This window comes from Punica granatum, chromosome 1 (genome assembly GCF_007655135.1).
Source record: "Punica granatum isolate Tunisia-2019 chromosome 1, ASM765513v2, whole genome shotgun sequence".
In the NCBI taxonomy this organism is placed as follows: domain Eukaryota; kingdom Viridiplantae; phylum Streptophyta; class Magnoliopsida; order Myrtales; family Lythraceae; genus Punica; species Punica granatum.
The window spans coordinates 50668389-50726385 of record NC_045127.1 but is presented as its reverse complement, the minus strand read 5'-3'; the positions used below and the strand labels follow the sequence as shown (position 1 = coordinate 50726385).

The following is a 57997-nucleotide window of genomic DNA, read 5'->3' as shown; positions in this document are numbered from 1 at the left end:
GTCTATTTATAAATTACAAGAAAATGAACAGTAATTTTAAAAATAAATATTAATAGATGCAATATATATATATATGTCAAACTTGAAAATCGCTCTTGCTCGTATTCTCTCTATTTCGCAATTCATTTAACCATACACCACAATAGTTACAGTCACGACTTACGAATATATGTGGCTGACATGTGCTGCCTATTAATCTATTAAGCATATTGCGTTACTTACATGCACTAATTGTTGGAGTTACATGATAATTCTGTCGTGATGGCCGACTGAATGCTCTTTACCCCTCATACTAATTAGAAGAGTCGGGCTCTGAATTCTGATGGGGTCTGTGTCGGATATTTGATGAGTTGCAATTCCAAAACACGCTTTGAAGGGGAAGATTACATTCTACTCTATGTACCCTCTGAACAACTCATTCAGATCCTAAGTGGGATTCTCGATCTGATATTTTTTTTAATTGTAACTAGTTGGACACTAGAAATATGTTGTTACTAAAAGTCCTCTGCGTATGTTGAAAATGTCAAAACCTATTAAAACATTTTCCAATAAGTGTTGACCTCCATATATTGAAAAGAGAGTTGTATATTATTTGGGAGTCAATCAGTATCTTTGAAACATTCTAATAGATTGTTATAAAAGAAATTAAGAAGTTTACAGGTCATTTTAGCAATATTATAATTCGTGGAGAAAAGAGAAAAAGAAAAAATTGGTGAACACACACAGGTTCGACAAATTATGCCATTGGACCATATTTCATTAGTTTTTATATAAAATAAAATAATAAATAGCAATCTATATATAACTAAAATTCATTTTGGAGCATAATAAATGCTTTAAAGAAAATTTAAAATATGGAAAAGGAAAATTAAAAATAAATATATTAATCAATATCTTTTAATAAATGCAATTAATGTATTTAAATCTCCTACTAACTATATATAATAATTAAAAGAAAATTTAAAGAATATGGAAAAATTAAAAACAAAGAATAATAATTAAAATTACTTATTAAATGTACCTAAATCTCTTACTAATACAATTAAGAGAAATTTTTTGTTGTAATTTCTTAATTATATATAAGTGATAAATGTATAAAAACAATTAACTTAACATAACATTATAAAAATTGAGCCTAACTTATAGAAATTGATATAAATTTTTTGATATTCTTGCGAAAATTAATTAAGCATATATATAATTTATCATAAAACTAAACATATATATGTACGGACATATTGAGAAGTAATATTTAACGTGTTAAAAATAAGAATCATGAATCATATAAATGATTACCTTTTAATAAATTTTAAAACAATAAGAAATATATAAAATAATATATAAGAAATCGAGTTAATATACATATATAAAATATATATAATGGCTCATTATATAGAACAATAACAATCATTACCCGTGAAGGAAGATTATATAAATTCAAAAAATGATATTATATAGAATAATAATAATCTTTATCGAAAAGTAAGATTCCATACATTTGAAGATAATATAAAAGAATAAAAACATATAAAAATAATTATAATTATATAAAATACAAACTAAAATTATGAAAGAAATTAAATAAATTTACGAGATATAATGAAAATGTTGATTATAAAATTATAATTGAACTATTCAATTACATTCATGTAACTTTATTTAAAATTATTTTTGGAAATTGGTTGTTAAGAACTTTTATTTTCAATTAGTAATAATAATACTAATAAGTAAATTAATATCTTAAAACTATGATAATTATTATTCGTATAAAATATAAATATATGAATACAAATTCATGGGATTGAATACTAGCAATTATTATAATATGATTATAATAGTAATAGTAATAATTAGTGATAGTAATAGCAATTGAAAGGTTCCTAAATAACCTACAACATTCAATAGTACGTAACATTTTTTTTTCCTGATCATTTGATCTAACTATTATGTAAGCATATAATGGATATAGCTAATCAAAGAATGCTTGTAACAGCAAATTGTGCTCTCGCTTCTCGGTGGGTGGACTTTATCTACTGTGTCGAAATTCGAAATCTATTGAAAGCAAGCATTTCATTATTAATGCCAAGTCAACGCCCCAATGAGATAAATTAATCTCAACTTCCATTGAGATTTCTCATGGTTTAAACCAAAAAAATAATACTAATAATTAACAAGACCTGTCCTGTTATGCTTATAATATCGGATATGTTTCCCCATAATTTACTCATCTTTGCCTTTTGAAAGACACTGGAGCTAATAATATTATATGTATTTATATACACATAAATTAGAGAGAGTTATTTCTTATTTGTAGATCCAGTTGACGTGGGGCACGTCTCCCTACCCAAAACCCATTTTTAAAGGTTCACCCGAAAAAATCCAAATCCAAAGAAAGGACCATTTGTAAAATAAGGACAAGTTATAATAGTGCCTCCATCACCCTCCATATCTCCGATGTAGATTATTAGCATATATGTGCAACGTTTTCTTATGTTTCAGATTAGTGCGTGCGCAACACTTGTATGAAGTTATGCACGAAATCAGCATATATATTGGCATAATGCATGGGGAAGGATTGCGCATAAATTCGACAGATAAACGCGAAACAAACACATAGATAACACGCGCCCTAGTATGAGCAATCGGGTGGACTGAGCAACAGCATATCTACTATACCATGTTAATTAAATTGTTAAAAGGGATTAGATCTGCATCGATCTCTGAGAAATGCTTCGAAGGGAGAAGTTGATTGAATTTTTTTTTTTTAAAGGTGATGTGAGATTCTTAACACTAATTGAATTTGCACCTAACTTAATTTAACAAGTCGGACACCGTAAACATTGTTAACAAAGACACTTATATAGCATTAAGTAATGAACTTAAGTTTGATTTAATTTGATTTGAAGAAATGAAGACAAAAATAGTTGAGAAGATTAAGTTAAAGAATTTGAAAAAGAAGGTAAAAAAGTAATTATTGTAATGTTAAATTAAGAAAAAGCTTTGAAATTGAAAAAAAAAATGTTAAATAGTTAAAAGAATTTATTATTAAAAAATAATTATAATAATAAATATGAAAAAAAAAAAGAAAAAAAAAGTAATAATCATATTATTGAATCGATAAAAATGTTTTGTTAAGTTAAATTTGTTTTTAAAAAAAATAAACCAATAAATTTTCTTTTATTTTTGGCCATAGGACACCTACATGTTGGAAAAGTCAAAATCAGTTGGAACATTTTCAGACTGTGTGGACCTGCATCTAGGAGAAGAGGAGCTGTATATAAATCAATAAGTAGTTTTAAAAATGTATATAATTTGAGGATCAATCAATAACTCGAGAAGGATTATACAATGTCCAGTATCAAAAGAAAGAATCTTTAAAAATGATTCATCTTACGTTGAATCTAAGTTAGACGTTTCGTCTCAAAATGAGATAGAAAAAGCGATTTACATTTATTTGAGAATGAGCATATCTTGACATAGGATAACTATTTATAGCACGATTTCATCTCATCCTTATGTACCAAATATAATCTTAGAGATACGATCCGGAAAATGAAATTAAGTGGGGGGAGTGGACATGCGTGAACGTGGCATGGTGGAGAAAGACTATGGGAAGGGACCGAGCAAATTTTAAAAACAAATTTGAGGTTCGGATCGAACTCAACTTTCCCATAAAGTGACGACGATGGGAAGGGGAAGGACATCGATAGCTACAACCCCCGACATGCCCACTTTGTCTCTTTCGGTCACCCTTTTCCTCCCTCCGGCATCGTCACATTAATTGAGATTCCCTTACCCCACAATCAAATCCAACGCGAAAGAGAAATAAATTCAATTTCAAACAGTTTTTTTTTCCATGTCCCAGAAGAAAATATTACTGAGAAATTCACAACAAACATTATAAAAAACAAAAGAAAAAAGAAAATAGCAATAACAAGACATACAACTGAGTAAAGAAGGTATAATAGAGTATCGCACGCTTTCACCTAATATCGAAAAGTTTCAAGTTTGACACAAGTTATGAGATTATGGTACCTAATTATTTGTTATTAAAATTTTTATTTCATTATATTACATACATGGGCCTTTCTTTTAATCAGAAAAAAAAAACAACTGAGAAATGCCTGTTGAATTGTAACGTGATGGTCGGCAATCTATAATTAACTTTCCTCGACAAGTGACGATTAATTAACACTTAGCCCAATAAAATAGAAGAAAGCAGAGTTTTTCAGAAGAAAAGTAATACTTAATAATGGATAAAGAACCCAATCCATCAGCATCGATAAATAAATAAATAAATAAAGACAAATGGATCTCTTGTTCGCTGGACAAATATATGTAGTTAATTCAAAGTAATTGTATCATATGATTAAATTATACCAATTTTATTCACCCAAAAAAATATTAATTTTAGAGTAAATTATATAAATTTTGAAATAGATGACACTAATGGTGCACTTGGTTTGATTTTGATTTTGCTTCTGGAAAAGGACAAATGAGATGTGATTATAAATTTAACTTGAGAAACGTGTATTTTTATTGTGTAGTGTGTTGAGTTAAAGTTAAAGTTAAAATTTTTAACTTGAAAAGTATGTGTTTTTATTGTGTAGTGTGTTGTGTTGAAATTAAAATTAAAGTTAAAAAAATTTTATTAAAAATCCAAACGGGGCCTAATTTTTTAATAACTTATTCGAAACTAGAGGAGTTTCACTTTAACTTTTTAATAAAGAATTTATTATTGAAATAAGTTATTTTTAATTTATTGATACTCTTTTCTCATTACAAAATATTTTCATCATTATCATTGATTTTCTATTCCTAAATTTTTTTTCTTAACTAATAAGTAAGCAATTAATTGTTCAATACTTAATTTATTAAACAACACTTAGCTCTTTAAATAGTTAATAATTTAGGATAATTATTTCCATTAAGCTGCACCATAGAATTTCGAGAAAAGTACAAAAACTCTATTGTGATTTGAGCTTAAGTGTGTAATTTTTCGAGGGACAACCAACACCTTATAGTTTACTTTGTAAGACATAAGGGATCTCACCGTTAGTTTTTTAGTTACTTTTGGTTCTCAAAATTTTCTTTTTGCCATTATTATCTTAAAACTTTTAACTTTTTGTAATTTGACCCTAAATTCAAAAAAAAAAAGGTGAGGGGTTGGGGCCTCCAATCGGAGACTCCAACCCCACCACCGATGTCGCCGATACCCACAGAGGACATTGGAAACCTCGAGGGTGGAGTCGAGATTGCTAATTGATGGCCCAACGCCCGAATCGATCAGGATCTCAAACTCGAGATCCCGAATGATTCGGGGGTTGGGGCTGCTAATTGAGCAACCCTGACCCCACCTCCACGGTCACTGACATTCTCTGTGGGTGCAGGGGATATCGATGGTGGGGTCAAGGTTATCGATCGGAGGCCTCAACCCTCTACCCTTTTTTTTTTTTGAATTTTAGGATCGAATTGGAAAATGTTGAAAGTTTAAGAGTAATAATGGTAAAAACAATTTGAGGACCAAAAGTGAGAAAAAAACTAATCGCGAGGCCCCTTATGTCTTTCACAAAGTAAATCACAAGGTGTCAGTTGTTCATGAAAAAATCGCAAGATTCAATTTGTCCCAAACTCAAATCACAATGAGACGTTTTTGGTATTTTTCCTAGAATCTATTATCTCTCCTTGTTCACCTCTTAAAAGAATTACTTGCAAATAACTAAGAAATTTCAAATTCGATACTCAGTGGGATTACCTATACTCATTCATTAATTATTAGGATTTTAATTTTATTGTATTATACTCACATACTTCTCTTATAATAATAATAATAAAAAGGCTACTTGCGGAGAGAGACTATTAACACAAAGACACTGGTCATTAACCTGTAACTCATGGCTCTAGGACAAAAGTTTGGAAAAGCAAAATAAAATACACGTAAAATTTCACCAGTAAAATTCAATCCCATAATGTCTCGATTCCAATTAATAATTTATATCTCTTCACTTGAGTCTTTTTTGTAATCATTATGATTTCCCTATTCTTATTCCTACTTACATTCATTGGACCCCTCTTGTGAAAAAGTAAAGTAAATAATTAATAATTTTAGAGGGGGGAAAAAAAAGGGGGGCTTCTAGAAGCCCCAAGCATTTCTGTCTTCAATGATTCAATCAACTCAATTTCAACTTCAATTCTATTTCAATTCTTCTCTCCACTCCTACATAAACGAAAAGCTTCCGGACACATAATAAAGAGACTCCCTCCTAGCCTTTCCTCTCTCTTCCATCACTTTGCTCTTCTCGCAAGCTCTGGACCACTCATGGGCCTAACCTTCCCGAGCTTGGCCATGAGCATGGCGAAGGGCTTGACCTTCGTGCCTCTCAAGGCCCTCCTCCGCCACCTCGTATACGTGTTCCTAGCAACACTCGCCCGCTCCGGCTTCCTCCGGCTTCGACAAGGGGGAGGAGAAGAAGAAGAGGAGTCGTTGGATCAGTCGAGCAACATGGTCCTCGTGATGGACGGGTCCTCACCCTTGCTGGTCCACGTCCGCGTCGTCACCGCGATGATCAAGAAGCGGGTCCCCGTGGTAGAGTACGGCGACCTCCTCGAGAGGAATGCCGGCGGCACGACCGGAGGGGCAGAAGAGGTGAGGTGCGCCGTTTGCCTGAGCGGGCTGCTGAAGAAGGACGAGATAAGGGAGCTGCGGAACTGCGGTCACGTGTTCCACCGGCAGTGCTTGGATAGCTGGGTGGATCTTGATCACGTGACCTGCCCTCTCTGCAGATCCTTGCTTCTTCCCCCTTCCTCCAAAATGGGGGTGGCGAGGACCCCCGCCACCTCCTCGACCGTCCTCGCCGCCTGCCCCAGCCGTCAACGAGGAGGAGATACGGCGACGGGCTGAGCAATCGAGTTGTTGAGGCAGTTTGACATAGGTGAACTCCCTGCCTCCGGTTAACCTACTTTCATCACTATCAGATGGACTAACGACGACCTAACATTAGACTTCCATGACCCGTGTTATCATTAGATTCGTGACAATGTAGTTATGACCGGAATTTGTCAATCTAGCGATGTCATCGGCATTGCTCTGCTATGTAATCTTCTTCTAATGCCATGCTTGTCATGTGATCCCCGTGCACATCAATTTCTCGGAATCTATGCCGGTACTCGCTATTTAATGTCACTGCAAAATTATGCGACTGCAGACGTGCAAATGCAATTACCCATCCCTTGAAATAAATGCATCATTAAACCGTAAGACCAAGTCCCAGCGATTGGGACTCCTTATCGGTCCCACCCATCCCTTGATTGGTGACAAAGCACATGCATCGCATCCTCATCCCAAATAATCCGCAGCATTGTTCTTGTAAATTTCTCGCAGCTGTCATTTGTCGTGCCTCGATGTCGTTGCATAAGTGCATCCACCATTTTTCTGCCGAGGAACTGGACAAAGGATGTCTGATACAGTACCGTAACAGCCCGATGTTGGAGAGAAGCTTCCGTTGAATATGACATTTAATATCAGCAAATTGGACTGATCCCTTTACCTTAGTCGGTACAAACAAGAGTTGTTGTAGAACCAACACCAAGGGCACTCATAGTCCAGGGGCATCGAACGTAGTATGTCGCCAAGCAGTACTACGAGATTTAAATTAATCTATTATGTTATGTAATAATCAACATGTTCCAATAAAAAATAAGACAACTAGCTTTCCTAATAGACGGTGAGAGCTGGGAAGAAGACACCAGTAAATTCAAACTGCCTCAGAGGATAAAAGATGGCTTGTCCTCACTCTCATCCTTTTCAACAACATTCCTAAACGATAATCCTCGGAGCTCGATATATTCCAATAGCCAGCCCCTGCTTGGACACGAACCTGGAAAATGGGTTTCCCATGTGCTAGCATTAGAATGCCAAAACTCTTGGGCATAATCATCGTTTTGAAGATCCTACGCTTCATCAACTTAATACCAAGCCTGTTTTTCAAGGACCCAAGTTCGATTGACTCACCCGAGCAAGAAATTGAACCCAACGGGAGCTCTGCAAATGAAGTTCCAGCTGAGCAGCAGCCATCCGCATCACTGGTCCCAGCACCAGTAATTCCTTCCACAACATCAAAGAATCTTCGAGTTGTTGAGTTCGGTGCTTTTCTGGGGCGGCTGAATCAGGAACAGGATGGAGATAGTCCATGCTCAATCTGCCTGAATGCAATCGAAAGGAGCCATGAGATTAGAGAGCTGAGCAACTGCACACATGCCTTCCACAGGGAGTGTTTGGACAGTTGGGTGGGTGAGGGTCATGGGACCTGCCCGCTCTGTAGAGCCATGCTCTTCACGGGGCTGCAGAGTCGAGACCCTAGTGCCATCGAGGGGAATTATTACTTGTTCGGTGAGGAATATCTCTAGTCTAACAGGTTGAGCTCATCATATGTTTCATGTAACAGAAGCCATAACTAGGATAAGCCAAAAAATCACAATGCGGGCAAGTGATAAGCTTCTTAGCTGCCCACCTGCAATAACTTTGCTTCTTGTAAATCTGCAATTGGAACCAAAATCAAGATCCTCTTTTTAGAGGACACTGCCCCTTCCACAGCAATCTTTGATTCATCACGATCAATATCAACAATTCAATCATGATGAAGAAGCGCAAACAATCAGATTAATGGAGTAAGAACCAATCGAGCAGCAGCGGATGTAGGAGAAGATATCAATAAGCAGTGGTCATCATTCATAAAGCAGAATTCCCAATTTTACACCGCAACCCTCAATTCAGCAAGACTGTATCACAAGACTGAAATTCAACATCCATAGAAACCAAATTACACATCCTACACCCTAGCTTGATCGCAATTAACCTCCGAAACCATAGAGGGTGCGGCCCTGCCTCTTGAGCGCGTACACAACGTCCATGGCGGTCACGGTCTTCCTGCGGGCGTGCTCAGTGTAGGTAACAGCATCACGGATAACATTCTCCAGGAAGATCTTCAGGACGCCTCTCGTCTCTTCGTAGATCAGCCCACTGATACGCTTGACCCCTCCCCGGCGAGCAAGCCTCCGAATGGCGGGCTTCGTGATCCCCTGAATGTTGTCCCTCAGGACCTTCCTGTGCCTCTTGGCTCCTCCCTTTCCGAGGCCCTTGCCACCCTTTCCCCTGCCCGACATTGTCTTCCCGGCGAAAAAGAAGAAGCTTTCCGACGAATCAAGCAGAGAGAGCAGATCGGAGCGAGGTTGTTTGAGCTTTGATGGATGTGAAGTGGGGAAGACTGCGGAGGTTAGGGTTTTATAAAGGCAAGGCTTTGAAATTTTTGATTTTGCCGCCCCAATTTGGTATTAATTTGGATAATCGCGGTCGCGGGGTCAGCTTCCGGCTAAACTAGTCCGTTGGATGGAATTCTCATCGACGGTGGCGGAGGTCGATCCGCGTGACGCTGAAGTGAGTCATCCTGACCTTTCATTTACAGCTGCCTCGAAGATCCAACGGACGACGAGACTGCCCTTGCCTCCGTGGGATTTTTTTACTTTTCTTCTTATTTTTGTCCAATGTACATAATACCATGCGTCGATTTTTCATCTTTCATTCGGCATATTGCAACTGAATTCTTCTCTTCTTGGAGGAATTGATTATAACCTGTTATATCTGTCCAAATTCGTTCGAAGAGCCGAATGCTCGTACATGGTACATGGACCAAGTCGATGCAAAATGGGAAGGCTAATGAATAAATAAATTTGCATGTGAGATATTAGTAACTCAACATTTTCGGAATCGTCAAGTATATGCCTTAGCCAATCCCACCCTCATACATCGGGAAATATTCCGAATTCCAGGACACGGACAGCTACGGGACTCCTAACAAAATGTTCTCCGTCGGTCCATGTTAGGCTCCCGAACTTGTAACCTCCTCGCGCCTTTTCCCGTACTGAGGCAAAGGAAACCTTGAAAGTAAGAACTTGTGTAGTCGAATTGAACCTTAAAACTTGAGGCTCGACTTTCATACTAGTTCCATAGGGAGGTTTCACTACTGCCTCGTACACGGAATCCTCGGGCCCCACGTTCGTGACCGTCCTTGTAACTGTCAATCTCCTCCTGAGGCTCGGGATCACGATGGAGGGGAGGTTGAGGTTCTGCCCATGGTGTTGGTCTTTTTTGCACCTGAGCTTGGTTTCCGTCAAGTTCGCGACTGATTCTCTGCTGTAGCCCATGGAACAGAGAAACCGGATGTAGTCACTGATGGTTGTATCGTACACGAGCCCGGGGTCCATTGCTTTGTTAGGATCGACATGGCCGCCTCCTATATCAAATGGGTCACCAATCTTGTCCGTGGGCCCTCCATCGCAAATTTCGTTCCCGTCTGTTCCAGTTTGAGATGCTGCGGAAGAAGAAAATTATTTTCCTCACTCCCTATGACATACAGAACCAAACCGAAAAACGAGCAATATGGATTCACGGGTTAAATCCATAGTAATGGTTCCAGCTGGATCTATACATATGATTAGATTTTGCCGTCTATTCAGTCTCTTTGGTTTCTTAAACTATTTTCCGGGTGGTGATCTTGCTTCGTACATATAGCAAAGAGGAAGCTACGGACATCGGACTAACCTGTGGTGACGAGAGCAGATCTTATTGCACCAGGCGACCAATTTGAATGCATGGACTTGATGAGAGCAGCGATCCCCGCCACGTGGGGAGCAGACATTGAAGTTCCGGAAAGCAACTTATACTCCGCGCCTTTCTCATCAGATGATGGAAATGCTGCCAGAATGTCCACTCCTGGGGCGACTATATCAGGCTGCAACAAGTAGGATAGCTTACAATATTGGTGAGGTTCATTGCAATCAATAGTGATGGTGCTGAGGTGGTCATTTTCCATTGAACCATTCGGGTACTTATGAAAGGAACAGTTAGTGATTTTACCTTTAGCACTTGAGGAGATATCGAACTCGGCCCTCGGGATGAAAAAGATGCCACTCTTGGCGAGGCCAATTTCCCAAAAGCACTGCTTGGAAAACCCAACTTGGCAATAGGAAACCTTCAGGAATTCCTACAGTCACTCAATTTTTTATCATGGAATAGAAGCACTCAATATTCATTGCTCTCTCGAATGTCTTCTTTCCTTACCTCGCCCTTCTGATGTAGGTAAGTATTTGTGTTCCGATCCCGTAATCTACTTTGACGCATGGTATGACGCATGGATTTGACCCATCTTCGCGAGATTGTGCATATATTACTCCAATCCCACCTGCTTCTGACACTGCAGCTGATGCGGAAACCATGTCCTGCTCATCTGAAGTCTTGAAGCAAAGCACTATCTTTCCTGCTGCTAGGGTCTTATTGAGACTACCTTCCCCACATCCCTTCCTAAGTGAAGATAAGCAGCACATTCGACCTTAGATGATAAATATGTTATAGACATGGCAAATTTCACATTTGATGGCCAAGACTTTTTCCTTGAGATCAGATTGGTTTACAGTTTCTTCTTGGAACTTAATTATATGCTCTTGGAAAAAATCCGGAACATAAAAGGATGGCGTCCTTACACATACTCTGCCGAAGCAACAGCTATCCTTTCAGAGTACGTGACAACATAGAAGCCACGGTGGTCTTTCCCGGTATAAAGTGATTGTCCCTGCAATGTCAACCATAACAGAAGTTGCCTGTAGCTATGCCGTTAATGGAAAGAAAAAATATCTCGTATATAAATGAATTCGTGATATTATATGTGTTGCCTAGCTGTTTGAATTCAATTAACTCACTACAACATATACTATACCCAAAGGGTGCGGTTATTCCCGAGCATGATCGCTGCCATGAACCTCCGGTCGGTTGTGCTTGCTCCCACTGTGATAAGCCATGGAGCAACGTTTGCGACAGTCCCTGATATAGGGCCATCATTTCCTGCAGAGGCAACCACCGTGATCCCCTGCGCCACCGCGTGGAAGGACCCGATGGCAATGGAGTCCCTTCGATCAGCGTATGGAAACAAGGGAATCTCATCTCCCAAGGATATAGACAACACGTCCACCCCATCGTGTATCGCTTTATCAAAGGCTTTAAGAATGTCCGCATCGGAGCAGGCGTGCTGAAAGAACCAGCAGGCCTTGTAGATAGCCAGGTGGGCACGCGGTGCACCTCCTCGGGCTAAACCTTCTGCTAGCCCATAATCATTCGCGTTCTCCACGAAATTTCCTGCGGCAATCGATGCCGTGTGGGTCCCATGCCCAAACGAATCCCGCGCAGACTTAAACTCTCGATATTCCCCAGTCTTGTTAGTGGAAAATGTTCCGAGGCCCCCAGCCAGAGATCCCTTCACAAACCATCGAGCCCCAATGAGTTTCCTGTTGCAGTTGGAGGCATTGAAGTGCTCTCCTCGTTGGCATATTCCCTTCCACCGGGATGGAACTGGGCCCATTCCTTCGTCACTGAAACTCTTCGATTCAGGCCAAACTCCTGTCCAGATTATCTGCAAACTCGTATCAACATCTTTCAGAAGGTATAGTTAAATGTCAACTGTCGAGCATGTACCTGAATCTATTATGCCAATGATGATTCCTTTCCCCATTTTCCCGTCAGTCAGAAGGCTTTGTTTTGCTCTGTGTAGTTCCAGCCCAATGAAGTCCCAGCTTCTAGTCGTATGGAGCTTGTGCATGCGACTTGGAAGTACTCGGACTACGACGGGAAATTCTGCAAATCATATAGCAGCTGCTAAGTTGCTTTTGTATAAAAAACCAAACTCTGAAAAATACTTAGTGGAAATTATTCAAATGAGTATTATGCTGATAAAGATATTGCATTACTGGAAATCTCTTCGGCCTCAGATTGTGTTAGTCTTGCTGCAAAGCCAGAAAAGCCATGCTTGTAGCTGTAAACCATGGACCCTCGAGCAGCTTCTTTGCTTCGGTGTCATCATATACAGACACAGTTTCAGCAAATTGGTGTATTTAACTAGAGTATAGAACAGTCTAGGACTATACCAAACCTGCCTAAAACGTTCGACAGTAACTCATGGTGAATTTCTTTCGTAATCTTCGGGTCATCATGCTTCTTCTCGCCCATGTATACTATGTGCACCTACAAACATTCTCAATGATCAGCTCCTATGCCACAGATAAAGCATGCAAACATAAATGAGAACCATCATACATGCTTTGTCGCCTCAACGACTACCACCGAAAAATGATGATTATCCTGCAACAGCATGAACGTAACAATTAGAAACAGGAGCCTTTTTGCTGCCAACATCTTGTTTCTTAAATGAGCATCTGTCGCTCTGGAACATAGAGAAGAGGGATCGGAGCTTTATGCTGCATTACATCCTTAGCAAAATAAACTGCAATGCCGTAAACGAAAAGACTCAACTTTACCCTCCAGTGCTTAATGGGTTCACCGTCATCGTCCACTTTTCAATGCATCATTCTACTCTGTCCACTTCAAGAGAACTCCAAGCAGACTGAGAAAGTGATCCTTTTCTCTTTCATCTTTTGCTTAGATTCCACTCTGACGGGAATGAGTAAAATTCCTTTTCCTTGAAGCTTTTCCGATGGGGCACTTTATCAGAATAAAGATGCAGACATGGTTATAATAGGAATATGTTTCGCCCTGCCATGTTTTAGATGAATGATGGTGGCAATGCATGCATCGACTCAATCAATACCCTCTGGCTACTTTCTTTTTTACATCCACTGAACCTCCTTCATGGAAAAAGGAATCAGAGTCGGGACCCTGCAACATCGTGGACAACTATTTTCACTCCTTGGGACCCTGCAACATCGTGAATCAAAGGCGTCATCCCGCGTTCTCTTGTTTTTTTTTTTTTTTTCGTTTTTATCAAAAAACAGGTAACTTTGTACGAGTCACTCATGAGTCAAAACCAATCAAAGCTCTGTATTCCATTTCCATATTCCCAATCCTCGTATTTCCATTACTTTCGTTTGCTTTCCAGGAAAATAAAGTTAAAACGTCAGAAGAATGGCGTTGCTTTGCTGCAAGGTCAATGACCTCCATGATGTTCCTAATTAATGTAGTTTGGCATAGATTGAGGGAATCGCAAGATGTCTTTTCAATTTCCAGATTTATCAATGGGGGCTCGATGGCGATATCATCATCGGGTCAACTTCTGCATTGGTGATTTGCTAATTGAGCTAATAACCGGGATCAATGCATAAAATCGAGTTTATCCAGCGCAACTGTATTCCCTGTGACGATGATAAAGGAATTCCGGGATCAATGAAAATGATTTTGGATGATCATGCAATTGAGGAAACACAGAGAGTAAAAGGTCGTGGGGGACCAACAAGAAGATTGTCCCATGGTCGTGAAAGATTTGTGTCGGTGGGGGTTCGACTTGTCACACGTCTTGCTGTCTGTATAAAGAGCAATTTAATATATGCTTATGGACCGGCGATCATGAAGACAGTGGCAATGACTGTGAGTACTTGAAGGAGCTAGTCATTTTGTAATAGAAGATCATGCATGTGCTTCTAATTCCATCCGTACGATACCAAAAATAAAACGAATCGCATTCTGCACAATATCAATGAAAAACGTGCATTTCCACATGCGATGAGATATCGAGAATTCGGGTATGTTCTTTTCAAAAGGCGCTCTGTGTCCAGCAAAATGTTTACCGTGAAAAACCGATCTCTCGTGGTCCAAAAATTGGTAATTGATATACACTCGTGGGAACCGCTTATGGATTTTTGGGCTTTGGTTAATTGAATAACTTAAGCCTTGATGGCGTCGAGCATGCACTAGACATATATAAGCCTCTACTGGCGACGTTCCATCAACATAGGTGCAGTCCATGGAGTTTATCCAACAAACGGCAGCATCGATCTTCTATGGGGGTTCACAACCATCATCTCTGCACCAGTAGACTTAAGTTAATCTATAAATTAACGCCGAGTTTTCGACATAAAGAAGGCCGTGAAGTTCGCTTTCCCGGTATAATTTCTGATTGTACGTCCAATTGTTAATTAGACACACAAGAGAGTAAGGATATGCGGTCCATCTATTATTACCATATCGGGTGAAATTTGAATTGAAAGTTCGCCTTTAATGGAGCTCTAAAAATGCTAACGCTGGGACCCCCCCTGCACGCTGTCTTCCAATTGAAAAGGATTGCCCAAGGTCATGCAATAGGGACATCCAAAGTCCTGGCCCCCAACTTGCGCGACAGCTCCGAGACCTTTCGAACACCCGATAAAAAAAAAAAAAAAAAGGGACCGCTCGAGGACCAAAATGCCCTCGTCTATCTAGCTAGCCCGGGCCGCGGACTACTATGTTGTTTGATCATGCTAGAAATTATTAAAAGAATTACGCAAAGATGCACTGCCGTGAATTTAATGTTTCGCAAAATCGTGAATAATATGTCAAAACTGCAAAATATGTCCGCGTGAACCTCGTTGGCATCCTATGTCATCATACATATTAAATCTTAGTTCTATATGTCTGACAACTATGTAATATCATATAACAAAAGTATCAAAATTCTTGGAATTTAAACAACTAATTATCTCTGGGGATCAAAACACAGCCATCACTTGCCCATCATTTTATATCATTCTTGGCCTAAACTAAAGAGTATATGTATCTTATAGGAAACTATTAGGAGTGTCGACGATTAAGAAAAACAACATGGAGGACGCCACTCTACCTATCATATGCCCTTCAATATTCACGTAATCCTAAAAGTACATGGGGCACACATATCAATCATGTCCTAATTAAAATACTGAAAACCTGCAGAAAAGAAAAGTCATTAAAAAAAAAAAGACAGAGTGGTTGATGATAATCATGATATATATAAATGCCTAATTAAGATTTTAACACAGATAAATGACAAGTTATGCTCTGCCCATAAATAGTGTATATCTAATTTACTTGCCCCGTATTTCACCCAAGAAAGACAGTGTTTTGGAACTTTTCCTATTTATCAATGTGAAGGCCGCGGGTATGGTTAATGGTAATCACAAAAAATAAGATAAAAACTATCTTTCAAAAATATTCTTCTTTTCATTAGTGTTAAATTATAATCCGAAGCAACTAAATTTATATATATTTATACAGATGATTGATTTTATATATGAAAAGTTCCAATGGTGGACCCGTTATATAAAGTATGATTAATGAGCACATATGAAATTTTAAATCCTTTTCGAAAGAGTAGTTTCAATGAGGTGGGTTGTGAAAGATTCATGGTATGAGCCATACATGGAAGTTAGGGCAATTGGGCAGTTGAGTTAGTAACATCCATCCATCACCACCAGAAAATGATTATTAATATGATTAGAGCTTAACATTATCATGTCTTTTTCGTTTGCCCAGCGTCTTGTTTTTTGGATAAGTAGCATTATTAATTATTGAATTTGAAAAAACAATTATTTTTAAAATAACCATCGCTCTTATCTAGTTGGTTGAAATGTTCCAACTTAATACAATTTACAATTATTCGCACATATTATCATTACATTTTGCTTTTTGTTCAATCTATTTATTTTGAGCCAAAGAGTTTATTTACCTAACGGGGCAGATAAATGAAATAGGGAAATTGCACCATACATCTTGGTTTCTGAAATAATTTCACCAACCCTTCTCTTTTTTTTTTCATTTTATTCCGTTTTAATTCCTCAAGTTTTCTTTTGTACAAAATTGTCCATAAAAATATCGTAATAATACCATTCAATCCAATTTTGAACGGAAAAATAATCATATGATGTGCGGTGAAAATTTTAAAAAAATTCGTGACGTGTCGTGAAATTTTTTTAATATATTATGCGTAGTGAAATTATTTCAAAAACCATAATGTATGGTGTCATTTTTCCGTTGAAATATTACTTTATTCTTCTGTTTGGAGGAATAATATCATTTAAATCGTAAATTTTGAATACGTTGCTCCCTAAAATTTGAGTCAATATTTTTATTTTGTTAATAGATTTTTTTTTATGTCGTCAATGCTCTGCTACACCCTCATACAGCCGAGACTTTTGATCCAATCGGGCTAATCCTTACTGTCCAATAAATAAATCTCATATTTTATGAATGTATTTAATTCAGACCATTTATGATGGTCCATATAATCATCACCGTTCTAGAATAATTCCCAAGTGCAATTACGGGACCTGGGCTGTTAATTCGGATCATTATTGAACTAACGAAGCTACATTATTGTCAACACACCAAAAATAATCTAGCTTCTAAAATTAATACAGGGCTAATAAACCTCTTCCCGGTCACAACATTATTTGAAAATGTAATCGAATATGGTGTTAATGGCCCCCCTTTGACTGAACTGGGAAGGTGAACAGATCAAAATACACGCGATAGCCCAAATTAATACAATCTCACAGCATGAAAATTAGGACATGGACGGTCTTAATTAACAATTTGAATTATTTTCATGTTGTTGTACCATTTAGTGTCAAGATAGAAACATAAGGGAAAAAAAGAATCTTCCGTAACGCGGAAATAATTTATTAGACTGACTCAACATTGTAAAATCAGAGAGAGATCTGATTCTTTGTCTCATCCGATTGGAAGTAAATCAAGAAATCGTACGTTAAAAAATCCAGATTTTAGAAACAAACGAGAGGGCCTGACTTAATTTGGCAAGATCAAAATTTAATTAATTAATTAATTGTACCATACAGAAGAATGCATAAACGATTAAGGCCCCGTTTGATTATAAATTTTTTTTTAACTCTACTCTACTTAACTCCACTTAACTCTACTTATCATTAAGTTAGCAATACAATTATAACTTTTCTCCTTTTCTTCAATTATTATTACTAAATTCTCTCAACTATTCATTACTTTTTTTACAATTTAACAATACAATCATTAATTTCTCTCAACTATTCATTATTTTTTTCTCATAATTCAACAATACAATCATTACAAACCAATTAAAATCAAAACTCAACTCTAAAATCAAATATAACCTATATCAGCCCAGTAACATTGACTGGGTGGCCAAATCAAGCGACTCCTCTAGTAGAGATGAACTCGGTTCCACTAAAGAGAATATTTTGCTGTGGACACTTTTACCTTTTTTTTGTGAAAAAAGTACAAAAACCCTTTGTGGTGTGAGCTTATGATAAATTGGACCATATGGTTTTTCGATGAATAACTAACACCACGTGGTTTACTTCTTGAGACATAAGGGACCTCACTTTTAATTTTTTCATCACTTTAGGTCCTCAAACATTTTTTTACGATTATTACCCTCAAACTTTTAATTTTTTTTTCAAATTGGTCCCAAAATTCGAAAAAAAAAAAGAAGAAAAGGGCAAGGGACTGGGGCCGCCGGTCAGTGACTCTAACCAAACCACCGAGGTCGCCCCTGCCCACAAAGGATACTGGTGACCATGGAGGCAAGGTCGAGATCGCCGATTGGCAGCCCAATCCCCAAATCGATCGAGATCTCGAGTTTGAGATCCCAATCAATCTGGGAGCTAGGGTGGTCAATCCGCGACCCTGACCCCACCCTCGAAATGTTTGGCGTCCTATGTGGGTGTTTGCGACCTCACTAGTGGGGTTGGGGACGTCGACCGGTGGCCCCGGCCCCGGCCTCATCCCCTTCCTTTTTTTTTTTTTGAATTTTAGGACCAAATTACAAAAAGTTAAAAGTTTGAATTAAAAAAAAATTTGAGGACCAAAAGTGACAAAAAAAGTAACTATGAGGTCCCTTGTGTCTCGTAAACCACAGGGTATTAGTTATCCCTCGAAAATTCACATCGTCCAACTTGTCTCAGGATCAAACCACAAGGAGGTTTTATACTTTTCGCCTTTTTTTTCTTTCTTGAAAGGGCAATGAGATCCATTCCACTACAAAAACATATACACGGAAAAATTGCCTAAGTACGCAATTACTAGGGCGGAATATATCGATTAATTTGTCAAATAAACTACAATACATATGAAGATCACATTAGAGAAAACCAATACAATTACAGTTTGCCATCCTAAAATCGAAAATCCCGATCACTACCTTTTATCAGCATTTTCACAATGGACCTTGGTCAAGAGGAAGGGGATCCTCAATCCAATACATTAATCCATGGTGAAATTCTATTTCTGTGTGGGAGTCCCTAATGAATCCACATTGAAACGGTGTAGAAAGGATGATTTGAGCACAAGATCCCATCATGAATCACGATCCCGACATAACTTAATTAACCTAGTTGTCCAATCCTAAGACAACTAAACCAAGAAAACCAAAGCATCAAAGCAATGGAGTTTCCTCGATCGGTTTAAACCAATGACATCACCAAGGGAATCGAGACCTGTCCAAATCAACAGCAAAAAGGCAACCTACAAAAAAATTGATTTGAAAGAACTGGAGGTACAATCAAACCATATGGGAGCACAATTCTATGCATGGTAGGTGGGGATGCCAGTCGCTTAGGGGAGTGGGAGTTGTTGTAGACGAGAGATCGTCACCGAAAAAGGGGGAGGAGGAGGTCGAACAATAGGAACGAATAAGAGGAGGGTGCTCTCACAGAGCCGAGCACTATTAATTAGGAGGGTCGCTATCGTCATTCTTCTACCAATCAAGAGGTGTTGTTGGGTTTTTGCTGCCTTGGGAGCAAGCTTGGCCATCATTGCTCTTCGTTACAGGACTAGATAGAGAGGGAAAGGGTGTGGGCCATCGGAGGGGAGGGGTAACCACCACAATGAACCCCACGTTGGAACCAAGGGTGGAACTAGGATTTTCATCCAAGGGGGGCAAAAATGTTACTTGGTATAAATAATACATAAATATTTTTTTAGGGAGCAAAATACTAATTTTACATGGGATAAAATTTTAAAAATTTCAAAGTTCAGGTGGGCAATTACCCCTCCCCCGAAGAATACATTGGCTCCGCCCCTAGTTGGAACGAAAGAGGAGGGAGAAGGGGCCGCCGTGACCACCGAGGAGCTGTCTTCACTGTCGTAGCCCCAGATTCGGGCTCAAAGGCGACTAAGCTGGCTCAGACTGCCACAGCTGCAATGCATCCGAGCCACTAAGATCACGACAAAAGACAGTGGCTTGGCTAGCGACGTCGCCGCCGCCGCCGACGAGACAGACTCCGTTATTGTCTCTTACAAATACTTCACCTACCTTCATTAAAAAAATAGAAGAGAGGGAAAGAGGGAGAAGCTACTGGGGAAGCCAAGCCCACCGGGAGAGAGGAAATGACTGGTTTCCCGATGTGGGGGGGGGGGATGAGAGGTTAGCTAGGGTTTTTGAATTTTGGTTGGAGAGAGAGAGAAAGGAAGCTCAAAGGTTTTGCCTTATGTGGCAAAGACATACATGTCCCATGGCTTTGAGGTATTCGCTCGCTTACAGAAGCTAGTGTCCCTTAAATTCAGGTAAAAAAAATATACTTTTGGCAAATATTTGACACAAATGGATAATGGGAATTCGAATTTAGGATATTGAAGCTATCAAACCATATGAGTGTAAACTTAAAATTACAAGACCACCGCTTTTGACCGTGCGAAAGCCGATTGCACTCTCAATTTAATAGTGCGAAACCGAACATTCCTAAATAAAATAAAAAATTAAGGGAAGGAGCAAAATGGGGAGTTGAAACGGTAGGATCGACTTTTGGCGCTCCATGGTTTTTTTAATTATTGTCCACCTGCAGTGACAAAACAACAGCAAATCATATCAAATCAAACCTTCCAACAATTATATTTATTTACACGGGCAGCCCAACAATTCCTCTCTGTTTTCCCTTCATGTTGGTTCATTCTTTCATTGAGATTAGTCATCCAAAAGATCCCATCTTTTTCATCTTTTTCATTTGTTTTTTCCGAACTCTGAGTTTTCCAAATTCGAGGACGACAGACAGGGATTGCATCCTTTGTTTCTTTAGACATAATGGTTTTGTTGGTTTTGGTGTTGTTGCATAGAGAGCGGTGATATTCCTCAGATGGGACCTTCTCCTCCTCCTCCTGCTTTGTGACGTTCAAGCACAATCACAAAGAGGCAGCTTTCTTTAAAGCTGAAATCTTTGGCTTTGGGAGGGTCGAGGTTGAAATGGGTGTGAGCAGGGCTCACAAGCCCGGCAATGGCATCTCCACCAGATGCGTCTCTCTCTTTTGCACAGCAAGCTTCTTCTTGGGAGTTCTTGTTGTCAACAGGTCTCTCTTTCTCTCTCTCTCGAGCTGGGATCTGTTTAGTGGAAAGAAATGGGCTTTATGGCAGTCTTCTCTGCTTCTGCTTCTTGACTCTACTGTTTACATGATTTACTGTGTTTCATGTCGAATTTTGAACTTTTCGCTTTTTGTGGGCAAGATTCAATGTGCCCTTCGTGAGTTAAATCTTTTCTTAAACAGTAAGTTGCGATCTTGTGGTGACTTTTATCTGGGATTGAGATTTGAGTGGCATGAATGAAGTGAAAACAGGGAATATCCGAGTAGGAAAGGTTTGCTGTTTTCTGATGCAAGAATATGCTTCCTGGACGGGGTTTCGGGGTCTAATGATGCAGACAATTTCCTGCAGCTACTGCCGTTTGAAAAAGCCATTCAATTCAATTGGAAGTTTGCGAACTTTTGTAATCGAGCCGAGTGCCACTGATGGAGTTGACAGCAGTCAAAGAATTGCTTATTCTAGTGGGATGTGGCACTGGCATCCTTCCTTTCTTGATACTGGTGCTTGTTAGTTCCTATGTAATGCTAAAGCATGCATCATGGAGAAACTGATCCTATGTTCTTGGTCTTCTCGGGAATGGTCTGCCTCCAGAGGACAGATTGCATGGATTCTGATCCAGTAGTGATAGAAATGCTGCCATTGTTTTGACCAGAGTCAGCGGCAGTCAACAATGGTCCGCCAGTATTGCCTTATATTTATGGTGTTTTAGTACTAGGCTCACAGGCCTCGCTTGTAACCGGAAAAAAAAATGGTGTTTTAAACCTATTTTGGCATTCTGTCGAAGGGAGTTGTGCAGTAGAATTGTCCTCATAAGTGAATAGATTTTATTGCCAAGAGGAAACAGGGTTTCGATTTAAATCATCTTGAATTGAAAGAGCTATGATATACTGTAGAATGGGATTTTCTTGTCTTTACAGTGTTGTGAGATTTTGTCATTGCTTACTGTAATCCGACACGTGATGAATAAAGATTGTCATCTCTAGAAGAGATGCATCAGTTACTAGATATCTGTTCGATTGATGTATGCTACTTTCATAAACCATTTTTTTTCCCATCTTTGATGATAGATTTTGGGCAATTCCTGATCCACCGATGAAAGATAGGGGTGAATCATCTACGAAGCAACAATCAACAACCCTTCACCCTGTGATCGATTGTGACAAAAAGGTGAACCTGGAAGTTGAACTAGCGTAAGTTGCATTTTTTTTTTAAAGTTAGATTGCGAGATGACACTCTTCTTTCTGCTACTATAGGATGTTGAGGCAGGGGACATCCTATCTCAAGTATCACAAACACACAATGTAATCATGTAATTCTTCCGTCCTCAATATCTGCACAAGAATACTCTGTTTAAGAGAAAAAGTGTTCTCCTTTTAGATTTTTGATGTTTCAGGTGAAATATAGAAATCGATATACATGAATTTGTTTTCTGTGCATCAAATATCTCCAGCTGAGAATATCGTCGGCTTAAAATGTTTGTGCAAGATTGAAAGCACTGGAAGACCTGTTTAAATTAGAAAATGGAAGTGCTTTCCAATTTATAATTTTTAAGTTATTGATAAGCAGTAGAGTAAGTGGACAATGTGTTGTATTAAACAGTTTACACGATATGTCTTCTACATTCTAACTTCATAACAGGAAGAGTTTTTGTTGTCTTCCAGAATCAAAGAGCACCAAGTTTCAATATGATAGATATTTGTTTCAAAGATTTTGCCTCACGGACTCTCAAACTTCGCAGGACATTAGACAAAACAATATCTTCTTTGGAAATGCAGCTAGCTGCTGCTAGAGCTGCCAAGGCTGATGATGATGATGATCTGGACGAAAGAAAATCAGGAGTCGAGCAGTTCAAAGACCGCCCAAAGGTTTTCTTTGTAATGGGAATCATCACAGCATTCAGCAGTAGAAAGAGGCGGGACTCAATCAGAGAAACTTGGATGCCCAAAAGTTAGTTCTGAATTGCAGCTTTACCTGATTTTTCGGACCATGACTGATCTTTGCCTAAAGAATTATTCATTTGCTTTTTGAAGACAATCTTCCGCTTTCTATTTACTTGAACAAAAGATTTTTTTAGAGTCTACCTTTTCGGCCCTTTTGCATAGGACTACCAATAAGTTGTCATTTGTCCACTAAAAAGAAAGCATTGCTACAATTATTACCTCAACTTACATCTTTTTTAGGACAATGAGAAGCTAGTTAAATGATTTTTACTGTACTCTTAAAGTAATATAGGTTTCTCTTCCTCTTTCCAGAAGATGAGTTAAAGAAGTTGGAGGTCGAGAAAGGAATTATAATCCGATTTGTCATAGGACACAGGTAAGCCAACGTGGCCTGGAATTACTTGGGACGGGCATCATAGCTTTGTGACTCATACTTTTTTAACTTTGCATTCGTGGTCTCCAGTGCGAGTAAAGGTGGTGTTCTGGATCGTGCTATCGATGCAGAGGAGGCACTACACAAGGATTTCCTACGACTTGTGAGCCATCATGTCTACTTGATTATTAGAATTTGTATGGAAATATTGTGAGGATCAGTACACAGCAATTTCATTGGCATGTCTTTGCAGAACCATATAGAAGGATACCACGAATTATCCTCAAAAACCCAGACTTACTTTTCGACAGCTGTTGCAAAGTGGGATGCGGATTTCTACATCAAAGTCGATGACGATGTACACGTAAATCTTGGTATGTGTATCGTCATCCTATCTCTGAAGCCTTGTGATGTGAAACTAACCGATGCAAAATTAAGGTTACCAGAATATAGAGCAATTCACAGAAAGAAAGGGGAGGGAAGACAGAAATAAGAATTATCATTTATTCAATTCATCAAGTCCAGTTAGCATCAGTTGCTTGCTCTGTGACGAGCTCAAGCGTCGGACAATATGAAAATAACATCAAATCTCACTCAATGAGCCAGATCACATGATGCATCTGTAGGTTTATCTGCAAGTTGTTGAAATATGTCCACTTCCTGAGATTGCACCTAAGTTATCTCCCTTTAGTTCTTCTACTGGTCCTCTGTCAGTAATTGCTGAAACAAGTGGCGGTTCCATCTCTCACAGGTATGGTTGGCTCTACCTTGGCACGGCATAGATCGAAACCTCGGGTTTACATTGGTTGTATGAAATCAGGACCGGTCATGTCTCAAAAGTAAGTGTCCCAACATCTTGAGCAGCCTCGCATCATTGATGACTCTATGACCATTTGCTGATTACTTGTTTAATCCATCTAATGCACAGGGGAGTCAAGTACCATGAACCTGAATACTGGAAGTTTGGGGAGGAGGGAAATAAATATTTTAGGCATGCGACAGGGCAAATATATGCCATATCAAAAGATTTGGCGACATATATTTCAGTTAATAGGTGAGTTATCATACTGAGCGTGGATCCTTTCATGGCATCCAACTAGAAATGGAATGGTCTTACTGACTGTTTATTGGATTCCAGGAATATTCTTCATCTCTATGCAAATGAAGATGTTTCGTTGGGATCTTGGTTCATTGGACTTGATGTCCAGCACATTGACGATCGGAGCTTATGCTGTGGAACACCACTTGGTCAGTACTTTTTCTGCTCAGAAATGTTTGAGAAAATGATAAGTGAAATAAATAGATTAAGAAAATATTCTTCTAATCCACATGATTAAGAGTAGATTAGGTAATTTTTCTTTTCCCTGCTGAACTAATTGAAGTTGCTGCATGTAGATTGTGAATGGAAGGCACAAGCAGGAAACCCATGCGGGGCTTCCTTTGATTGGAGTTGCAGCGGGATTTGCAAATCCGTGGAAAGAATGCAGGAAGTGCATAACCGGTGCGGGGAGGGCAACGGCGCAATCTGGCACACAGGTTTCTAGCAGCGGTTCTTTCTCACGACAATTTTGTAATATATTTCTTGATGAAAAGCAAAACAAAAAGGGTTTGGGGGGGGGGGGGGGGGGGGGGGGGGGGGGGGGGGGTGGAGGGGAATTCCAAATACGAACACATACATCATTCCAGATGTTGCAAGCCATCTGCCCGATTTTTGTGCCTCGGGACAGTAGATACTGTGATTAAATTAATTGATTGATTGGTGCACGTATTGATTGTGTTTGCCCGAAGTTGATGATCATCTTTGAAACCGCAGGGTCTTCTTGTAATGTAAAGATTATAGAGATGCTCTGTATAGTTCGGCTTTATTTTGTGTTCACCAAGTGGGCCCTGAAGGTCCTTTGGATGCTTTTCCATTTGATCTTTGGAGCTCTGTATCATCGTTTACTGCTTGTTTGGATTACGGGTTATGGATGATTACCCTCCATATCCATAACATAACCCGCAATCTAAACGCACTGTTGGTGCTTTTCATGTAAAACATATGGAAAGACTTTGATGGGATGTAAAGAGGTGTTGGGATGGGGCCAGTTTGGTTAATGAAGTGTGAATGGAAAAGCCAAGTCCTAGCCGTATTCGGCATGAAACTAATGATCGTAAAAGCCAATGCTAATTAGATCCATTCCAAGGGTATAATTCCCAAATATCTCGGTCTTCGGTGCCTTGTGCTGTGCCCGGCCTGAGAAGCAAACTATATGAATAACCCGCGTATTGATTCGACGAATACTGAATAGGGCTATGCGGATGGTATCTCGTTTCATGAGTTGGATGCAACTCTTTCATCAATTACTTGGCTTTTCAAAAAGTCGATCGATTGTATGCCTAGTACTCGAACCCATTATATGATAGATGACCTCTCTAGATAATTCAACGGCTCCCATTCACCCTATATATGTAGATGTCCGACACAAGCAACAAAAATAATTGTCAACTATAAGGGTGCGGATCCTCCGTGCCGAGATTGGGCCACGATCAAGACACGGCATGATCTTTAGGACGGCACGCACTAAAGTGCAAGCAACTACAAAATAATCATCATGATACACATGTTCATGTGGCTCGACTAACGCACGAGGAAAAACCATATAGGACAGTGTTCATAAATTTCTCGAATAGAGGTCAACATACATAGCATCGTGGTGCCTTATTGAATATCGATCATCCATTGATGACAGATAGGCAGGAAATACTGTGGTTAACTTTCCTCCATAAATAAATCAAGAAAGTGCTCCACAATTTTCCATGAGGTATTCTCAATTTATAGAGAGATTAATTATGTTTCAATGTTAATTTAGTTATAACCACTAAGTACAATGAGTGAATTTCAAATCTCTATACTAATTAAGATAAAAATCTGCTTACACAACCGTGGTTATTCTTAGAGAAAACTATCAAAATGGTCATTGAAAGGTTTTAAAACTAACAAATTATTACTTGAAAGGTTTTTTAAAACAAAATGATCATTGAATGATCAAAATCCATAACATTTTAGTACCACCGTCAAAATTTAGTTAGTGTCGTTACGGAAAAATGATATGGACGCTTATGTGGCATTTAGTAGACAAACGTTCAACTTGCTGCCAATCCTGCAGCGAAGCAACCTAGTACGACGTTGTTTTTGTCATACCAGTTATAAAAATAATAAAAAATAAAAAGGCCCAAACTCATTGTTACCAGCATCCTTTCCTTCCCCCATCTGCATTCAAAATTAAGGCAAGTTATCCTCTATACAAAACAGAGCGTTGAACAGACGAGTTTGGGCAAGCGGAAAACAATCAAAATTAGAGCAAGCGAACTCAGACCAGACAAACCCGACGTCGTCTCCCATCAGAAGAGTTGTTGGCGCCATCGTGCCGAAGGTCGTGGACACACGGAACTCCTATGCTCATTCCCTCTTCTCATCAACCCACCCTCCTTCATCGAAATGTTACTACAATCAAAATTATCAAAATTACGGCAAACTATCAACTTTGAGTAGATCGACAATAAAAGCAAGACACAACAACACAACAGGGGACCGCAACTTCGAGCAACACCAACCGGCCAAACCTACCATTCATCACCAAATCAAGTGAAAATCCACTAACCTCGAGAGGGTTGATTCGGTTGAAGAGATTGCAGATGAACTCGTCTGGATTGCAATGGAGGCCGTAGATGAACTTCAGCTAGGGCTGTAGGAAACCATAAATCGGACTTAGGGCTAGCAAATTGAACTCCAATCGAACTTCAATCGGATAATCTATAGTCGAGAGAGACTTCCGAGACTTACCAATTAGCTCTAATGGCTCCTGCTATAAAATCCACCTCCTTGAGACCACCGGAGACGGAGACTCGGTACAGAGTTGTTAGTAGTGTTGAACTCAAGCTCGATGAGTCCGTGTGTCCACGACCTTCGGGGTGATGGCACCGGCGACTCTTCTGATGGGGGCTACATCGGGTTTGATGAGGGGAGGGGATAGGAAGGACGAAGCCGTGGGGGCCACATCGGGTTCATCGGGTTAGAGAATAACTTGCCCTAATTTTGATTGCAGATGGTGGAAGGAGGGGATAGGAAGGACGACGATGGTGTTGTTTCATCCATATCTCATCTTTTAATTTTTATTTTATTTTTTAAACGATAGGCCATAAACGACGTCGTACGCGATAATGTACAACATTAATCTAGGCCATTTGTCTACTAAATGCCACATAAGCGTCCATGTCATTTTCCCGTAATAGCACTAACGGAATTTTGACGGTGGTACCAAAATGTTATGAATTATGGTCTTTCAATGATCATTTTGTTTCGAAAAATCTTTCAAGTAATAATTTGTTAATTTTAAAATCCTTCAATAACCATTTTGATAGTTTTCTTTTATTCCAACTAGTACTTTCTGGTCGGAAACAACAAATGCACTGAATACTTTTGGTGGCATTAATTATTGTTTGTCTTAATAATAAAAATCAACCACGAGAAAAACATGGAGAAGGATCTAAAATATAATTTGGGCAGGCAGAGGGAGTGGATGCTTTTGCATGTGATGAGGATATTGACCTAAGCTTTTCACACATCTTCCTTTTCCGCATGTCCACTCTCGTTTGAGCACTTCTTCTCTCACAAAGATTCCTATGACGAAAGGGAATGAGACGGATATCGAAAATCTCAATGATCTGAATTTTTTCTATAAAATTCTAATTAGGTTTATATAAATAATTTCAGACTGATAAGACGGTTAATCTAATCATCATATGTATTCTAATTTTTTTTATCGTTTTTCTAATGTGAAACTAATAACTCTCAATGGTCCTTTAAAGAATAGAGTAAGCTCCTATACTAAAAGTTGTGAACCTGCATATATGTATATGTTATCGTGGGGGAGCCTGAGCTCCCATATTCACCAAAGTGGAGACATTTGAGAGTGGTGATGGCAAAATGATGGTCAATTGGTGTCAACACCACAAAGATTAACTCGTTTACTAAAGGGTCGGGGCCAAATCCCCAATGAACCATGACGTTGGTGCTCATTGATCTTCGAAGATATTGTTGATATATATATATATATATATATGTATAACAGAAGTTTGTGACAACATAGGTACCAAATAATTGAAATTTATCAAGCGTGGTACATAGTCTTGCGAAATTTACTAGAAATTACGTCATCTATAGATATCCATACGTCTCGGAAATGTTAGGTGAGCAAGACAGAAACAATTTTTCAAGCGAGCGACATGAGATCTCGACCTTTTCTCCTCCACCATTGCATTTCAATTTTTTTTCCCCTACCGAGTTCGTGACTAACGTTGCTTTACTTGGCTTGATATGAACTCTTAGGTTGATCAGTTGGATTAGACAAAGGCGGTTTTACCTTATCTCATAAGTGAAAACGATAGTGAGCCTAGCTCCTTGTTTGAGCTTGGCAGATTTTGGACTTCGAAGAGAAATATCATACATTTAGATCTAATAAATTTTATCTTTTTAATTTGGCATCTAGTCCGATTGGACGATGGCTGCATGCTTTCATGAAATGACAAGGTATCATTTTTCGGATAATGGGGTTAAAATAAACTAATTTATGTAAAAGTGTTCAGCTGTAATTCTCTATATATATTTATTTATGTATAAGTTTCAATTAATTAATCTAAGAGGGTGTACCTCACCTCGTTAAACTACCAGTGTGGCATTCCCATAGATCTCTTATTTCTTCTCTAGGCCGAGAAGTATCATACAGGTCAAGAAGTATCATACATACCTTTACGAATGAATAATACTATCTTAGGTTTATATTATATAGTCGAAGACAAGAAAAACGCAAACTTGAAATGGCATGTCAACAGAATGAACATTTAATGATATGTATGGTGAAGAAATTAAGTTAGTTTTTATGACATATTGCAGATGAACTTAATGTCAATGTTTGCTTATAGAAATGTCCAACATGGTTGCTTGCCTTCGTCGACCATCTCTTCGCAAGCGATGACCTTTGCATGAGCTCTCTTTATTGAAAAAGAAACAGAAAAAGAAAAAAGGTACAAACAAGAACGTATTTGGTCCATACGTCTATATATATATATATATATTAATATCTTCTTTACATATTTTTCTAAAAATTTAATGTAATGGCGATTCGCTATGGGTTCAATCATCGACGTATATACGTATATATAATATAGAGAACTTATAAATATATACAATTCAGAGTGGTTAATTGGATAAGATGGAAGACTTTATGATACTTAGATTTTTCTTGTCCAATAAGGAGAGCCATTACTTGTATACCATAAAACATTTCTTACAACACTAATACTTTTAATTTATTATTAATCTATAATACATATTTTAAAGTAAAATTTGTACATTGATTATGTATTAAATATTGCAATCCAATGTAAATCTTTTTATAAAATAGTTAATAGAAGAAATACAAGAAAAATATCAAAAAAATTTCATCCTCAATGATATTTAACATTAACAATTTTCTATGTGAATTTCATTTTTCTGTTAGTACGTAAATATATGTACATATATGTAAGTGTTTATAGATAAAAATGCACATATTTCTTAATGTTTTGATATTCAACCATTGATATTAGCTTTTAATCTGTTAGTAATGATATCAAAAGATTGATCATTTCAAATAAAAATACTTCAATTGTAATTTAAAAGATTTAATAATAACTTCTTCTTTTTTTACAAATTAAGTAAAATATGCCAAAATTTATGCATACGGGCAATAATTAGTAATTAAGGATAAGAGCTAGAGTACAAGTGTATTATTTAGTTTCATTCAAGTTATATATATGTGTGTAGACCACCTCAAAACACGTATGTCACATATGTGACACGAAAAATAATCTCTCTGTTATAATGATCATGTCCATTTCATTGCTCGATAAGGACCTTCCTAATAGGCTCATACTACAAGTGAATCACGATAAATATTGGCACCTTATGCAATGTGAGAGATTGATTTGGCACTTAGCCGGTGTCGTGAAGTTGTGAAAAGTTTGCCCTCAACTACATTTGTGGTCATGGGACATTCTTCATAGGCTGGGGTACGTAGGACTGTTATAAAGATCTAACACGTGAATCCGTTACCCGTATGATGATCAATCAAATAACTTCAACTTGACTTTGTTATATACAGAGCTTAGCCATTTATCTGATCGATCAATTAACGTTAACTTGGCTTTGTTAGACGTCTATTTAGTTACTATACGACCTATATATGGCTCGTTTGATGGATACGTGTATAAGGATCCATGAACATATAGTTGATATGTGTGAACACCGATTTATTTTTTATAAGAAGGGAAAAACAAGCATTAAAAAAACTGTCTTTTATTATTCATTTGATATTATTTACTAATTTTAACTTATTGTGAGCAGAAGATACATAAGCATTCCAGCAGCTTGACTTTGACTCACTGTGCAACGTTAAATACCATATTAGTTTTTCGGTTTTAGGGAGGACCGTAATATAAGAAAGTACAAAATTTAATAATGGGCACGGCTAATTTCATTACATAAAAATAAATAGTTAAGTTATCAATCGAGAGCATGCAAGGTCAACCATCTCCCTTTCTCTTAGAATACCAAATGTAGTTGATGCACACCAACTCGAGAAGACGCAATTTACGATGTGACGGGATTGTTACGGGACCTTGACGCAATTTCGACATGGGCGATTTAAAAAATGTCATTAAGATTTCTCAAAAAATTCGACGCGTATTTTTTTATATAAGAATTCGATGGGTACATGAATAACAGTACTAAAATTATTTTTTTGGGAGTTATAGCGAAAAATACTGAAGATAAGGAAAACTTCAATGTCAGTGGGCGCGGGGAACTGAAACCTCTCTCTTCGTGGCCACTGACCTAATCAATATATGCTAACACTAATCATGTTTAATGATGAGAAGAAATTGTATTTATATTCGAAGTGGCTAAAACCATAGAATACAAAATTGCACATAATACATCATAACCAACAATCACTAACCACCTAACATTCCCGGTCTAAAATGTGAAAGCGGAAATCTACTGGAATCACCGACCAATTCAAACTCGAAGTCCGACCATAAATAAACCTCGGTCGATAGACAAAGACCACCTCGTAAGTTTTCTTAACTATATAAAAATGTACACGGACATCAATCGTATCTTATCTATACTATGGCAGACTAGTTGGATGCGTCCCTCGGTGGTCTCATCTCATCCACTTCCCTAAAAAATCTCCATTTTCCTCTGCAAGCAAAGCAGATGCCATATTGACACTTTCACCGCCGATCTGAGTGTTCTCTCTCTGCAGAATTAGAGAGAGAGAGAGAGAGAGAGAGGTTATAGACGGACGGACGGACGGGCGGGCCTACGGTAATCCTCGGTGCCTGTTATCTATCGCTTATCCCGAAATCCTTATCCGTAACTCTGACACCCACTTTTGTTTTCTCCCTCCTTCTCTCTCTCTCTCTCTCTCTCTCTCTCTCTCTGTGGCTGCAGCACCAAATCTATCCCTGTGTTCCTCGATCAATCTCCTCTCTCTTATCTCTCTCTCTTTACTTCCGTTTAATCAATACATACAGTATAATATTTTCCGGTGTATGTACATATATTCCACCTTCTCTTTCGTTCTCTCTCTCTCTCTCTCTCTCTCTCTCTCTCTATCTATCCCCGTCGTTGTTTGTATTAGTAGATCGAGATTCTTTGTATTTATTCCATCTCCATTGGTGGTTGATTTTTGCTGGTGGGTTTATCGTCTTTCAGCCTCTCTTACCTTCTCTCTCTCTCTCTCTCTCAACCCTCGAGGAATCGCCGCGCCTCAACGCCTATACATTCCCGATTGAATCGAGGGCTTTGCTTTTTTTTTTTTTGGTCCAAATTTTGTTGGGGGTTTTTTTTTGTCTGGGGAAATCGTTGTTCTTGCTGCGTTTTACTGATTTCGGGAAGGATTTGAGGACCCAAATGGCTCTGTCGTCGTTGATTTCGGAGATCCTCCAGAGGCCCACAATTGGGGGCGTGCTGGCTGAGCTCGTGACGCTTATGGCCCCGGTTTGGGTTGCTGTAGTTGTTGGGGTGCTGGTGGGATGGGCGTGGAAGCCCAAGTGGGCGAATTTGGGTAAGGACTTGTTGGATGGGTCCAAGGAGAGCTCGCCGGTTTCTCCTTCGTGTTCTTCGTCGGGCACCAGCTCGATGCCGAGCTTCAGTTCATTCAAATTGCAGCTCCCCGCTTGTATTCCTTGGATTTCTGATGATGGGGCTGGGAAGGAGAATCTTTCTGTGCCACCAACCACCGTTTCTGAAAGCAGGTTTGTCTGGCCTTCTCTATTGCTTGAGTTCCACTCTTAGATGCTTTAATTGGAATTGACTTTTGGTGTTTTGGTTGCCATTTCACTGGCACTATCTTTAATTCGTAAATGTTAGTTTGCAGTATGTTGCTAGCTTTGAATACTGCTGCCTTAGCAATCTTAGTTAGCAGTTCGTTCGGAAAGGATATTGGTTATGGATTCCAGTGGGACTGACTAAACTAGCTTGACTTTGGCAGTTCTTCAGTGCGGGGAAAAGGGATATCTTCTCTTGTTATGGATGATGATTTGGAGTACTTGTGTCGGCTTGTGGAGGAGAAAGATGGTGGACCTGCTTGGATTCAGATGATGGACCGGTCGACACCCACCATGGGGTACCAGGCATGGCGTCGGGATCCCGAGGTATCTTCTTCCTGGCCCTTTGAATGTGATCAACTTTAAACTAGTTGGATTGATTCTTCAAAGTTTGCCTTTAATACCATGCTACTCAACTGATGATTGAAGTGCATGTCTAACGGAATTGTTTTGCTACTCAGAGTGGGCCTCCCCAGTATCGGAGCAGAACTGTTTTTGAGGATGCAACCCCCGAATTAGCGAGGGATTTCTTCTGGGATGACGAGTTTCGATTGAAGTGGGACGATATGCTGATTCATGCATCGACTTTAGAGGAGTGTCCCACTACTGGAACTATAATGGTCCACTGGGTTCGTAAGGTATGGAGGACTCAGTGTTTCTTTTTCTTTTCTCATGAGTTAGCTGCTCCTCTGTTAACTGGATTTGCCGCTGAAAGTACTTCTGGCAATGGTTTCTTGCAGTTTCCCTTCTTTTGTAGTGACAGAGAGTACGTAATTGGGCGTCGGATTTGGGAATCAGGTCGCTCGTATTATTGTGTAACAAAGGTATGAGAAGAGCAACTCTTTGTACAACCTGGTAGTCTCTTGTTCATCGTGTCAAGGCTTTCTGCCGTTTTGGTAGGAATGAAATAATTAAGATTGCCTCTTCTCATCGAAAGGCTTGTGGGTTGATCTGGCCATTCCCAATTTATTGATAGTTGACATAAGAATAACAATGTGTAGGAGTTTTAGCATCTAGCATCTCTGGCGTCTGTAAAAGGAATGAGTTGGACATCCATGTTGCTACTGTCAGATCTATACAATTATTGCGGGAAAATCATCTTAACAATCTATACTTTAGGTTAATGTGGTTTTCAGGTCCAATAAGAGCATGATAAAAGATCCTTACTGATCTCTCTCAAGCATCTCTCTGATGCACTGCTCATATTCTTAGAAGTGGCAAATTCACAAATCTATATTATAAATGTTTCTTTGAGGACCTCTGCCAATTTTGTTGCATTGTATGAGGACTACTTTATGTTAATGTGTTCCAGCAGGTGATTCTTCTGACACAGTCTTTGGCATTCTCAATAATGGATTGTGTTTTGCATTTTTCAGGGAGTACCATGTTCTTCTGTTCCTAGGCGAAATAAACCGAGACGTGTTGACTTGTACTATTCTAGCTGGTGCGTTCGTGCAGGTAAATTTCTTGTTTGAAGCTGTTCCTCTGAAGCATTTGTTTTCATTCTCCTGTTTGGAAGGAACTCTTAAAACGAATTTCCCATGTTCCTGGATATATGCATATAACTGTATTAGCAAGAAAAAGACATGCATATAACTTTTATTGCGTCTATACGCGTATGGAAAGAAAACTCTATTTTGGCCACATAAGATAGATATTATATGGTGATTCCGTTCTTCAATTATTCCACTTGTTTAGGTTCAGGTTGTAAGAGCTCTACAAGTGCTTTTTGTTTGTACCGGTTTGCATAATTGACTAAGACGATATATATGTTGCTAAAACAGTTGAGTCCAAGAGACGTGACGGGCAGTTGACTGCCTGTGAAGTGTTACTCTTCCACTATGAAGACATGGGCATTCCATGGGAGATTGCAAAACTCGGGGTCCGCCAAGGAATGTGGGGAGCTGTCAAGAAGATTGATCCTGGGCTTCGCGCGTATCAGAGGGAGAGGGCTGCAGGGGCTCCACTCTCCCGTTGTGCCTTCATGGCCCAGATCAACACCAAAGTCAGTGCAGATTACCTGAGATCACTGGAGAGCATGACCGCCGAGACATCAGAAACTGAGAATGGCAGCTCTTCGCAGAAGCAGCTGGGGAGGAACATCCCGAGACTAGTAATTGTTGGTGGGGCCATTGCCCTTGCTTGTACTCTTGATCGAGGCCTCATGACTAAGGCACTCATATTTGGGGTTGCGAGGAGGTTTGCGAAGATGGGGAGGAGGTTGTGATGAATAGTGATGTATTGGAACGGTTCTTAGGACCGACATGAGAAGCCCAACTTCACCGTGGTGAGTTTGGGTTCCTATTCTCCTCAGCTGCAGCCTCCGGAAAGGAGCTGGAAGTTGCACCTTTCTATCTGTTTTTATATATTCTTTTTTGATTTTCTGAGGTAAAAAAGGAGATCTAGCAGCTATGCAGCATCTGATCAGGACAGGTTAAATAGCGTGTTGTACTTACTGAGAGATTCCACATTGCCGTGAAGAGGATAGATATACTGCTTCTGCCTGCTAGAATAACCCCGGAAAAGAAACTTGAGGTTCGTTTTTCATGTTAATGTACATTTCGGTTCGACACTTCCGCAGTTGTTACCTGAAGAAACAATTTGTATTCACTATGAAAAATATGTGTCTCCATATAAATGTAGGAACAATGTCGCAGTTCTTTACAAGATCGAGTTTGATTATATGATTGGTAAGAGAAGGAAAATTATAATCTCGATCTTCAGAGAGCAATCAAAACTTGAATAGAATGGAATGAAACAGTATCTTTACTTCTCTCTCCTTTTTTTTTTTGTCCTTGTGTGTTCCACGAGAAAAGGATAAAAGGCTAAAATTATACAGGTGTGAATGATTTCTCTTCTATGCTGTCTTCGCTCAATCGTGATTCGACTGATCGTTCGTTCTGCGACTGACCCGCATCAGGATCAGTGCAAAACGATGGTCTCGAAACAATTGAGTCCGTCGAGCTCCGGTGCGATGCAGGGCCCGCTCCTCGTACTTGGTTGCTGACCCGGTGCATGGGCCCCTGCCTTCTCGATCTTGTCTTCCTTGCTTATACCGTCTCCAGGAAATTTAGAGCGCTGGACTGATTGCTGCAAGCTGCTGCTGCTGCTGCTGGGATTGACCGTCCAAGGGGTGGGAATCGCGCTCACCTTCAGGCCAAGGAGCTCCGCGCACAATGCATCGAAGCAACTGAACATGGAATTCATGCTTCCGGCTTTTCCGGGGTCTTGGAAAGAGAGATGTCCACGGAGTCGATCCTCTTCTCGTGTCGTCTGTGATTGGAAATCTACTTTGCCTGCTATATAGACGGTGAGAGAATCGGAGACGCAGAGGAAAACGTCTCGGTGGGGAGAAGGACTATATGGTTTATATTAGGAAACAGAAGTGCGTCTCAAATTTCACAGACGATTGGGCTATTGGGGAAGAAAGATTCTTGGGATTGCGTAGGGACCAAAAAAGGGGATGATGCTGCATGTTTCTCATCTCTAATTAATGCGTGTCTAAGAGATATTCTAACCTAGCTGGTCGGTTTATTCAAACCGGACAATCTAAACCAGCACTAGTAGTAATTACGGGAGGATCTCGAAATAAATTTCGTCCCATGGATACATTTGGAATACATATATATGCTTTAATACAACGAAATATATAATGAAATCTAAATAATGAATACAGGTAATTTCACTAAATATTAAATTTAAAATCTCTAAGTCAATAGGTAATGACTTAAGCTAGTATGCTACACTCTTTTTTAATAATAACATGCAATCTTACATTATAGGAATACCTGTATAAGCTTTAATATAATGAAATATGCAGTGCAATTTTCATATTGACATATATATATATATATATACACACACATAGCCGTTTGATACATTATAGAATATATATATATATATATATCCGTTTGCATTAGAACTTTTACCATCATATTTGCAAAGACGTGGGTGTCTTTCCACTTGATATATATATATATATATATATATGTATATACACACGCATATTTGCCGCATGCTTATTCGATACCAAATACCGATCTCTGATCCTACATCAATATGTTCATTTCAAAAGGTTTCATCATATTTCCCCTTTACTAACATTCTTATGATATTTTGCTTCGGTGAGTTAATTATTTTCTATATTCGTTTCGCATATTTTCATTCAATTAAATTGAGTTGACAAGATTATGGAATGTTGTTACGCAAGAGTAACGAAGTAATTAGTCTTGACATGATTTTCCTTAATGAAGAGATGTGTTTTGCACATTTTGACTAAATATATCATTTTGTTTATGCATAATTGAATTATTTATTAAATTATTGCTTAATAAAATTAGAGTTTATCGACCCATGCACGTAAGAAAATCTTCATGAAATTAAATTATGTCAAAATTAATTATACATCTTTTAGATAAATAGATACGTATTTTATTTATGTGATCGCCGGCGCAATGTGCTGGTACACAACTAGTTCATGCAGTAGTAATTAATTCATCCTGATGCAAAAATCTTTTAGAAAATAATCACTATTCTTGAATATTTCTAAGTAAATGGAAGATAAACGAATTGGAAAAATTCACTAAGAAGTAAAGCTTTTGGATGGTATTTAAATGTTAGAGGAATATAAGAGAAATCCAAAGAATTGTCAAGGCTAGACTTGAGAGATCAAAGCTGCCCAGTACCTAAGATAAGTTGAGGGACTAGATCGAACTTTATGTAGAAGTAGAAGGACTGAAATGACCATTTGTCTTATGAAAAATTAACGGTGTATGTAGGCGATGCGAGGACTGGGACCGCTATTTTGGGGGGCCGTGGGCCGCCACCTTTCTTGACACGGCAAGCTTCCTTGCTTGTGAAAGAAGCCATCGACGGTCTTCCATCCGGTCTCGACTTTCCCTTGAGCTATTCCCAATTCAGACTTTATTTCTTTGATAGACCGGTTCGCCGGCCTGTAAAACTGCTTTCCGAGCGAGAATATGACGAAGAAGATACAATATGATCCTCGTAATTAAGTAAAATCATTAAAAATTAATGAATTATATTTTTGCATGGAATTGTCATATATCATCTTGATAATCCAGCAAAAAAAAAAAATCATCGTGATAGGTTGCATCATTTCAGATAATCATTTAGGGGAGAAAATATGTCTCTTGATAAGGTTGTACCCAATTCATTAGGACGGTTGATATTTTACATGATTAAACAATAATATATTCGATTTTATTTTTAACACGTGACTCGTAATTTGATATTTAAAATTACTTTCTATCTCTGCCCGATTCATTAATAGGGAGAAGTCACCGAACATATTTGAGGTTTTTTTTTTTTTTTGGTAATGGCATGATCGAACTTTTTTAGTTTAATAATGAATGAATCTTTGATCCCTAAAGATGGCTCCGATTAATCGATTATCTTATGCACAAAGGGAACAATGGCATATATGATGCTTGTTCTCTTTTTGGTCCACCAATGGCCAAATTGGCTAAGCAAAGCCTAGACCAATGGGAGGACGACGGTCCAACACTTACTTGTCCAATGGAGCTCAAAAGCGCTATGATCACAAAATCGGCGAGTCGATCCCAAATCCTTTTTGACCGCTCCATTAGATAGTTGCAGGATATCGTTCTAGATTTTCTCGGTTAATATCGGATTAATCTGATCGAAATCACACGCACTATATATATATATATATATATATATATATATATATATTCGGTGATCAAAGATATGTATTTGTAGATCACGATGTGACTTAGTATAATGACTTAGTGTCAAACTGAAATTTTAGCAGGCATAATTTATCTATAAAAACGTGATAATTTTGAACTTACGAAAGTGTTTTCTTGTCAAATCTGTTGATGAGGTAGCATATGCATATAGATTATGTCAAATCAATGTACATATGCATTGATTTCTCGGTATAATTGAAAATCAATTTTACCGCACCATTTGAATGGAAAAACGTGTAGTCAAATATAGGAATCTGTCTGTAAGCGGCCTGCGTCCGTGTCTTGTGATTCTGAGACCACCTCAAAGTCATCGAACCCACGGCCGGTGACGGATGAACATTTTGACCAGTCCAGAATGGAATGAAGAGCAGCGCCGAGCTTCTGCATACATGCGTACTATCACCACCACATGATGTCCGTCCATCCGTCCTTGTTTACCGCACAGTTTGCCACGCGCCGCCGGTCCACCACCGCTTCTTCTCACCAATCCAAAGCTCGCCGCCGCTAATTCCGCTCAAAGGTTCCTTCCCGATCAAATCTCTTCCCCTCACATCCGAAGCTCCACGAACGATAACATCCACTTTAATTACCTCCCCCTTTTTTTCATTTTTTTTTCGATATTCTTTTTTCATATATATATATATATCCTAATACAATCAATAATAAACTTTTCTCAACTTCGAAATCCATAGGTTTAGTAAAAAAAAAGAAAATAAAATTCCTAAATAGATAATAAAGGGGTACGAATAGTTATACAATGAATATCAAATTTAAAACCTCTTAATTACTAGGTAATGACGTGTATTACTGTGTAACACTCCTCTTTTGATGCTTTTTTTTTCCAACTTCATAAAAACAATCCATGAATGATGGCATAATTTTCCTTTATAGGATGATATTTTTTTCCTCATCACAAGCCAAAATAACAATGATAATGATACAATGAGTATTGCTGATGATCAGATTGTAGAGAAAATACGATGTGTGTGCTAATTCGGGTTTAATTATTACGGGAAGACTCACTAGTCACTACAATTGTTTCTTTTAAATATTTCAACTTGTCAAAGGAGGAGATGATTTATCATTTACTTCTCAAGATAATTTTATTTTTTTGTCAGCAAAATAATGAATATCCATTCCACAATAAAAAAAAGAGTACAAGATAATGAAGACAATTTGATCTATAGATTTATACGAAAAATAATTTATCTATAGATTTTATTTAGTCGTGGGCTAAAACGCGCAAAAATAAATATATTTTCTTTGGCTACAATGGGTAAAAGGAACGATTAGATGTTATCGGGGAAAAGATAGTATAATAAAGAGTGGAAAAGAAAAATCTCTAATCCTTTTCCAGTAAATAAGAGAAAAATCTCCACCGAAAAGAATAAGAGAAAAATCTTTCCCATAAAAATTATAAAGGGTCAAAAAAAGAAAAAGAAAATAGAAAAAAAAAACTATTTATGAGCTCTAGATCGTGCCACGCTGGCAAGTTTCGAGGAAATCTTTGTATCGCCGGAACCCAAACCAAAATTAAATCTCCTTAAATAAATGGCGTAGCCTCGCTCGCGCCATTATAAATTCCAAACCGCAGGCTAAAAAAATCCGACACAAGAAAGCGAAACTTCTTCTTCGGAAGGCCGTTTTGTCGCGTCGGTTCAGGTCGGGATTCGTCTTGCAGGCCGGGTTGGGTCTCGGCCGTCCCTGCGTCCGGAGGAGCTCCACACAACCACCCCCGAGCCTATCTTCCGCCGGCCAGATGAAGGGCCCCTCCTGCGCTTTCGTGGCCTCCGTGTTGGCCGCCTCCACTGCCGCCTTCTCCTCGTCGTCGTCGTCGTCGTCGTCCTCCTCCTCCTCCGTGGATCGAAACGCTCCGTTTCACGCTTCCTGGAATTCCATCGATGTAAGAAGCAGAGCCAGATCGTTTCTCTCTGTTCTTGATCCATGTTCATGATTTCACACTTCTCATGGCAATAGCTAATTGTGATTGTACGTCTAACAGCAGCAAGATCCATCGGACAAGGGCAAGTTCGCGCCGAGATTCGACGGGTTGAGATTCATCGAGACGCTGGTGACTGCCCACAGATGACAACCATCCATCGGATTCAGCAGATGGCAGTGTGTTAGGAAGATTGTGACATCATAGAACGTCTGATTAAGAGGAACTGTCTCCATTTTTAAGTGAACAGTTGTTTCAGCTCATTTGGCTATGATAATATTTGCTGGTGTCGTAAGTGTAATTTGAAGAACGATTATGCGAGATGTTTCAGCTCATTCGCTATGTTGTTACCGACAACACATGAAATTTTTTTATTGTCGAGTTTTATTCATCTCTTACGAGTCGCTTCTTGCTTTGGTTATGAAATGGTAACTTTACGAATTGCTTCTTTAATTTCTGTGTCTCGATTTCTTGCTCGGCGTAAGAATTTCGTTTAAACCGAGTGCGAATATAACGATATAATACCATTCTTTGACTATCTGTGATTCAGTTGTTTACCATCAGATAGGGAGCAACTTGCTGGTCGAGTTGGACAAAGTGTGGCCATGAAATATACAAGGAAGTACAGGAGAAGTTGCACATGATATTCAGCTTATTATTGCCCACAGCAACATCTTTTTACCCAAAAAAAACAAAAAGGGGGAACTTTCTACCAATTCGCATGTTGACCTATGGGTGGAAAGGGCAACCAAAAGAACACGCATTATAGGCTGTTAAAATTCATTAAAAGCACTTTTAATTACCACGTGATTTGGTTTTCAGCATTTTTTTCTCTTAATTAAAATTTTCAATTCGAATTTTATAAATGAAAAAAATTTAAGTTGAAGGAGTTTGGGGTGACTTAGTTTTCAGTACTTTTTTCTCTTAATTAAAATCTTGAGTTCGAATTTTGTGAATGAAAAAAACCTAAGTTAAAAGAGTTTTACTCCTTAATGGATTGATCCAATTTGACTAAATTAGTCGAAACCCATTAAATTTTCAAATATCAGGATACTCATTGAAAATTACAAAAAAACTTATTAGTTCGAATTGGAATCAGTCTCGGCTACCACCTAATAGGAAAGGAAACATTTACAATCTCCTAATCAGAGGGAGTTAAATGGGTCAGGTTTGGCAAACATCCCAAATTTTGACATCTAGGTACGTAATCAAGAGATAAACGTGATTGTTATATATATTTGGACGAAATAAATATTGGGTTGGAAATATGGTCCAGATGGTTCCTTTTTTCTATTTTTTTCCAGGGAGATGTTGACACGAATGTTAACACGAGCTCTTGAATTTAATTTGTCGGTACAATTCGTCAACTCCGTCTTTTCTCTTTTTTCCTTTGGCGTGCGATGTGATAATTTAATTAATGTAATATATATATATATTAATTATAGCCACCCCTCATATACTGAACTTGAGTAATTGATAATTGCTTTGACCCGGACATATTAATTATAGCTCGTTTAAGTTGTTCATTAAATTAAGACGACATCATTTTAAGTAGTATGCATAGGGAGGCTATGAACCAATATTTTTCTAATTTATTAATTTTCTAAGTCACATGTTTGGTATATATAATTGGAATTATTTTACAATTTGAATCATTGTGTATTAAGCGTGATAGCAAATATTAAACTAACAATAATGACAGCAAGCCGATGCAAATATTTTTTATACGTCACCATCAACCCCCTGGACGTACGGCTAGAAATCCTCATATGATATTACTTTATGTTACCAAAAAGAAGATGATAGTTCATCTAATCACATGATTAAGTGCTTGAAAACTGTCAAAGGTATGCTATCTCATGCACACTTCCATGTTTGAATTCCTGCCTTAATTAAGTTTGTTCATTTCTGTTTCATGGCACATCGACGGTTAATAAATGGTCGTACTAAATCGCAATTTTGCATACATATATATATATATATATATACACTTGTAGTTCAAGTGGCAAAATCAGATGTAGTTGACACTGTTTCCTTTGGGACTTCAGTTTGTTGGGAGAAGGCGGTAGATCCTTGCTAGTAATTGGTAGGTGTGCGGTCACACATTGATTGAACAAACGATTCTTGATTAATTTAATTGTTTCCTTAAAATTATAATAATTAAGGAGAATAATACCCAACTTAAATTGATTAAAGCAAAGTTTCATGTTAAAGTCTCATGAATGAAAAAAAATTCAAGGGCGGCACATTTGGTTTATGAGAGGCTTAGGTCCGTTTGGCAATAAGATTAAATTTCGAAATTTAACTCCATTTTCATTGAAATAGGTAAAAAACAAACAAGTATGTTGGCGAAAAAAGTATTTATATATATATATATATTTAAGTGGAGTTGTAATAATGAGATTGAGGAAGAATATAAAACAGTAATAATTATGTTGTTGAATTGTGATGAAAGTAATGAATATTAATGAATAGTTGAGAGAATTTAATATTAAAATATTAAATTAAATGGCACTTAAGATTAAATAATTTTTTTAAAATTAATTATTGTATTGTTGAATTAAAGAAAAAATAAAGTCGAGTGGAGTTGAAAATATTATCGCTTTGAAACCAAATAGACCCTTAATTATTAAGGAGAGCTTTTCGAGGTTTTAGTTTCAATTTCATGAAAAAGTCTACGAAATATAAGTAGAATTGGGAGTTCGTATCCGGCTGACTCAGCAATGCGTAAGTGAGACAATCTACCGTGGCTAAAATGAGAGGCATGACTCCTTTATCTGGACGTTAATAAAAATCTTCAGGCACAGATTTTCTTAACATGTGAAGCATAGGAAACAGCAAGACTTAGGACATTATATTTCGACCATTCATAACTTTTGGTCGAGACTCATCTGACGTTGAATCTACTTGCCCCCACTTAATTTGTAGCAATGGCAGTTGGCTGGAATGACTGGCGGATGTTACATATAAACTTTAATCTCGAATATATACTAAAAATGCATTAATATTTGATGCCACAGCCGTTGTTGTAGTCATCGGTTGAGGTACTTTCTTTGTGACTATTGGGTTCTTTTCATAGTCGCAGGTGATTTGCATGTCTGGGAAAAGAAAATTTTGTGCTAGGCAATCTTTTCTTTGGATTTTTAAATACGTACGAGTACGAGTGAAAGGCCTTGCTACAAACATTTGGGAAAAAGAAAGCATGATATTTCAAGAAAATTTGCTCAGTATACAAATCAATGGACATGGAGAGTAACTCCCTGTGTTCAAGGATGGATGCAGAATTCGAACTAAGGAGAGGTGATGTCTTTTAAGGCTCAAATAAGAAAGATAAATTCTCCAATTATGAGAAGTGAATATAATGAATTTCATCAAAATTTAAAAAATCATATTTAAGACGTTGTAATTCCAAAGGAATCAACTGTTTAGCCCAATCCATCCCTGATATGTACATTAACAACTTGTTTGGATTGTGGGTAATGGAGGTGTGAGTTATGAATGATTATTAAACTTGAAGATGGTGCAAGATCAAATCCGATTACTAACCTATCAACTCTGCATTTCGTCAAAAAAACCTATCAATTACTCGGAACATTCTATTCACTTCCGAATTAGATTAGTGGAATTGGAAAACCGATGAAAGGAGCTTAATAGTTGTCGGGAATAGGATTTTGGGTTCCAATCCGATACGGTCCATCAGGCCCAACGACCCGCGCGAGGCCTTTTGAGGCTCAGTCTATACATATGCGAAACATACTCATTGCTCCAAGCGAGGCCCTCCAATGAGGACCTGTCAGAAAGACTCAATATAGGAAATTTCTCACAACTACAAGACACGTTTTCTAATATATTGAGGTACGGAATATGGAAATATCTCGGGTATCTCACCATAGCGATAACGTAATTTATCTTTAAACCCTCTATAAATACATCATCTTTAAATGTTCCTAGAGTTAATAGCCAATTCACTATTTTTACCTTACATTCACAGCTCGCATTGAATTGAGCGTCGGAAATGGAAATCAGACATCACCCCCAGTCTCTACTTATGCAAGTGTTCGTTGCCTCTAGGTTCTTCATCAACAAAATGCACGTGGATCGTCTGTGACATCGACATGAATTTCATGGTCCTAACAATAGCCCTCATAATACGAGATACACCCCCACATGATTGCGACATCATGGAAACGTTTATGGGTTAAAAATAAAAGAATATCTTATCATATCATATCATATATATGACTAATCTTCAACAACACCAAGTTGGTGAGTGGTTCACTTGCTGGTGCCTGGCTTGATCGTTTCCCGAGTCGGCAAGTTTCCGGAATTCCGGTGTTGGGAGATGTTCCATCCCATCGTATCCCTCCTCACTGTCAGATCCAAGCTTAGTTGCGTTCCTCTATATTTGGAATTGAGCAAATATATTATTAGTGTTTTGTCTTTTATCCAATTTCAAGCAAACCATTATGATTTCTCTACGATACATTTTTGCACACCGAGCTAGATTACTTTCTTTTGACCGAAACATTTCGCGGCGATTAGGTTCCTTTAATTAGGACAGCCACAACGGATTAATAATCCGACCTAGCATTTTATTCAAAAAAAAATGACTTGCGACCAATATATTTTGCTTCCAGTTCTCCTAAGTGGAACTCTCTTTTGTATTCATATCACGTGTCATTATCTATCTTAGCATGTGAAAGGTTTCATAAAAAAAAGTAAACATGTTTTTGACAAAGTACAGTTGGCTTCCAAAAACAAAACCCATGAACAAAAGGACAAGCAAATGTTTGTTGCTCCATCACTCCATACCGTCCATTAATTCAACTTGAAATGAACCCAGCTAGCCCACATGAAAATGAGGTCTCCGTGAAAGCTACTTTCCTCTCTTAGGGGCTGTTTGGATCTATAGAAAGTTGAAACTTTCTCGGGAAAATCCTGACTTTCTAACCTAGTTTACGCTGCTTGGCAGGAAATTAATTCTCGGGAAAATCTTTCCTGAATTTATATTTTATGGGTGTCGTTAACATTTCTAAGAAAACATTGGTTGAAAAACTTGATATACTTATATTACGATCGTGAATTTCACATCTTATCTTTTTAAAAATAAAGCATATATTATATTATTACACATATTTTTCGTAATTTAATATATTTATTAAATATCACAATCTTACTTTCCGATCTTTAAGCTACGTAAAATGATTTCCTAATTAAATTTTCCGTTATAATCTTCACATTTTCAGTAATATAGCAATTGGTGAGCCGCTCTTTCCCATCCCAAGCCAAGGAAGGAAACAAACCGGTCAAGTTGAGTTGTGATTCTCCATCACTGGGTCCCACTCACTCACCTCCACTTGAAATCAAAATCAAATCTAGGCCACTATCAATGAAAAGAAACCACCCTTTCCCATCCCAAGCCAAGGAAGGAAACAAACCGGTCGAGTTGAGTTGTTGTGATTCTATTTGTAATTCTCCACTGGAAATCAAATTGAATCTAGAAAAAATGATATAATGTAGTAATGCACGCTTTCGTTTATTAATTTAAAAATCGTCGATTTAATATCAAGTGAGATTATATACGTCTTTTTATTAATTATTTAGAATTTTTTTTATTATACAGGTCCTTAGTCTCCTTTGTAATAAAAAAAATATAATCCGTCACCAGAGAGCCATGCACGGTGTTGTTTTGCTGCCACTTGATACCCCCATCCCCATCCCAAAAAGATCTTCTGAGGTCACCGTCACCGCATTGACGGTCCCAAATTTTAAGATAATTTATTTATAAGACTAATTGAGAATTAAGTGGATATACGATGGAGAAGATGCTAACCATCACCAATTGATAGAGAATCCAGTGATTGATTACCCACACTCAATTTGAACCCGTAAATAAATGTGATCTAATCGAATTGTTTATAATAGACAACCGCTGTCATCAACGATCAATATTGAAGTGGCATAACTAAGAGGATGTTTTTCCTTTTCGATTATAGGGATACTATAAACCTAATAAGAATAGAGAAGAGAAATGAATGAGAATACAAATCAAAACGGGATCATAGCTTCTTGAACTTCGTCGAGGATGGATGTATATATTTATATGAAATATGAGAAAATTTTTTCGAGTTCACACCACTCGATATTCAAAATGAGGATTAATGCACCATTATGAATTTGGGTCCGAGTCATATTTGCTATAAAGAATATTTTTTTTTATTTATAAGAATCGAATATAAATCAGTTCAGGCTAATGAAATTTTAAGCATAGACAAAGAATAGGAGTAAAATATTTCCAGCATATCCCGAGGCGATGCTGTGGGCCCAGGTGCCACGTCACCCGAGTCCACGGACCGAATCCTGAGGCTCCTCGTAGCGTGGAGGGCCCATGACCGGTGAAAGAGCGCCACGTGTACGATGAGAATCAAGGCAGCCCCTACAAATGCGTGATTCAGTCCCCTCCTCTGCCTCCGCTCTGTGACCAGCTTCAGCTCAGATCAGCTCAGCTGCCCCCAACTTCCATAGCTGACTGAGCAGACCATCACCACTTCTTCCTCTTCATCTCTCTCTCTCTCTCTCTCTCAACTGATCGAAGTTCCGATCAGTAGCATCCTCGATGGCCACGGTAACGGCGTCGCACTTCGTGTCGAAGAGCTCCCATGTGAGCTCCCATGGAGCTTCGGGGTCAGAGTCCAAACCCCACTTTGCCCGGATTGGAATGAGGAACCAACCCGTGACCCACAGTGGGCTGAGATCCTTGAACAAGCTGGACGGACTGTTCACGAAGAAAGTGGCAGCGAGGCAAGCCAGGAAGGAAGCCAAGTCCCCCGAGGCGGGAAAGATCGTGTGCAGCGGAGGAATGAGTATTATCTTTGTGGCAGCCGAGGTCGGTCCGTGGAGCAAAACCGGAGGACTTGGCGATGTTCTCGGAGGACTGCCACCGGCTTTGGCGGTAAGCTGAATGTTTTTTTTTATCAGTATCAGAACAGAAGCTCAATTAGTGTATTCGTTAAGCTCGTCATGGCTTGATTTCCACGTTACTGGTAGAAAGCTAACCTGTAATCGTTATTGCTTTGTAGGCTAGGGGGCACCGTGTCATGACGATTACGCCGCGATATGACCAGTACAAAGATGCATGGGACACCTGCGTGCTTGTGGACGTACGTTTTTTCGAAAGAATGTCGTGCTAAGAAATGAATCCGGTTATCCGGGGAAAAAGAAAAACACTATGGCTCGGTTATGTTTGGCTGATAAACCAACCCTGTTTTGCAGGTAATGGTTGGGGACAGGGTTGAAAGAGTTCGTTTCTACCACTGCTACAAGCGAGGAGTTGATCGTGTGTTTGTGGATCACCCTATGTTTCTGGAGAAGGTCACAGATTGCTTCTCCTTCCGCTCTCGTTTATTAAATGGAATCCGGTCCATACATCTTATGATATATTAGATTGTATTGTCAACTTCATTCATTGACAATAAAGTTTGTGGATACTGAAGGTATGGGGCAAGACGGGGTCCAAGATATACGGACCGAGGGCTGGCTCGGACTACAAGGATAATCAACTTCGATTCAGCATGTTGTGCCAGGTGGGTAATATTTACACTCCACTCCACCATTCAACCATACCGCTTAGGAAATTTTGAACCTTGGCTTTTAAGATGGTGGGAAATGAGATCACTGCATAGGTGCCTCTTCTCTTAAGTGATGATCTGAGGAAGCGTTTAACATTTGAATTGAAGTTAGAAGCTAGTTTGAGTTTTGTTCTCTTGAAAGGAGAAATTGGTAAAATATTTGTCCGTAACAGCGTTGAATATCAATGCCCTGCATGTTTGCTTGGTCAGTCAACCTGCATAGTCGTCCTAAGATCGGGCGTTGTTTGAGAATAATGTTTCTGGAAGAAGAAATATGCTCTTGATTAAACCTTCATGAAGACAAATCTTTTCCTTTCTCCTGCTGGTTTTATCATTCAGCCTGAATTTCTTCAAATCGGTCTTTGTTGCCTTGTATACAGGCTGCTCTTGCGGCGCCGAGAGTTCTGAACTTGAACAGCAGCAAGTACTTCTCAGGACCATATGGTGTGAAACTCGAAACTCTAGACTTGTTACCGAATCAAACTTGGACCTGTCTTCTAAAATAACCTTCAGCAAATTAAATTGCCTTTCTATCTGCTTGCAGGGGAGGATGTGCTTTTCATTGCCAATGATTGGCATACCGCTCTTCTTCCATGCTACCTGAAAACAATGTACCAATCCCGGGGTATATATAGACATGCCAAGGTTATATTTCCATCCTTTTTCGACTTGTATGAAAATAGCTTAATTTCATGTTTGGAGTCCTTTTTCTTGGAGAGCTGACAGCCTCTACGGAGACATTGTTGCAGGTGGTATTTTGCATCCACAACATAGCCTACCAAGGAAGATTCGCCTTCTCAGACTTCTCACTTCTTAACCTGCCTGACTCATTCAGGGGTTCATTCGACTTTATTGATGGGTAGGTTTCGGAGTTTAATTATAGAAAATTCCAATTTGTTGAATCTACTTCCTGTTAGGATTAACTGACTTTATAAATCCAATTGAAACCTGTATGGGCGGTTCTATCCTGCAGGTACAACAAGCCTGTCAAGGGAAGGAAAATCAACTGGATGAAGGCTGCAATATTAGAAGCGCACCGGATCTTAACTGTGAGCCCTTTCTATGCTCGGGAGCTTCTTTCTGGAATCGCGAAGGGTGTGGAACTGGACAACATACTTCGTAAAACTGGCATCACTGGTATTATCAATGGTATGGATGTACAAGAGTGGAACCCAGCCACAGACAAGTATATCGCCATCAAGTACACTATTCAGACGGTAAGTAACCCTTCAGGGAAGTTGTAACTCAAGTATGTTCTACGAAATATTGAGAATGGATCCTAATAAAAAACGTCATTACCAGGTAATGATGGCGAAGCCTTTGCTGAAGGAAGCACTGCAAGCAGCTGTTGGTTTGCCTATAAACAGAAACATTCCTGTCATTGGCTTCATCGGTAGGCTGGAGGAGCAGAAAGGTTCAGATATCTTAGTAGCAGCTATTCCGAAGTTCATCCGGGAAAACGTCCAAATAATTATTCTCGTAAGCATCTATGTACAGTTTCTTCTAAACATTATTGTTGGCTGAAAAGTAGAGTATTCACTGTGAGCTTGTATTGTTTCCAGGGAACTGGTAAAAAGCATATGGAGAGGCAGATCGAACAACTGGAGATTTTGTACCCGGACAACACAAGGGGCGTGGCCAAATTTAACGTCCCACTGGCCCATATGATCACCGCAGGAGCTGACTTCATGTTGATTCCTAGTAGATTTGAACCCTGCGGTCTTATTCAATTGCATGCTATGAGATATGGAACGGTAAATTGATGCCCCATGCTGCCGACTGTCCACAACCTTTTATGCAATAGAATTTGCAGGGTGTTGCAACTGAATCATTTTTGTGTTGTGGCAGGTGCCAATTGTGGCCTCAACTGGTGGCCTTGTCGACACAGTTAAAGAAGGGTTCACAGGATTCCACATGGGCGACTTTCATGTTAACGTAAGTCAGCTTCCTACAAACTACAAAGAGATTCGCTAGATCAAATGTGAAGCGATTGTATCATATGGGATGAATCCTAATAGTTGATCGACTGATTATATGTGCAAAAATCTTCCCTCCCAAAATTAGAACACAGCATACCTGTTTACTATTATTTAACTGAATGAAGTGAATTCGTGTGTCGTGCCGGTGTGATATTTTTCAGTGTGATGCTGTGGATCCTGCTGATGTGGAAGCAGTGGGTAGACACGTTATGAGAGCCCTTGCAGCCTATGGCACTCCTGCCCTGAAAGAGATGATCCAAAACTGCATGGCCCAAGACCTCTCCTGGAAGGTCAATAAACTCTCTCAACTATAGCTTGATACATAAAAACCATTGCTGAAGCAAAAGTTGCTTAATTTCAAATTCTGAATTATTTCCGGCTGCTGAGAGCAGGCTGGAAACGTGCCTTTCTCCATCACTTTTGAGTGTTGGAACTGGCCTATTTCCTACTATATCCCTGAACCAGGTTCGTCTTGTCCTTGCGTATAATGCCATTGTGGTTTCGGGTTTTCCAGGGACCAGCAACGCAATGGGAAAAGATGCTGTTGGATCTGGAGGTCGCAGGAAGTGAGCCTGGGATCGAAGGTGAAGAGCTTGCTCCACTCGCCAAAGAAAATGTGGCCACCCCTTGAAAGCCTTCACTTATATATATATATATATATATATAAAATATATTCGGCTTCTTGACTACAAGATGCAGTATCGGCAGAATACTATGCCACTAACAATGCCAGCAAGTTTCTGAAGCTGCAAGCTCTTCCAGCTCGTTCCGGCTCTATTGCAGGTGGATGCTTGCAGGAAACTGTTTCTGATCGATAAAGATGTAAGTTGTGTCCGTGAAAACTTATACGTCTAGAAGAATCCTTTTCCGACGAGTATTTATCCTTGAGAAACAATCAATAGACGTGTTCTGCTACTCTTTAAAGCGCTAATGTTGTCAGAGTATGTACCGTAAATAAGTAGTACGGTGTTCTCTCGTCCCCGAGAAGCAATCAATAGACATGTTCTGCTACTCTTTCAAGTGCTAATGTTGTCAAGAGTATGTAACGTGAATAAGTAGTACGGTGTGCTCTAGTAAATTTCATGTTTTCCTGCTGGTGTACTATCTTTAGATGTTCTTGTTGCTAGAATGAACAATCGCATCCATATCGGGATTACGCCATTCAAACACGTTGCTCAGTCGTTTGCCCGGGATTAAATAAGCCCAACCTTTGTAGACAAGTAATGTGCCGTTGGTATCGTACTGTACTGCACATTGGGTTCCTTCGTCAACAAATGCTGCGAACATTGACCGGTCTGGGGACAATAATGTTATTCAAATAAGGTGATTATGAGAAGGAAAGGAAATCATATGAGGAACATCAAGGAAACCTCGTTCTAATTATACTAACTTCATGGTAGCTGACTTTGCCATTCGCTTTGCCGTCACGGAAAATGGCGGAAATATCTAATTAATTAATTCATGGAAGACTTATTATAAAGCCAGTGAACCATACAGAGCAGTTTGTGGCTTTTTCTGAGACATGGCAAGAGTTGGGACACCAATTCTTCGGTTTGCTCTGATTGGCTTCCTATATGGAGTTTTCATGGCTAATACCGTTATGTCGGATCTGGGTTGGGGCTCGGTTGGGAAACTTGGTGCAGACACTCCATCTCCGAGTCCCACAGCCGGAGATGGCGGCTCTGCTGCCACAGGCCTCCGTCCTCTGCTAGCTGCAACTGCCCTCTCTGCCACCTTTGTTGCCTTCTTGTTGTCTTGCTTTCTCGAGTTGTTCTAGCTGTTTGGAGATGTAATTCTACTCGGTCGTGTTGATGTACGTGCGTGTTCCATGCTCATGTACGAAATAAAATTCCTGAGACGAATAATGAGAATTGTCATTCTTGCTCCGTAAGAATCATAACCGCGCAAAGATAAGACCTTAATCGAAAACGGAATTGAATCAATCTGTATCCACATTTGCTGAGGCAACTCAGTTTGGTCATCGCAATCAAACCTTTACTTCCAATAGCAAACTTTGGTGTTGGTCGATGTCACGACAACATTAAGAATTTATTCACCTCGCCACATGAAACAGCACGTTCTTTGGCGGTCTTTAATCGAGATATTTGAGCTTCGTGAAGCTGAGAGCAAATCAAATTGGATCACTAACAGTTCTCCTCACATCCCTCAAAGACTGCAATATCTGACCCCAACTGTGCAGTTTAAGCCATCTACGTTTGCTTGGAAGGTTAATAATGCTTGATAAGCTAATTCAAAACCTTCTGCTATCCTTTCAGAGATGAAAGACAGAAATTACTGTCTAAATATCATGCAATTGTGATAGTCAAGAAGACTGATTCGTAGACTGGATCAATTTTTAATTTAGTGTTGCAGGAAGGTTTTTGAATACCAACCCTTTCTTGATAAGGACTTAGGAGCTGCTCTTTGAAATATTCTAAACAGATCTCTAAATCAATTTACGTTAGAAACTTACCCGTGCATAGCATGGCCAAACCTGCGTATGGTGTTTCAACTATTCACGGATGGATTAATTTGAAATGGGAAGAAAAAATATTAAGGTAAGTAAAATAAAAAGTAAAAATTGGATATATAATTTGAAAGAAAAAGAAAAATAAGATAGAATATGAGATTATGAGACTGAGAGGAGTTAACAAAAAAAGAAGAGGTTGACGATGGGAGAAAAGAAACGAAGAATCTATATCTATACTATATTTTAAAGTGCGATAATTCTCAAATTGTTTCTCCAACTTTCCATTTTTTCCATTCTAATATTGATATTATTACTATTTCACCATTTACTCAAACAATGCTACTACTACTAAACATTACACTTTTTCAGTATCACGGCACAATTTCACCCGTTTTCAATAGAAAAAAACAAAATATTTATGTATTTCTTCTCATAATGTTTTGGATACAAGATATCCTTTGATACTTTTTCACAATAAAATCTACCTACCATATTCTTTCCTATAATTATTCATTCCATTGACACACCACATATGAAGTAACTTCTTCATTCAACGCTATGATTTCACTCTCTCCTTTTCTATTTGCATTTACATCCTTTATATATTCTCTTTCGTTCCAATTATTTATCTTTTTAAAAATACTTTTTTTTTTTTGCTAATCTCTGATAAAACTTTTTTCCACATCCTCTTTCTTTTACTATGTTCGTTTTATATTTTCAACCATTGATTTCCTTCATGTAGGGATTTTTTCCATGCCCTACTTTAACCTTACACTTTGTTATTCGTTTTCCTATAGGATTTGATTCAATGCTTGAGCCAACTTTACCATTTATCATACTATGAACCTATTTATAATCAGGTACCAAATGCATTTTCATTCTTTCTGGTGGCCAATTTATGAGTTTGCTTTGATTGATATTTGGTACAATTATTGCAGATAATACTACAACAAAATACAAAAATTATCAATCGAAAATCTCCGATGAAATATCAACAGTGAGTGATTCCTTTAGGAAATATTAACGTAATTTTCAACGAATAGTCTTGTTAGTTATACTTTAAATTCCTAGTTAAAAATTTGGAGTAATTTTTTTATTTTATTTTAGGATATTTTATTGAAATGAAAGATTAATTCATAAAAAATATATCAACCGAAATTATTCCTTCTTGAAATATGTTTTTTTGTTTATATCTTATTTAAATTAAGCATGAGGGGTATTTTTGATTTTTCAACTATTTTCGTTAGGTAAGATAATAATTATAAAACCGGACTTGCCTTAAATGATACTATAAAATAAGATAAGGTAAAAAAAAATAAGAGTACGCAGTGAGTCCAAGACAGAAATCTTTGACCAAAACATCATTAAAATAATGCATGATCAGCTCGTCATTAAAATAAGGGGTTTTTAACCTAAATGTTCCATGATTTGTTCGTTTTATCAAATTTATCATATGCATTTTTTTGTCAGATATATCACATGGTTTACTTTTTGTATCAAATTTATCCCGACGTTATCTTTTCCGTCAACATCTAACGGTCGTGCTGACGTGACACGTGGAGGGATAGTGGACCACACTTGCCACGTGAGCGTCACGTCAGCACGACCGTTAGATGTCGACAAAAAAGATAACGCCGTGATAGATTTGACACAAAAAGTAAATCATGGGATAAATTTGACAAAAAAAAGCACATGATAGATTTGACAAAATGGATAAATCATAAGTCATTTTAGGTAAATTCTCCTTAAAATAACTGTCTGATCAGATAATAATTTAGAGCTTGCAAGATGACTTTTTCCAAAGTTGTGCAAATCAAGTCCAATTAAAAAAATAAAAAAATTTAAATATCATATGATTGGATTTGACTGTATTAGTCGAGACCCAATTAGGCTTCCGAATATGAGGGTTCAGAAAAAAAAATCAACAATTAAATTTGGGCAAATTACAAAAAAAACCCAAATTTTGTAAAAAGTCTCAGTTTTGTCATAAATTTTGTTTTGTAATAAAAAACCATAAGTTTTCTAAAATGTCTCAAAAATAACTTCCGTTATAACGTCCGTCAATTTTTGCTGCTGATAGTGGGTCCCTTTAACAGTCCATGTAGGTCACACGTAGGCAAAAATTGACGGAAGTTATAATGTAGGTCATTTTTGAAACATTTTAGAAAACTTATGGTTTTTTCTGTTACAAAACAAAATTTAGGACAAAATTGAAACATTTTATAAAATTTGGTTTTTTTTTGTAATTTACCCATTAAATTTAGGGAAACTATATTTCCTCCAATAATTTTCGGAAGAAAATCTGCCGAACCCCACTGTGTATGAAACTGCCCCAAAAGCACTTCAAAATTACAAATGTGCTATCTGTGAGTTGTTCGTTTCTGGCCGATTCGGCATGCGCAGCAACACTCTTAAATTTAAACTCTTCATGTCTTCTATAAGCTGTTATAACCAGCTCGGTCACGTTAACGTCACAGAGATTCATCTTTTTCGAGTTCTGTGACATAATTCCGGTAAATGGCAGATTTTAGTTCATTTGTCCGATTTGTCCCGTAAACGTGATATTGTTCCAGGGCACCTTAGCAGCTTTAGGCATGTATGGTTACGATCGGCTTGCTTACAAAAGTTCCACTGCTGCTGCCGCCCCTGCCCCATCTCCTGGAACCACTCCGGCAGAGATGGTGAATCCGCAGTCACCATTTGTTAATTAAGATGATTATGAAAAGGAAAGAAAATCACATGAGGAATATGGAGGAAACCTCGTGCTAATTTTATTAACTTCAGGGTAGCTGACTTTGCCATTCTCTTTGCCGTCACGGAAAATGGCAGAAATATCTAATCAATAAATTCATGGGATTCTTTACTATAAAGCCAGCGAACCATATAGAACAGTATTGTGGCCTTCTCTCAGACATGGCAAGAGTTGGGACAGCTATTCTTCGGTTTGCGCTGATTGGCTTCCTGTTTGGAGTTTTCATGGCTAACACGGTTATGTCTGGTTTGATTTGGGACTTGGTCGGCGAGCTTGGTGCAGACACTCCATCTCCTAGTCCTGCAGCCGGAAATGGCGGCTCTGCTTCCATGGGCCTCCGTCCTCAGATAGCTGCAACTGCTCTCCCTGCCACCTTTGTTGCCTTGCTGTTGTCTTGCTCCTTCGATATGTTCTAGCTGTGTTGAGATTTTATTCCATTTGGTCGTGTTGATCTACCTCTGTGCTCCATGCTCATGTATGAAATAAGGTTCTCGAGACGAATAATAAGACTTGCCATTCTCATAACCGGACAAAGAGAAGACCTTAATAAAAATTGGAATTGAATCAATTGTATTCACATATGATGAGGCAACTCCGTTTTTTGTTGTCAAGATCAAACCTTAACTTTCATGGCACTAGTTACCATTATAAAATCTCTGTCATTGGCAAATTATGGTCGATCATGTCACGGCAACATTAAGAATTCATTCATCTGCCCACATTAATCGGGAAATTTGTGTTTCGTGAAGCTGTAAGCAAATCAAGTTGGATCATTAGCAGTCCTTCTCACATCCCTGAAAGACTGCAAATCTGATTCCAAATATGTAGTTTAACCCTTGCCGTTTGCTTGGAAGGTTAATGCTTGATAAGCTAATTCAAGACATTTTGCTGTTCTTTTAGAGATGAAACTCACGAACTACAGTCTTAAGTATATCACGCAATTGTGACAGTTAAGAAGAGTGATTCATTTGTGGATCGGTTTTCTAATTCAAGTGTTTGCAGGATGCTTTTGGATACCGATCTTTTCTTGACAAGGACTTAGGAGCTGCTCTTTGAAATATTCTCACCATTATATAAACTTATGCTATGGCAGTGGGTCCAATACAGAAACCTTAGACCATAACATTGTTATAATAACTGTCTGGTCATCACATCATGTAATTATTTAGAGCTCGCAGATTGACTTCCTCCCACTTTGAGCAATTTAAGTATGTACAATATAAAAAATGGAAAAGTCATTAATTACATTTGAATTCTTCATGTCTTCTATAAGCTATTATAACCAGCTTAGTCAATGTTAACTCCATAGAGATTCATCTCCTTCGGGTTCCTCGACGCGAATCCCCGTAAATGGCAGATTTTACTTCATTTATTCGATTTGTCTTAGTAGGTGTAATATTGTTTCTAGGAACCTTTGCAACTTTAGGCGTGTCCGGTAATGGTTGGCTTGCTTAAAAAAATTCCCTTGCTGCTGCCGCCACCGCCACCGCCACCATCTCCTGGAACCATTGCTGACGGACATGGTGAATCTGCACGGCCACCTCTGCTCTTCTGCCTTTATCTGGTCCCTGCAGCTGTCTTTGCTTCTTGGCTTCATATGTGCCGCAGCCACTAGGGACATCTTTACTGAATCCTTGAGCCGAAAGCAGGATCTTCGCCGTTCCGACTCCAAAGCATTGCTACAACTTATGATAATTTTAGCACGACTCCGTTAAATGCATCGTACTGAAATTCAATGCTTTTTGATTCGGTTTATCCCTTCGTCAACATATGCTGCAAAAATTGAGAGGGGCTGCTAGCACTCTTGACTTTGTAATGAAGAGCATAATAGACTCTATGATTTATTTCTCGTGCTAATTTCAATAACCTCGACCAGCTGACTCTTGCCATTCTCTTTGCTTGCACGGTAAATGGCAGAAATATATAATTATTAATTCATGGGATAAGCTATACAAAGCCTGCAGTGAACCACAGAGCAACACTGTGGCCTTCTCTCAGAAATGGCAAAAGTCGGGATCCGAGTTGCTCCGATTGGTTTCCTATTAGGAGTTTTCATGGTTAACACAATCATATCAGATTCAACTTGGAACTCAGTCGGGAGACTTGGTACAGACCCTCCATCTCCTAGTCCTGCAACAGGAGATGGGGTTTCTGCTGCCACAGTCCTTCATCCTCTTGAAGCATCAACTGCCTTCTCTGCAACCTTTGTTGCCTTGCTGATGCCTTGCTCCTTTGATTTGTTCTAGCTGTGTCAAGATGTAACTCTAAATCAATTAGTTATGTTGGTATACCTGTGTCTTCCATGCTCATGTACGAATTAAAGTTCTCGAGACGAATAAGACTTGTCATTATTGCTCCATAAAATTCATAAGTGGACAAAGAGAGAGCCTCAACGGAACATATGCTGAGACATCAGTTTATTTGTTGTCACAATCAAACCTCAGCTTCCAAACATTGGTCCATGGCATGGCAAGATTTAGAATTTCTTCATTTCGTCGCGTGATACACCGCATTCTTTTGGATTCTCTATTCGATATATTTGCAGTTTGTGAAGCTCCCATCCAATCAAATTGGATCACCGACAATCCTTCCCACGTCCTACACAAAAGCCTATAATGCATTTGACTACGTAGTTT

General features: G+C 38.6%; 7 protein-coding genes and 2 long non-coding RNA genes across 17 annotated transcripts; 6 read left to right on the top strand and 3 right to left on the bottom strand.

Annotated features, from left to right (window-relative positions):
• Positions 1-6192: 6192 nt before the first annotated feature.
• On the top strand, positions 6193-7183 carry LOC116210566 (probable E3 ubiquitin-protein ligase RHA4A). Its single transcript, XM_031544473.1, has one exon. It carries the CDS (start codon positions 6320-6322, stop codon positions 6899-6901), a length of 582 nt encoding a protein of 193 aa, XP_031400333.1. The 5' UTR covers positions 6193-6319; the 3' UTR covers positions 6902-7183.
• A 701-nt stretch (positions 7184-7884) lies between these two features.
• On the top strand, positions 7885-8406 carry LOC116207370 (RING-H2 finger protein ATL33-like). Its single transcript, XM_031540282.1, has one exon. The coding sequence runs from the start codon at positions 7885-7887 to the stop codon at positions 8404-8406; it is 522 nt and encodes a 173-aa protein (XP_031396142.1).
• Positions 8407-8695: 289 nt separating this feature from the next.
• LOC116210575 (histone H4) lies at positions 8696-9293 on the bottom strand. Its single transcript, XM_031544485.1, has one exon. The coding sequence runs from the start codon at positions 9160-9162 to the stop codon at positions 8851-8853; it is 312 nt and encodes a 103-aa protein (XP_031400345.1). The 5' UTR covers positions 9163-9293; the 3' UTR covers positions 8696-8850.
• A 410-nt stretch (positions 9294-9703) lies between these two features.
• LOC116210528 (subtilisin-like protease SBT3.5) lies at positions 9704-13542 on the bottom strand. Of its 7 annotated transcripts, none has more exons than XM_031544429.1 (11): positions 13355-13542; positions 13139-13183; positions 12975-13066; positions 12793-12890; positions 12521-12679; positions 11769-12445; positions 11536-11624; positions 11117-11356; positions 10913-11027; positions 10598-10787; positions 9704-10367 (listed from the first exon to the last, which is right to left on the bottom strand). In XM_031544429.1, the coding sequence occupies exons 3-11, from the start codon at positions 13049-13051 to the stop codon at positions 9796-9798; spliced, it is 2217 nt and encodes a 738-aa protein (XP_031400289.1). In that variant the 5' UTR covers positions 13052-13066; positions 13139-13183; positions 13355-13542; the 3' UTR covers positions 9704-9795. The 7 variants fall into 7 exon arrangements, with proteins under 7 accessions (XP_031400289.1, XP_031400298.1, XP_031400281.1 ...); XM_031544438.1 differs by having other exon boundaries at positions 13360-13542; XM_031544421.1 differs by lacking the exon at positions 13355-13542 and having other exon boundaries at positions 11542-11624; positions 13139-13321.
• Positions 13543-20685: 7143 nt separating this feature from the next.
• Positions 20686-25312, top strand: LOC116193196 (beta-1,6-galactosyltransferase GALT31A). Of its 3 annotated transcripts, none has more exons than XM_031521993.1 (11): positions 20687-21124; positions 22202-22301; positions 22388-22443; positions 22873-23081; positions 23387-23450; positions 23538-23610; positions 23701-23821; positions 24199-24286; positions 24376-24501; positions 24586-24695; positions 24843-25091. In XM_031521993.1, exons 1-11 carry the CDS (start codon positions 21021-21023, stop codon positions 24989-24991), a joined length of 1200 nt encoding a protein of 399 aa, XP_031377853.1. In that variant the 5' UTR covers positions 20687-21020; the 3' UTR covers positions 24992-25091. The 3 variants fall into 3 exon arrangements, with proteins under 3 accessions (XP_031377854.1, XP_031377853.1, XP_031377855.1); XM_031521995.1 differs by having other exon boundaries at positions 21083-21124; positions 22388-22435; XM_031521994.1 differs by lacking the exon at positions 22388-22443 and having other exon boundaries at positions 20686-21124; positions 22202-22324; positions 24843-25312.
• Positions 25313-26500: 1188 nt separating this feature from the next.
• LOC116197539 lies at positions 26501-27571 on the bottom strand. Its single transcript, XR_004155059.1, has 4 exons — positions 27274-27571; positions 27092-27175; positions 26807-26934; positions 26501-26700 (listed from the first exon to the last, which is right to left on the bottom strand). It is a non-coding gene; the product is annotated as an uncharacterized LOC116197539 (long non-coding RNA).
• Positions 27572-31661: 4090 nt separating this feature from the next.
• LOC116192025 lies at positions 31662-35528 on the top strand. Its single transcript, XM_031520419.1, has 7 exons — positions 31662-31857; positions 31984-32789; positions 33026-33188; positions 33323-33499; positions 33602-33685; positions 34238-34319; positions 34646-35528. Exons 2-7 carry the CDS (start codon positions 32446-32448, stop codon positions 35086-35088), a joined length of 1293 nt encoding a protein of 430 aa, XP_031376279.1. The 5' UTR covers positions 31662-31857; positions 31984-32445; the 3' UTR covers positions 35089-35528.
• Positions 35529-40186: 4658 nt separating this feature from the next.
• LOC116192024 lies at positions 40187-40923 on the top strand. The gene is made up of 2 exons (XR_004154001.1): positions 40187-40496; positions 40596-40923. It is a non-coding gene; the product is annotated as an uncharacterized LOC116192024 (long non-coding RNA).
• Positions 40924-46995: 6072 nt separating this feature from the next.
• On the top strand, positions 46996-51243 carry LOC116192023 (granule-bound starch synthase 1, chloroplastic/amyloplastic-like). Its single transcript, XM_031520418.1, has 13 exons — positions 46996-47484; positions 47612-47692; positions 47805-47903; positions 48026-48115; positions 48541-48604; positions 48705-48805; positions 48910-49019; positions 49134-49377; positions 49463-49639; positions 49723-49914; positions 50009-50095; positions 50301-50429; positions 50654-51243. Exons 1-13 carry the CDS (start codon positions 47149-47151, stop codon positions 50768-50770), a joined length of 1827 nt encoding a protein of 608 aa, XP_031376278.1. The 5' UTR covers positions 46996-47148; the 3' UTR covers positions 50771-51243.
• The last annotated feature ends 6754 nt before the right edge of the window (positions 51244-57997 follow it).

Excerpts from the sequence above, each read along its gene's own strand:
- LOC116210566 (XM_031544473.1), top strand. The coding sequence starts at position 6,320 with ATGGGCCTAACCTTCCCGAGCTTGGCCATGAGCATGGCGAAGGGCTTG.
- LOC116207370 (XM_031540282.1), top strand. The coding sequence starts at position 7,885 with ATGGGTTTCCCATGTGCTAGCATTAGAATGCCAAAACTCTTGGGCATA.
- LOC116210575 (XM_031544485.1), bottom strand. The coding sequence starts at position 9,162 with ATGTCGGGCAGGGGAAAGGGTGGCAAGGGCCTCGGAAAGGGAGGAGCC.
- LOC116210528 (XM_031544413.1), bottom strand. The coding sequence starts at position 13,237 with ATGTTGGCAGCAAAAAGGCTCCTGTTTCTAATTGTTACGTTCATGCTG. Across the intron at positions 11,028-11,116 it reads ACCTACATCAGAAGGGCGAG|GTTTCCTATTGCCAAGTTGG; the intron begins GTAAGGAAAGAA and ends GAATTCCTGAAG. Across the intron at positions 10,788-10,912 it reads TATCTCCTCAAGTGCTAAAG|CCTGATATAGTCGCCCCAGG; the intron begins GTAAAATCACTA and ends TACTTGTTGCAG.
- LOC116193196 (XM_031521993.1), top strand. The coding sequence starts at position 21,021 with ATGGGTGTGAGCAGGGCTCACAAGCCCGGCAATGGCATCTCCACCAGA. Across the intron at positions 23,082-23,386 it reads AGAAACTTGGATGCCCAAAA|AAGATGAGTTAAAGAAGTTG; the intron begins GTTAGTTCTGAA and ends TCCTCTTTCCAG. Across the intron at positions 23,822-24,198 it reads CGATGTACACGTAAATCTTG|GTATGGTTGGCTCTACCTTG; the intron begins GTATGTGTATCG and ends CATCTCTCACAG.
- LOC116192025 (XM_031520419.1), top strand. The coding sequence starts at position 32,446 with ATGGCTCTGTCGTCGTTGATTTCGGAGATCCTCCAGAGGCCCACAATT. Across the intron at positions 33,500-33,601 it reads TGGTCCACTGGGTTCGTAAG|TTTCCCTTCTTTTGTAGTGA; the intron begins GTATGGAGGACT and ends GGTTTCTTGCAG. Across the intron at positions 34,320-34,645 it reads TAGCTGGTGCGTTCGTGCAG|TTGAGTCCAAGAGACGTGAC; the intron begins GTAAATTTCTTG and ends TTGCTAAAACAG.
- LOC116192023 (XM_031520418.1), top strand. The coding sequence starts at position 47,149 with ATGGCCACGGTAACGGCGTCGCACTTCGTGTCGAAGAGCTCCCATGTG. Across the intron at positions 48,116-48,540 it reads GATTCAGCATGTTGTGCCAG|GCTGCTCTTGCGGCGCCGAG; the intron begins GTGGGTAATATT and ends CCTTGTATACAG. Across the intron at positions 49,378-49,462 it reads TCAAGTACACTATTCAGACG|GTAATGATGGCGAAGCCTTT; the intron begins GTAAGTAACCCT and ends CGTCATTACCAG.